Consider the following 60,948-nt stretch of genomic DNA (forward strand, 5'->3'; position numbering starts at 1 on the left):
CAGGGGAAAAGCATACTTCCCCCCAGGGAGGAAAGACAACAAATGACCCATATAGATCTGCGTATCCTCCAGTCCTACTGCCAGCCTGCCTTAACACACCCTCTGCACTGCTTTCTGTTCTATACATGTCTTTATACTGCTCTCATTGCCTTAGAACCTGAGCATCTTCCAGTAGCGCATTAAGTGATATGACTAATATCTATCGTGTGGTTTGTTGTTTCTCTTATCACTTCCTCAGGGAAAAGGTTCTCTACCATGGATACTCCTGTGTGCCCTTTCTTCCAAAACCCTGCCCTATGCTGCACTGCGGCCATACTATTTTCATTGTCATGGGGCTCTCCACACTTGCTGAGGTTAGAGCAAGATTTGCTGCTGTATTCAGGTTCATTTTCAACCTGTGGTCTCAAAAAAACCTTATATTTGGTGGTTTCTTTGTAGGGAGCAAGGAAGGAATTCACCGCTGCACTGTGACCATGCTATGCCATATATTCCAGAAAGTCGCCATAAGGCCCTCCCAGAGAATACCCTTTCAGTGCAGAGGGCATGCTAGATACATTCGGCAACAAGAGCCAGGGAGGTGGGAGGAGAGGAGTGATGGCTGCAGCATTCCTACACCCCAGCTATTCTTTGCCTGCTGCCTGCCAGGTGCTGAAAGGCTATTCCCCTTGTATGTCCAGGCTCAAGCCACTGCTCCTCCATTCCTGCAGCATACTCAGCACTAGCATAGGGATGAATACAGCATATAGTTTCAAACCTTTTGGTCTTGTTTGGTGGCTTTTGTCAAATCTAAGAACTGTCACCAGCACTTGCAGTGATTATGTAGGCTGGGGTTAATTCTTGATGCCCTTTTTCCATCAAGCAGTTTTAGGATCCAGTAGATATTGAACTGGAGGACAGCAGACTAAGCTATTACTGACTAAGGTTATGGCTACACTACTATCATCTCTGTATGCATATGGTGCAAATAACCAGCCATTTCAGGGAGCATCTCCATTTTTTTGGCAGTTTAAAATCTCCAGCAAAATTTAAGCCTTCGCTAATAGAATGAGGAGCAAGCAGCCAGCTGTTACACCTGAAGTGTCAATGCTCCAGGGTGGGGATTGGGTCACTAGGCAGACACATTCAAGGCCTTATAGTCCACCGCTCCAAAATGACAAAATACAAGCAGTTCTGCATGAGCTAAATCTGAAGCATGAGCCTCCATTTTCCCTTACTTCTTTCCCTCGAGTTTATTTCTGGGCAGCCAGGAGACCCTCTCCATGTTGCTAGATACTAATGAATGTACTGCTTTTCAAAATGTGATGAGTATAGTTTTTAGGATTTCCTAATCTGTTAATTCAAGTCTGTGGCCCAGAAGCAGAAGTGAGAGAGGCATACATACATTTTATTTGTATCTGAGATATTTATAGAATTCTGATTTCTAATTCTGTTTCTTAATTCTGCTGAATCAGACCTTGAGTATAAGTTATGGGATTTTTGCAGCCCAATAGCTCCTCTGGTGCCACGTAACTAGGGAGGCTCCTCTTGGGCTATGCAGCTGAAGTTGCTCTGTATTACACTCCTACATGGAGACATCTACGTTAAGATAATTTTGGCCAGGTATAGTGATGAGACTCTCAAGAATTATGTTGGTACATCCCCATATGATCTAATGTAATAGGCGTGTTCTCCCCTGGTGGATTATTTGAACTAGGGAACTCAGCCAGGGTTTATTGAACTGAACATTTCCTCCTCCCTCCCCCCGCACCCAAAAAAACTCACAATCACAGTGGGAAGAGGAGAAGGGAGCCCCACTTTTGGTTGAGGGAGGCCACCAACTATATAATTAGGAGAGAGGGGGCTGGAAGGCAACACTACCAAAGAGAATAGTGGTGACCCTTATCCTTTTTTGGAAGGTCCTTCAGTTAATTCTCAGTCCGTGTAACAGTACTCAGACCGAAAACAATATGAATTTATTCATGAGTGAGATTTCATGAAACACTGCATCAAAAGCTTTACTAAAATCAATGTACTCTATTTCCTGCATTCTCTTCATTTACTTGTCATTTATTTACTGCAGTCACTTCATTTGTTGGACTCAAGGGTCTTCACATTAAGGATTACTCACATGAGTAAAGCTTGCTGGATTGGACTCCAAATTTGTAATTATAACAAAAGAAACTATCCAGCTTGTCTGTCATGCTTTGTTCTGGTCTTCTAATTCTACAAGGGTGGGAATTCAAAAGGTCTTAGGCATGACCTAACTCTGCTCCCATCAAGGTTGATGTTATTCACTGGCAGCAGACTAGACCTAGGTGTTCACTGACTTTTCCCTTACTATTTGATTCATTATTTTGAGGAAGAGCGGGCCTGAAGTTAGACTTACCAGATTAATCCTGGCTATGGCAATCTTCTTCTCTTTGTTGTACTTTAGTGCCACATTTGCTTTTCTCCGATTATTTGATGTCTCCCCAGTTCTCCATGGCTTTTAAAAAAATAATTATCAGTGATTTAGTAAATGTATTAGCCCATTTCCTCAATACCTTAGGTTGCATGTCATCGATACCCACTAATTTGTAAATGTTCACATTTCCCAAGTGTTCCATTGACTGTTCTTTATTGATAGCTATTCCTACAAGGTGTTCATAACTTTCTAATTCACCAAATCTCCTATCTTTATTTTTTATGTTAAAGACAGATTTTAACAGCAACTCTTTGACATTTCAGTCATCATTGATTTAATCAATCATAAATGAACATCAAGTATCAGAGAGGTAGCCATGTTAGTCTGTATCCACAAAAACAATGAGGAGTCCGGTGGCACCTTAAAGACTAACAGATTTATTCGAGCATATGCATCTGAAGAAGTGGGTTTTTTTAACCATGAATACTTATGCCCGAATAAATCTGTTGTTATAAATGAACATACTTCTTGTCTAGAATTTTTCTCAAAATATTTATAAAATCCCTTTTATAGACCTCTTCACTCCTTTGGCTGGCATTCATTTTGGCTTTCTGCTGCCCTCAGTCTGGATCCACTTACACAAGCAGAAAGGATTCTACATGGGCAGAACTTCCTTGATGGTATAGAAGTGGGGATTGGCTTCCGACAGCAACATCTTGTCTTCATTAGGACCTTATGAAATTTCTCTGTGGTTTCTTCACAAGGTCTTCCCTCTGCAAAGTTTTAGGGCTGGGAGGGACCTATGGTCAGGGATTGAGACAGAGGATGAGACACAATATCGTTTCCTGATCAGTCCCAGGATTTCAACGGGGAAATCTATTAGGAAATCAATGGTGCTCAAAGCATTATATCCTGTGGGACTAACAGGAAGGCTGAGCTAATGGCAGCATGATTCCTGCTAGAGCCATTCTCTCAGATGAGAAGGTGGCCAGCAGAGCAGAATGGAGGGCCATCCATCTAAGCAGTGTTGTAGCCCCCATGGAGTCACACAACTGAGAGGTCTTGACCCCTGCTCATTCTCCAGTCCCACAAGCCCTTCTCACGAGAAGTGATTCTGTTCTGAGACTGCTGTGATGCCTCATACTCTCTGGTCCTTTCCTGCAAACTCTCACATGGAAGGAGCTAACCTGACGCTGTGGCTTTCCTCCTCAAACATTAACTAAGTCTATATATTTTTGTTGCCTTCCTTTTATATTTTCAGTACAGTTTGTTCAATAATCCTGCAACACCATACACCTGTAGAAACCTTACATACATACATATCTTGTATTTGATAATGGACATCTGAACTTTGTTTACCCCCATGGAAAAGGCCAAGGGGCTCACTCTTAAAACCTGGCAAATCCACAGAGATATGCAGGAAGCCAGAACCAACCACTCAAAGGCCCTACACCTCTTCACAGGCTCTGGCAGCCCCATCTCTGAGTCCCCAACAGTAAAGCTTTCTAGGAGTCATGCTACCAGAGACTCATTTCTCACAGCTGTCCCCAGGACTCCTGGGAGAAAACTCCAAGGCAGGAGTAGTCAATAGGCAGACTGTGAGCCAAATCAAGACCACCAAATTCTTTTGAATGGACTGCAAAATCTGTTTTTTTATTATCATCATCATCATCGTTGTTATTTTTGTCTTGTTTTCTCTGGAGTCTGGATCTTGATTATACCTTGACCAAAAAATTTGGACCTTGACAAAAAATAATTGATTACCTCTGCTCCAAGGAAAAGACAATGCAGCCTAGGGCTATAAATTTTACCTGGAAACTCTCCAGTTGGCAAGGTACATCATCCCCTGTCCTCAGTTTGCCTTTTTCTTCTACCTTCTTAGTGCACCCCAACTTGTAGAGAATCTCATATGGGGCCCAGATGAGCGAAGAGGGGAATGATTTAGTGAACACAGCTGTGTCTACCCTTCTGTGCAGAAGGGTAGAGAATTATATGCAGACAGTCCCCTCCATGCGCTGATCGGGGGGATGATCTAATCTGAGCCGTGCTATTTGCCTATGGAGTCCTAAATATAAAAGTAAATCCCAAACAGATGCAGTGCTGATGGCACCACAGTAGCACCAAGATTACAAGACAACCATGTTTAGAAAAAAGATTCACAATGAATAACTCAATCTATCTGTAACACCACACACATGTATAAACCGTACATACATACATATCTTGTATTTGACAGTGGACTTTTTTTAGGCACATCTGAACTTTGTTAGTACCCCCTAAACAGCTGATTTATGGAAGAGGAAGAATAAAGAAAGCAATTTCTCACAATCTTTTGATGAAAGCTACTTTTAACATGCATTGTGGGAATACCAGCAATTAAAGATGGAAACATTAATCATCAGTGATTCAAGTGAGTGGCCTGCTCTCAGGCATCCCTGTAAGAAGCTCTTCACCTCAATTTCCCCCTATGAAGGGGCTTCTTAAATAAACTCCCCACAAGCTGTCATAGAATCATAGAGTATTAGGGTTGGAAGGGACCTCAGGAGGTCATCTAGTCCAACCCCCTGCTCAAAACAGGACAAATCCCCAGACAGATTTTTGCCCCAAATAGCCCCTTCAAGGACTAAACTCACTACCCTAGGTTTAGCAGGCCAATGCTCAAACCACTGAGCTATCCGTCCCCCTAATGACAACAGCCTTCCTCCTCCTGGTCTGATTTTATTGATATTTTCACAAATCAACACAAAAGTCCTTCACCCCAGTCTTAAACAGGTAGCAACCCCTCCTCCCCAACAGCTAGCTAGCTTGCTCTCTGCCTATCCCCCAGCAGCTTTCTGTTGCCTTTTTTTTTTTTTTTTAATAGTCATCCCTGCTCAGGTGTACCTCCTGAGTAACAGGGGTAGGCTTGCCTCAGACTTCTAACCCTTAAGGGACAAACCACCCTGTTAAAGTGACCAACTGCAGTTTTCCAGATCACAAATTCTGAGAATGAAACATTTGTTAGGCCTTTGTGTAGTATTTTAGTAGTGGTATGATCTGTAGTTTTACATACTGTTGCCCCTTGGCCCAAGCAGTTAACCCAGTATTTGGGACCTTGACAGGTTGTTTCTATTAGAAGCAGAAACCGATCATATGATTTATGATCATATATATTTCTTTATATATAAACAGGATTGCACCAAAGAGCATACACCAAGGCCTATGTCCCTGAACACAGTATGAACAGACAACAGCAGACACTTTTCTTGTTCAGAAATCCAAGTCTGCCTTTCTAGCAAGTACTGTTTGCAAAAGAAGCTCTGTCACTTAGGGCTTGTCTACACTGGCAATTTACAGCACTGCAACACGCCCTTGAGTGCAGCAAGTTTCAGTGCTGTAAAGCGCCAGTGTAGACAGTGCACCAGCACTGGGAGCTGTGCCCCTCGTGGAGGTGGGTTTTTTAGAGTGCTGGGAGAGCTCTCTCCCTGCGCTGTGCCACAACCACACAAAGCACGTTAAATCGCTGTCACGACAGTGCTTTAGCATTGCTAGTGTAGACTAGCCCTTAGCTTCTTCCCAGGCCATCCCCAGTCCTGCTTCCCCTGCTGCTGTCTGCTATGGCTTTCTGGTTCTTTTCTGTTTCTGACACCCCCACACACATAGCTACAACCAATCAATGTCCTAGCCCCTGCCTTTGCAATCAGTTCCCAGAGAAGGCACTTCTCCCTAAGGCCTTGGCTACACTGGTGTTTTACAGTGCTGCAACTTTCTCGCTCAGGGATGTGAAAAAACACACCCCTGAGCGCAGCAAGTTACAGCGCTGTAAAGTGCCAATGTAAACAGTGCCCCAGCGCTGAGAGCTAAGATAATCTCCACGGGGAGAGCTCTCTCCCAGCGCTGGCGCCATGACCACACTCGCACTTCAAAGCACTGCCATGGGAGCGCTCCCGCGGCAGCACTTTGAAATTTCAAGTGTAGCCATACCCTGAGTTAGTTCTTGCGCAGACCTTCCCATGTGGTCCCGTGCCTTACGCAGTGACTTCTATTGCTTCAGCTACCTTACTCTATAAAAGAATTTGATTGCTTCTTCTATTTAACCTGAAGAAAAGGTGATTGGGATGCCCATCAGCTTTAATGAGGTCTGTGATTGCCTAGCAATCAAATGCAAGCTTGTGGACAGACATTAACACTTTTCAGCATAACAGTATCTATAGGTCTGATTGTACTCCCATTGTACTCCCAAAATCCTGGGGCAGGATTGGACCCACTCAATAGATAGAGGAGCTCAATTGCTGCTGCCAGACATTTTATAACAGCTATGGGCCTGTCACTTGTAGGCAAAAGTTGGGCCCAAATTGGTTTTTCCTACATCAAGCCAGCCAGAAGTGACTTCTACACTAAACACCACAACCAAGAACAAAATTAATTTTCATATACAATTGCACAAATGTCAAATTATCAATATAAAATACAAGACAGGTTATAGAAAGCTAATCCTCACAAGGGCACAGTAAGATTCAGATTCCTAAAATAACTCCACCTCACCTTTCATCAGAGACCCTGCCTATACATTCATGATGCAACCTGGTTTTCATCAGGGACACTGCCTATGCAACCTGCAGAACCATGGGCCTAATCCAACACCCATTGAAGTCAGTGGAAGGACTTTCATTTCAGCACACATACCCTGATTTTTTCCACTGTCTTGTACCTTGTGTAGTCATTTACACCTGTGCAAAGTGGTTGTAAAATGTTACTAAATTAAATTAACAGCACTTTATAGCCACCTTTCACTGACTATGCACAGCTGTAAATGCTGGCACAAGGCTCAAGGCAGGGGTAAATTGGGCACACATACAGTTGTTGCTAGCAGGGTTCTAGCACAATCTACAAGAGCAGTGTAAGCAGGAATTATTTTTCCTTATAACTGAATTATTAGTCATGCTATGTGACAGACTCTCTCCCCACCAGGTGATATATGGTTCCATCTATACTATGAATTCAGCAATATCAGGAGACCTCATTAAACACATCAGTCCCCTCCAAGGTTCCATTATGCAATGATGATGAGACCCAGCTGTGCTTTAAGAATTATGCTCTTTCCTACAGAATGGAACAAGTCAGTGGACAACTATCTTTTAAGTGGGACCCCCCCAACACTGCTATATTTGTAGCACTATTTTATCCTATTAATTCCAACATGGTTCTCAGACAAAACATCCCTCTTGACATTACTCAGGAAAATAATTTTAAAACTCTGTTAGCAAAAAACATGTTTATAAACATGAGCATAGTTCTGCTTTCAGTGCAGGCACAGCCTAAATACTTGGCCTCCCCCACTGAAGAGAAATGCACACTCCTGACCTACACCAGGAAAAACAGCTGAATTAACCCTCTCATTGTCAAACACCTACAATTAAACCAGTACATTTAGGGCCGCAGAAGTTTATATTCTGAGTATGGTTTGTGACCTTGTGCAACCTCAGTGCCTGAATGTCAACTGTATACAAACTAAATATATAGTGATATTGGCAATTACATTTACGAATATGTTACTCAGTCATTGGGATTTCTTCCCTTGCCCTTCAAGAGAGGCACATAAATAAGCTGTTTTTTCCTTAACGGCTTCTGCTTCCACTTGACCAGCATTTTATTTTGTTATTTCTCAGATACTGGAGTCTGAAGGACTTAGACACATGGTTGCATATTTACCTGAGCATTTCCATTGTGACATCAAGATTTTGGCAGGATGTCACTATGCTCATAGGTCAACACTGCTGTTTCCCCAATGGGATCTGTGATGCCTTAATTTGCAAGACACAATGTGTTGGTGAGAGAGACACAGGGAGAGGTGTGCACACAGGTTTTGCACTGGTCTAGCTCCAGGGGCATTCTGTCTGGGGACATAGACACTGAAATGAGTGTGCTGGAAAGCATTGCTGGCCATTTTTTTCAAGCTGAAGCATGTGCTTCACTGCACAGCTGCTATAGTTGGGGGAGGGATAGCTGAGTGGTTTGAGCGTTAGCCTCCTAAAGCCAGGGTTGTGATGTCCTTGAGGGGGCCATCTGGGGCAAAAATCTGTCCAGGGGTTGGACTAGATAACCTCCTGAGATCCTCTCTAACCCTGATATTCTATGGTTTAGCCTGTGCAGAAGAGGAGTAAGGCCAGGGCACTCAAACTAACAGCCCTGTAGCTTAAACAGCAGTACACTGGCCACAAGGCATTCTCAGTAAGTGGTCCATGAATTAGAACTTGTTTCCTTCTTTAGTCCACCAGAGTCCAGATTTGGTGGCCCTCTTGGTATGCAGCAAGATTCAACTATTTCCCCCCCAAAAAATGTTGGAGATGGAAAGGTGGTTTGGGGAATAGAGAGATGTTCAGGCCTGGATTAGCCAATCTGCACTCAGTTTACTTGCACTGGACCACTGATCGCAAGGAGGCCCTGACCAGCTTTGGGCCTAGGGTTGCCACCTGGTCTGTTTTTAAAGGGACTGGACAGTTTTTCTCCTTCATTGGTGGTTGCAATGTTTCTTTTTTCCCTACTTGTAATTTACAAGTTATTTGTAAGTTATAAATCAGTAACTTCTCCCTCCCCATTGCAACCAGCAACAGCTGCTGTGCACACCAGGGACACCAGCAGCTGCTTTCACTATGGCATGCAGGTCACATGACCACTGGGAGCCCCCTGTAATAGCATGCTAAATTGTATTATACTTTTCAGCCATGTGTAATACACCTTAACAAGCTCACAACATTGGCAGTACATTAAAGGATCTTATTGTGAACAGAACTGAGAGGGAAGCTCTGTGACCACTCTATATCTGGCACAGAAACCTGATCTGTTAGTAGTAGCCCTGCAATCTACTGTTTATAAGGTGTACATGACATGGAGTCAGAAGCAAACTAGTGCTAGAGAGAACAGAAACAGAAGGAACAAAGCAACAAAGGTTGCAGACAGAAGGAGGGGGGAGAAAAGCAACAGATTTTGCAAGATTTCATCAATATCCTACCATTCAATGCCCCAGAGAACTTCAGCTGTGATAAACCTTTCAAGTGGTGAGACTGCAAACAGTATTTTGCAAGATTTCACATTACAACCAAACTCCAAAAGGAAACTAGAGATAGTCAGGTATGCTCTTTAATTTATACTATGTGGAAGCAAGCAGAGCATATCTTTAAATCTTTTACCTTTACTGAAGATAGTCACAAAGATGACTATGAAAGGATTATAGCTGTGTTTGATGCATGCTTTTCATAAGCCACATTTATCTGAGATATAAAAGCATGTTTTACACCAGAGAATTCAAGAATCAGGAGAAAATGTTGAATCTTTCATAAGCACTCCTGATTTATTGGTTGGTAATTTGTGATTTCTGGACAGCAAAATATGAAAATATCAGTGAGAGGCTGTTTATTGGGTTAACAGATACAAATCTTTCACCGCAGCTACAACTGAAGAGAGACTTTACCCTATATACATAGATATTCAAATAGCAAGGCAGTCTGAGCTAGGCAAACAGCAAAATCTAGAGCAATTTGCCCAACCTGGAAAAGCTGAAACTAGCTTAGAAGTTGTATTCTCCAAGCTGACTGCATCAAGCAGATTCTGGGCAATTCTCTTAGCCAAAGAGACTTCAAAACTGATTACATTTATCACTCTTTGGAGATTTTGCTTTCAAAAACTACTTTTTGGGATTACTGGTGCACCTGAAATTTACAAAGAGAGATGGCAGAACTGTTAGTGAAAAATGGAGTTATAGTTTTCATGGACAATATTTTGATATATAGGTCTTTAATGGAAGAACACAACAAACCCCTCCATGAAGTTCTAAGTCTCTAATATGTCTGTTCAGACTGAAGCTAAACAAATAAAAGTGCCTTTTTCACTTCCCCAAATGAGTTTTTGGGACAGACAATAAACAAAGATGAAATAAGTCCTAGGCCTGAGAAAGTAAAAGCAATTTGAAACTTGAGTGCACCAATGAATGTGCCAGAACGGAGATACATCCTGGGAATGGTAAATTACCATGGCTGATACCTTGAAAACTTTCCTTCAGTGATTTTATCACTGAATGAACTATTAAAGTCCAACATATTGTGGTTATAGGGCCAAATGAAGAAAATGCCTTAAAAAAGATGAAAAAAAAAATCTCAACAGCTCCAATTCTCAAGTACTATGATGTGAACAGCCCACAATAGCCAGCAAGGATGCAAGCAGCTACGGCCTAGGTGGTGTATTTTGTTCCCTCTGCACAAGAGGCCATCAAAGGCCATGCACCAACTGAGCAGACGCGCACACAGGTGTGTGTGGAGGATGTGTAGGGTGGGTGGGGGTAGTGGGAGGTGGTGATGGGGGTTTGGGGAGCTTGGGGCATGCAGGGCTTTTGGGGAGGGGAGAGAAGCCTTGCCCCAGGGCTATTGCGGGGAGACGGTTCCCTCAGCAGCACTGTACACAATTTATTAAACATTGCAATTTATATTGAAATCTGATCTTGGAACTTACATCATTTATCAGCTTTGAAAACTGCTACTGCTCCCACAACCAGACAATAAAAATGACACATTATTTTTCTTACTCCAGTATAATTGAGTTGAAATGTAAAATAGCTTTTAAAAATAGCTAACACATTTAAAGAAATTGAGAAAAATTACCTGACCTCTATGCTCTTACACTGTGCACTTGGGGACCAGACTACTTTGTCATAAAGCTACTATTAGAGAAATAATAATAATAATAGTACAATTTGTCCATTTGTAGAAAGGAGATGAAATATTTACCAGCTTCAAAATAGTTATTGTGTGGCTAAATCAAATGTATAAACTTATCTGATGGCCTCAGAAGGAACAAGTGCAAACTATTAGTAGTTTTTTTTTCCCCCTGTCAGTTGACTGTATATTTTGGTGTATCTTATCCTCCCTCTTTTTCTTGTTTTCCCACTCACTTCTCCCTCAAACCTGCACAACTGCTCGCACTCACTTCCCCACACACCTGTTCACGCACACTGTCCCTCAGGCCTATAAAAGGTACCTACTCACACTTTCAGGGATGTCTTTCCAAACCTAGGGGGAAGAGAATGTCTTGTCTCTATGAGAGAAAGGGCTGTGGTAGAAAGGTCCTTTTCTTTTCTCCTTGAGGAGAAAGGCATTGAGCTAGATCTTTAGGCTTAGGGCACTGGTCTGCACTCGGTTTACTGTGCTTAGTTTAGTCTTAGACCAGGCAGTGAGCTGAGTTGCAATCAGCCACTCATCATGGGTTCTGCTGGAGATGGGGACAAAAGGGAGGAAGCTGCAGTTGGAAACAGGGAAAAGGGAGGAGCAGGATTGGTCAGTAGTTCCTCTGAGGACAGGAACAGGGAGGAGAGGGCACTAGAACCCTTGGAAGGACAGAGGGAGGGAGCATTAGAAAGGAAAGCAATTGTCTGTATTTGTCTTCCACCTGCCATAGGTAGCAGCAGGGTCTCTCCATAGAACATTGCTTGCTTAGGTGACAGGGGGTATTTTTTATTCATATAAACAAATAATCTTTTTTATGAATGCTTATAAACTCTTGTGTACAGTTCTCTTAGCAGTGAGTTCCACAAGTCAGTTATTCATGATAATATTTTTTCCTTTTATCAATTTTAGATGTGTTTCTCTTCATTTTGATTGAAATGCCACCTTCTTGTATTAAGAGAGGGTAAATAGGAGCTCCCAATTAACCCATTCATTATTTTATGCAACTCTATTATATCCTTTCTCACCTATGCACTCTTTAATCTAAATAGTACTAATCTTTCCTCATTTGGAAGTTTTCCCATGACTTTCTCACATAAGCCAATGAAGTCAAATGGCTCTCCTAGATCTCTGCATTATCTCGATATTGATGCTGCACATAACAAACTTAATTCTGCACATAGATGGGAAAAAATTAGAGGGAACATCGGTGGTGTATTGTTGCAACAACATTAATTTGAATTAGAGCCAAAAGTACTGATTTTTGCCACAGATCTCTAAGTGGCCCCCTCAAGGATTGAGCTCACAACCCTGGGTTTAGCAGGTCAATGCTCAAATCACTGAGCTATTCCCCCTCATAGCATAGTGGACACCTGAGAACTTTTTTTACATGTATCAACATGGATTAGACTCTTATACATTGATAACAGACTGTCATAAACAGATAGCTAAGGGTTAATGTCTCTTTCACCTAAAGCACCTGACCAGAGGACCAATCAGGAAACCGGATTTTTTCAACTTTGGGTGGAGGGAATTGTGTGTCTGGAGTCTTTGTTTTCTGGCTGCCTGCTTTCTCTGAGCTTTGGAGAAGTAGTTCTGTTTTCTAATCTTCTGTTTCTAAATGTAAGGACAAAGAGATCAGATAGTAAGTTATATGGTTTCTTTTCTTTGGTATTTGCATGAATATAAGTGCTGGAGTGCTTTGATTTGTATTCTTTTTGAATAAGGCTGTTTATTCAATATTCTCTTAAGAAATTGCCCTGTATTGTGTCATCTTAATACAGAGAGACTATTTGTATTTTTTCTTTCTTTTTTATATAAAGCTTTCTTTTAAGACCTGTTGGAGTTTTTCTTTACTTCAGGGAAATTGAGTCTGTACTCACCAGGGAATTGGTGGGAGGAAGAAATCAGGGGAGATCGGTGTGTGTTGAATTGGCTAGCCTGATTTTGCATTCCCTCTGGGGGAATAGGAAAGTCCTTTTTGTTCCAGGACCGGGAACGGAGAGGGGGAGTCACTCTGTTTGGATTCACAGAGCTTGTGTCTGTGTATCTCTCCAGGAGCACCTGGAGGGAGGGGAGGGAAAAAGGATTATTTCCCTTTGTTGTGAGACTCAAGGGATTTGGGTCTTGGGGTCCCCAGGGAAGGTTTTTCAGTGGGACCAGAGTGCCCCAAAACACTCTAATTTTTTGGGTGGTGGCAGCAGGTACCAGGTCCAAGCTGGTGACTAAGCTTGGAGGTTTTCATGCTAACCCCCATATTTTGGACGCTAAGGTCCAGATCTGGGACTAAGGTTATAACAGACCATCTACTGCTTAAACCCTCATCAATGGAAAAGTCCTGAATCAAACACCACTGAGACACCAATGTCTTTTGATAAGGTTAATGTGATTTAACCCATTTGCTAAATATGTTGCTGGAAAAAACCTGGTCGTAGCAGACACTGTTATGGAGCCCAGAATCTCATTCAACTACCTGTGAACTAGAAGATGAAGTAAAGCATACACGGATGCTGTGGACACATACTAGACCCTGGTCAGAAAAGAGACCGTACCAGCTACAACAAGCAACCTTGACACACACACAACTTTTAAGAAGTTCTAAGTTACATTAGGCTGACCCAAGTATCTAAAGGACACTAAGGAAACAACAGGAGACCACTTTGTGGTATGTGAACAATTAAGCTGTTCAAATGGACTCCTAATTAAAAGTGACTGCATCATAATTCCAAATGAAATGAGAGGAGAAATCCTAAATCTTTATATCCTTCATGGATCGAGGCTAACTAGATGTCATGAATGGGCTAACCAGTCAGTGTGGAGGCTGGGCATCAACAAAGACATAAAGTATCTGCATGTGAACATTGCAGAACTAACAGACAACACAATGCAAACAATCTTTGATAACAGCACCAGACTGACCATGGAAGAGATTAGCTGCAGAGTTACACAAATTCAGAGGATATCATTACTTGGTAATAGTGAACTGTTTTTTTTCAGGCATAGATAGAAATAACATACTTGAAAGACATAACCTGTTGCTGTGTTATTGAGAAACTGAAGTGCACTTTTGCTCATTTCAGTATTCCAGAACTAGTAACAAACAATGGACCACAATTCACTGCAGCAGGATTTGTCATTCCGAACAAAATATGATTTTGATCATATTACTAGCAGCCCACATTACCCACAAGAAAATGGAGAAACTGAGAGAGTTGTACAGCCAGCCAAGAAACTTCTACAGCAGGAAGATCCATTTCTTGCTCTTCTGAGCTATAGATCAATGCCAATAATAGTTACTGGATACAGTCCAGCACAATTCTTGGTGGGAGGACAACTCAGGTTCTTTTCCAAAGTTGGAACAGTACTTCTATCTCCAAAGTAGCAAGACATGAAGAGAGCTGCCAAATTAGATTAAAAGGTAAAAAGAGCTTACAAATGCTTTGGCATTAGATGTCACTCAGAGAAATGCCAAGTCTAGAACCTGGTGACAATGTTTGTGTTAAACTAGATGGAGAAAAAGGATGGAGAACTTCAGCTATTGGGGAGAAGGGGAGGGAAGAACTGACTGCCCAGGTCACTGGTCATCTTGATCACCAGTGAAGAATTCAACAGAAATCTTTGACATCTACAGTTTGTTCCTTAGTAAGAACAATCAACAGAGAAAACTCTACAGATGCTGGATGCAGAACAAGAAGACTCAAAGATTCCAAACCAACCAGAGACAGTCTTTGCAACTAATAGACAGCCAGATGACCAAGCTGTTACACATTTGGGTCATCTCATTAGAAAACCAGCATTATTCAGAGACACTTAACAGACCTGATCTGTTCTGAACTTTAAAATAGTATGATATTGTAAATGGTAGAAATGTCATACAGTAGAACCTCAGAGTTACAAACACCTCAGGAATGGAGGTTGTTGGTAAATCTGAAATGTGAACATTGACTTAACACAGCTTTGAAACTTTACTATGCAAAAGAAAAATGCTGCTTTTAACTTTCTTAATTTAAACGAAATAAGCACAGAAACAGTTTCCTTACCTTGTCAATTTTTTAAACTTTTTTAAAAATAATTTACATTTAACATGGTACAGTATTTGCTATTGTTTTGTCTCTGCTGCCTGATTGCGTGCTTCCAGTTCCAAATGAGGTGTGTGTGACTGACCAGTCAGTTCATAACTCAAAGGCTCATAACTTTCTACAGTACTTAAAGGGGAAGATGTAATGGAATGCTAACTTGTATTATGCTGCTCAGCCACTAGGTGGTACCATGTTTAACAGACCTTACCATAAGCCAGGAGGTGGCAACCTTTCAGAAATGGTGTGCCGAGTCTTCGTTTATTGACTGTAATTTAAAGTTTTGCATGCCAGTACAGGTCTGTCGCATCTTACGCTGGGGTTACGTTCCACAGTCAGCGTGTAAAGCGAAAATCGCGTCTAGTCAAAATTACATTGAGTGTAATGGCAGGCAAATCGCCCGCACTACAGGTACAGTATTAAAATTATTTTTCTTGGTTTTTGCCAACCACGTAAAGCTGAAATTGAGCATGTTAAATGTGTGTAAGATGCGACAGATCTGTTGTACATTTTAAATTTTTTAGAAGGGCTCTTTCTATGTCTGTAATATTTAACTAAACCATTGTTGCATGTAATTTTAAGAAGCTTCATATTAAATTAAAATGCAGATCCCCCCCCCCCGGGCCGGTGGCCAGGACCTGGGCAGTGTGAGTGCCACTGACAATCAGCTTGTGTGCTGCCTTCGGCACACATGCCATAGGTTGCCTACCCCTGCCATAAGCTCACAACAGCCATTCCTGGCTGTGTATTAAAGGATCTTATAGTGAACACAGCTGGTGTGTCTCACTGAAAAGGAAGCTCTGTGGCCAGGCCATATCTGGTACAGAAGCCTGACCCAGTAGTAGCGGCCCTGCAACCTACTGTATACAAGGTGTAAATGACAGATCCAAGGCTTGCCAGCAGGGTGGAGTAAAGAGTGGGCGTCAGGGTCAGGGAGGCAGGGGCTTCTAGGAGAAGATGGGAGGGGGAGCTCCCTGGATTGAGGCTCCTGGGAGGGGGCAGGTGTAAAGACTAATGGCCTGGGGGTGTCAGGCTTGTGGCGGCACCTGAGAGGGAAAGAGGAGGGTCAGGCTGTTGCAGGGGGCAATGGATGGTTTTTTTTCTGCATCCCAGAGGTGGGAGCCCTATTTTAGTCTTGGCCAGGTTTGGCCCAGCTGCCACCTATCATGACATATGACTGGTTGGGCAGGCCAAACTTCAGTGAGTAGCATTGCGACCTGGTGCATGGGTCTGCAGTACACTGAGGTTTGGTGCCCTAAGCAGAAGCACAGGTAGGTTTGGCACCCTAGGCAATTGAGGCTCTTCTCAGCACTCTTCCAGATGTTCATGGTGAACAGAGTCATGTAAAAGTAGGGGGGCTTCCGGGAGCGGTCCAGTTTCTCAGGTCTCTTTTCGGGGTTTCGCTCATCTTTGATTCGTTCTGTCTCCTTGTTGGCATTGGTGTCACAAGCCACTAGAGTCACGGTGTCCTTTTCAGGATCGTGGTAGATGGCCATCCTAGTACCCAAGTTCACCCTTCTTCCCAGGCAGAAAAGAACCAGCTTTCCTGCTTACTCAGCTGCTGAGGTCCAATCCCACAATCAGCTTTTCAGAGCCAGTCACTTATTTGTATTCAATCAGCTCACACTTGTGTCCAGAGCCAGCTGAGAATCAGTGCCTCTTTCCCTGAGGAGCTGGCAAAGTTTCTCTGAGCCTTGCCTGCTTTTCAAAAGCCGGCAAAGTGTCTCTGGCTCTGGAGGCTCAGATATCCAATGCACTAACTTACTTGCTCTTTTGAGCCAGTTCTTCTTTGAACAGGAATGCTTTCCCCTATCGCTGTGGAGCCAACTGGGCACCATCAAGTTCATTTCTAAGTCACATTTCATAAATACAAGAGATTAGCCTACTTAGCAAATGTTCCCAGAGCAAAAGAAGGGGTTAGATTTAGATTTGGATATTTTGGGAAAGATCTGGTGGACAGATCTGATCTCTCAGTGAAAGGTGGATGAGTTATTCCTGATATCCAGTTAAATGGATAAAAACAAATCTAAATCCTGTGGTGACCTGAGGTTCTGAAGGCTACCTGATTTGTCAACAGTAAAAGGAAGCAACTAAATCTCATTGCAAACCTACCATGTTTTTTGGATGTGGCTGGCACTCATTCAGGTACAGGCATTCATTTTAAAACTGAACTCAACCCTGTGTGTGCGTGTTCAGTGAGCTGCAGACATCCACTTCCAATGGAACCAAAACCCTGGTCCTACACTGAAATGAACAGATAAAAGAGGGAAAGGATTGTGATACAGGATGCTCTCTCCCCAATTCTCAGATCTGTCTGTATCTCTCTGTATATACACATTTGCATTTATAATTGCGAGAGTCTTGGCAAGCTAACTGGTTACATATTATGCAGTTACACACAATAAATGGAGATATCATATTTACAGACTGTATATCACATGCTCTGTTTAGTTTAAGGAAGGTGGGGAGGACCCCAATTTCCATAGCTTGAGGGAGCACAAAATTCTTTAATCTAGCCCTAGGGATGTTCCCCTTCTCGACTTAAGTGGATAGTCAGCATTTGAGGTTCTGTGGGTGATCCAGTTAGGAGCAGAAACTAGTGATAGTCAAGTCTTTCTTTGAAGCACAATTGTTTATTTACAAAGAATGCACAAAGTCCTGTTTCTCTGAATGGAGAAGGAATCAAATAGCAGGAAACAGATTCTTTTGCTCACAGCAGCAAGAGCACTCTTTTCAGCCTACACTCTGACCCAAAACAACTCTCCCCAGTTTTCTTCCAGAGTCTGCCACTACACTGGACTTTCTGGTGCTCAGACGGTCTCTCTCACTCAGGCCTGGTCTACACTAGGAAATTAGGACAATATAACTACGTTGCTCAGGGGTGTGAAAAATCCACAGCCCTGAGTGACGCAGTTAAACCGACCTAGCCCCCAGTATAGACAGCACTAAGTCAAAGGGAGAATTCTCCCCTCGACCTAGCTACCACCTCCTGAGGAGGTGGATTACCTATGTTGATAGGGGAGAACTCCTCCCATCAGCATAGATAGCATCTTCCCTGAAGGGCTACAGCAGCACATCTGCAGCATTTTAAGTGTAAACAAGTCCTCAGTCTGTTCTTATCTAACCTCAGGGCTTGTCTACACTTAAAACGCTGCAGTGGCATAGCTGCACTGCTGCAGCTCCACCACTGTAGCGCTTCAGTGAAGACACTACCTATGCTGATGAGAAGGGGTTCTGTGATTGGCGTAGGTAATCCATCTTCCTGAGGGGGTAGCTAGGCTGACAGGAGAATTCTGCCATTGGCCTAGCGCTGTCTACGGGGGGGTTAGGTTGGTTTAACTGCATCGCTCAGGGGAGTGGATTTTTCAAATCCACAAATAAATGCTGAACATATCAGCATAATCTGTAAGAGTTTAGGATCAGGGGACTCACTGCCTTAAAATAACTATTTTGAGATATATTAAAGTTACTCTTAAACTCCAGTTGTTTTAGGCATACTTTTGAGCAAGATGACATTTCACTTCGTATTTTAACTGAGGAGCTGGATGTGGCTGGCATATCTGGTCAGGACTCATCAGCTAATTTGTGCAATGTGTATTTTCTTTATCAACATTGTTTTATTACTCACTTCAAAAAAAGTTGATATGTAACATTGTGTCAAGTATCAGAGGGTAGCCGTGTTACTCTGGATCTGTAAAAGCAGCAAAGAATCCTGTGGCACCTTATAGACTAACAGACGTTTGGAGCATGAGCTTTCGTGGGTGAATACCCACTTCCTCAGATGCATGTAATGGAAATATCCAGGGGCAGGTATATATATGTGTGCTAGCAAGCAAGCTAGAGATAACGAGGTCAGTTCAATCAGGGAGGATGAGGCCCTGTTCTAGCAGTTGAGGTGTGAAAACCAAGAGAGGAGAAACTGGTTCTGTAATTGGCAAGCCATTCACAGTCTTTGTTCAATCCTGAGCTGATGGTGTCAAATTTGCAGATGAACTGAAGCTCAGCAGTTTCTCTTTGAAGTCTGGTCCTGAAGTTTTTTTGCTGCAGGATGGCCACCTTAAGGTCTGCTATAGTGTGGCCAGGGAGGTTGAAGTGCTCTCCTACAGGTTTTTGTATATTGCCATTCCTAATGTCTGATTTGTGTCCATTTATCCTTTTCCGTAGAGACTGTCCAGTTTGGCCGATGTACATAGCAGAGGGGCATTGCTGGCATATGATGGCGTATATTATTTCACCTGCACATCCACCAATGTAATATAACTGGACAGTCTCTACGGAAAAGGATAAATGGACACAAATCAGACATTAGGAATGGCAATATACAAAAACCTGTAGGAGAGCACTTCAACCTCCCTGGCCACACTATAGCAGACCTTAAGGTGGCCATCCTGCAGCAAAAAAACTTCAGGACCAGACTTCAAAGAGAAACTGCTGAGCTTCAGTTCATCTGCAAATTTGACACCATCAGCTCAGGATTGAACAAAGACTGTGAATGGCTTGCCAATTACAGAACCAGATTCTCCTCTCTTGGTTTTCACACCTCAACTGCTAGAACAGGGCCTCATCCTCCCTGATTGAACTGACCTCGTTATCTCTAGCTTGCTTGCTAGCACACATATATATACCTGCCCCTGGATATTTCCATTACATGCATCTGAGGAAGTGAGTATTCACCCACGAAAGCTCATGCTCCAAAACGTCTGTTAGTCTATAAGGTGCCACAGGATTCTTTGCTGCATGTAACATTGTGATGCACTGCATGAATTACATAAGTTGCATCACATGATGCGGTGCAATAAAATGTCAAAGACGCTTTCAAGGTGAAAAGCCACGAGATGACTCATCAACTGAAAATCATGAAAAGCCACAATTTCCCCCAAATTGTGGTTTAGAGCTAAATATAGCATTTAAAGAAAAAAAATTTTAAATAACCAGCTGTCTGCACAACACTGTAGATCAGTTGTTCACTACAAAAACCTTTTATTGTTATTGGAGATAATGCCGTGGATGTTAAAAATATCGTCACTATCTGCAGATCATTGGTATAACCATATTGTTGTTTTTTATTTATTTATTGCTTTTTTGTATTGTGATCATACTAGGAACCCTGGTTAGGGACCAAAATCCCACGGTGCTAGGAGCTGCCTGTTCTAAAGCTCTAGATGTTTTGCTACACGACTTAAGTATGGGCCTGATCCAAAGCCCATTGAAGTCAACTGTCTTCTTTCCATTGACTTCAGTGGGCTTCAGTCAGGTCCTCTGTCTCTTGAAATATTTCCAAAAAAGCCTAAGATAGAACCAGATGTAAGTTTAGAATGTCTACTGTAGTTTAGATTACACTAAAGATGCATCCTCCGCACCCAGTCATTCCAGCTACAATGGACCTAATCCAGCTACCACAGATTAATGGGAGTTTTACAGCTTCCTTAAATGCAACTGGCCCCAAAATGTGGTAATCTATTTCTGAATAAAGTAACAGGTATAATAGCTGCATGTAGCTTGTGAAAAGGAATTGTCTATCTATACTGTCTATTAATTTGAGCGATCCTGATTCTCTATTAATTTGAGCGAACCTGATTCTCTTTTCAGTTAGACTTGTGTAAATCAAAAGAAACCCCACTGAAGTCAATAGAGTTAGGCAGTGAAAAAATGATGCAAGAAGAGACTGAAGCCCAAAGTTCATAGAACTAAAATTGACTGTGGAAGACAAGCTCTGGGGGATGCATTCACAAAAACTGGAATAAATTACTAAATCCAATGAATCAGGCACCCATTGTTTGGTTTAAGAAACAGTTAAACTTTTTATTTTAAGGAACCATTCTTGCCTATATAAAATAATGTGGCGTAGGTGCTGTACTCTGCTAAGATCCTTTTATGTGCCCTCACGGAGTGGAATAGCAAATATCCCAGAGCAGTTGTGGCATGGGATGCTCTAAACTGCTTTCTTGCATGCACAGAGACAAGGGAGGTGAGATAATATCTTTTGTTGGACAAACTTCTGTTGCTAAGAGGGACAAGCTTCTTCATGCATGCAGTTGGGAGTGGCTGGAACACACCAGTTATTCTGAGCTATCGAAGAGCTACCCTAACTTACATCAGGAGGCCAAATTGGCCCCTATAGCAGCTCAAAATATTGCAAGTGCAAAAGTACAGCATAGAATCTGATCCTATGTCTTCTAAAATAGCAGATGACTATAACATTAAGACTGAGTGCCCTGCATTATATTGTTTCCACTGTAGTGAAATATGTACAGCTGAGAGGTTCGATCTACTTATGACCATCATGAAGCTGGATCTGCTGTGACATTCCCTTCCCCCTAGTAGAATGGTTTTCTGACACTAGAGCCCACACCTAGGGCCCAACTAAATCAAGCCCTCAGTATTCATATGCTAGGATACACAGAGGACAGAACACTCTACTCTGAAAATGCTGGTCTAGTGACCACCTTCGGCCAGATTGAGGACATTGACTAAAACATGGTTCGATCCTGTTCAATCTACAGTATGAGATTGATCCATTTTTTTAACAATGTTTTGTGCTACTGTTTTGTAATTCTCTTCCCCAGAAACTCTCTGTAGTGTAGATGGGCCTAAACTGCTAATGTGAGGAAAGAGAGAAACCAGTAGAAAAAAGCAAACTCACAGAGAACACAGAAACAGATGTAAGGCCCCAGCAGATTGAAAGCATGCCCATTGCCTGACTAGATCCTAGAACACTTTCTGTTTGGAGGAGTCTTTTTTAACTTTTCTGATCAAAAAAGAGCAGTGAATAACTGACCAGTGAATTTCTAAGTAGGATTCCATTTTCACATCACCCAATACAATGTTGTGAAAAGTTAATTGACATGATGTCTACCATCTGCCAAAAATATATATAAAAAATAGTAGAGAGGATACTGAACATGATTTTAAAATGTGAAACACATGCTGTACATTGTTGTCCTATCAGCGATCAAGTTCCTGGCATGTATCATGAAGTTATTAGACTTGTGGGGGATTTTTTTAAGTAGTCATTCACTGTGATTATGTTTGACTTGAAGAGTGTAGTGTTACAACAAGTGAACAAGAAACGTAGACATTATTCTTCAATTATTAGGGAAAGGGGTACATTTGTAATAGATTATTCAGATGGTTTAAAATTTTTCCTTCCCCCAAAAAGAGAAATAATTTCTGAAAGGAATATTTCTTACACTGTCTTTAATTTCATGACAACCTAGCAACTTAGAAAGCAAAAAATATTTCTAGTGTCCAAGCATGTAGAATGCACATTGCAGGACAAAGAGAGAGACAATGGCTCAGTTTCAAAGAAATTACAATCTAATTTTAGATGTGGCATGATGGCAAAGAAAGTAACGAGAAGTAGGGAAAGAATTGGTGAGGTAGGACAAGGGTTATGCTAATAAGATTATGTGGTTATGTATATTTGTAGAGGATTCAATTCAAAGTTTTTATTTTTGTTTAAGTAATGATGATTCTTGAGTCACTTCTTGTGGGCATCGCAGAAGTGAGTCATAAGGAGAGATATGAATAAGCACATAGTGACTTGGAATACCAGAAGTGGGAGATCAGTTCATATGAAAGAGTCACAGTGGAGAAAGACAAGGAGAAGGTTGAGCGAGAAGCAAACAGATGAGGCATTGTTGGCAACTTTAGATTTCTGGAGTTTTTAACTACCGCTGGTGTTCCTGGTCAGCAAAAGTACATAGGATATTACCTAGATATTGCCATACTAGATCAGACCTTTCTGCAGCAGAGGCCAATTCCTTTGAAGGGTGAAAAATATCTCATTGGCCAATGGTGCAATTCTATACCTTTGCAGAGACGTTAATTCCTTCTTGACCTCTGCTGCTCTGAAGCATGAGATTTTATTAGCCCATTTTAATATGTATCATAGGATTGGCTGCAAGACCTGGCCTCCACCACAGGGCCCTCGCTATGGGGACTGACCCCCACCCCCACCCCAAATGGGCAGGCTTTGCGTCAGCTCCTCCCAGCGTGGCTCTGCAGGCAGCAGGTGAGTCCCTGGAGAGGGGGGAATTAGCAAGGGGGAGAGCAAGCAAGGGGGGGAGAGGAGTAAGCAGAGGGTGGGGCCTTGGGGAAAGAGACAGGACAGGGGCGGGGCAAGGATGTTCAGTTTTCAGCAATTAGAAAGGTGCAACCCTAACGTACCACTATAGTTCTTATTATTAGTCATAAAATTACCCATCCCTTGCAGAAATCCTGAGGTGCAAGTGACCTGTTTGGCAGAACACAGGCCAGGCCCTCAGTACCAGCTACGTAGTAGGATGAACATTACCCTACAACTCTGTGGTGTCACTGGGAAGATCCTGCAACGAGTCCTGTGCCAAGGGCGCCCGAAGTGGTCAGAGTACTCAGCACAGTACTTCACACAGGAGTGAAATCAGGAAGGCCAAATCACACTTGGAGTTGCAGCCAGCAAGAGATGTTAAGAGTAACAAGAAGGGTTTCTTCAGGTATGTTAGCAACAAGAAGAAATTCAAGGAAAGTCTGGGCCCCTTACTGAATGAGGGAGGCAACCTAGTGACAGAGGATGTGGAAAAAGCTAAGGTACTCAATGATTTTTTTGCTTCTGTCTTCACAAACAAGGTCAGCTCTCAGACTGCTGCACTGGGCAGCACAGTATGGGGAGAAGGTGACCAGCCCTCTGTGGAGAAAGAAGTGGTTCGGGACTATTTAGAAAAACTGGATGAGCACAAGTCCATGGGACCAGATGTGCTGCATCTGAGGGTGCTAAAGGAGTTGGCGGATGTGATAGCAGAGCTATTGGCCATTATCTTTGAAAACTCGTGGCGAACGAGGGAGGTCCCGGATGACTGGAAAAAGTCTACTGTAGTGCCCATCTTTAAAAAAGGGAAGGAGGAGGATCCAGGGAACTACAGGCCAGTCAGCATCACCTCAGTCCCTGGAAAAATCATGGAGCAGGTCCTCAAGGAATCAATTCTGAAGCACTTCAAGGAGAGGAAAGTGATCAGAAACAGTCCGTATGGATTCACTAAGGGCAAGTCATGCCTGACTAACCTAATTGCCTTCTATGAGGAGATAACTGGGTCTGTGGATGATGGGAAAGCAGTGGATGTGTTATTCCTTGACTTTAGCAAAGCTTTTGATACGGTTTCCCACAGTATTCTTGCCAGCAAGTTAAAGAAGTATGGGCTGGATTAATGGACAATAAGGTGGATAGAAAGCTGGCTAGATCGTCAGGCTCAACAGGTAGTGATCAACAGCTCCATGTCTAGTTGGCAGCTGGTTTCAAGTGGAGCACCCCAAGGGTTGGTCCTGGGGCCGGTTTTGTACAATATCTTCATTAATGATCTGGAGGATGGCGTGGACTGTACTCTCAGCAAGTTTGCAGACAACACTAAACTGGGAGGAGTGGTAGATACGCCAGAGGGTAGGGATAGGATACAGAAGGACCTAGACAAATTAGAAGACTGGGCCAAAAGAAACCTGATGAGGTTCAACAAGGACAAGTGCAGAGTCTTGCACTTAGGACAGAAGAATCCCATTCACTGTTACAGACTAGGGACCAAATGGCTAGGAAGCAGTTCTGCAGAAAAGGACCTAGGGGTTCCAGTGGACGAGAAGCTGGATATGAGTCAACAGTGTGTCCTTGTTGCCAAGAAGGCTAATGGCATTTTGGGCTGTATAAGTAGGAGCATTGCCCGCAGATCAAGGGACATGATCATTCCCCTCTATTCGACATTGGTGAGGCCTCATCTGGAGTACTGTGTCCAGTTTTGGGCCCCACACTAAAAGAAGAATGTGGAAAAATTGGAAAGAGTCCAGTGGAGGGCAACAAAAATGATTAGGGGGCTGGAGCACATGACTTATAAGGAGAGGCTGAGGGAACTGGGATTGTTTAGTCTGCAGAAGAGAAGAATGAGGGGGGATTTGATAGCTGATTTCAACTACCTGAAAGGGGGTTCCAGAGGATGGATATATATTGTTCTCAGTGGTACCAGATGACAGAACAAGGACTAATGGTCTCAAGTTGCAGTGGGGAAGGTTTAGGTTGGATATTTTTTTCACTGAGAGCGGTGAAGCACTGGAATGGGTTACCTAGGGAGGTGGTGGAATCTCCTTCCTTAGAGGTTTTTAAGGTCAGGCTTGACAAAGCCCTGGCTGGGATGATTTAGTTGGGAATTGGTCCTGGTTTGAGCAGGGGGTTGGACTAGATGACCTCCTGAGGTCCCTTCCAACCCTGATATTCTATGATTCACCCTACATCACTGGGTCAAATGCTTGTTACTGTGAAGAACTGAGCTGGCTTGCGACTGAGTGTGTAGAAAACACCAGCCAGGCCCACGCAGGGCCGGCTTTAGGAAGTGCGAGGCCCAATTCGAACATTTTCGGCGGGGCCCTGGCAGGGATGACTTAAAAAAAAAAAAAGTGGAAAAAAAAGCCTTTCATTTCTTTCATGTATTATTTACTTTCCATAACTAAATTTATAATTTTATTATTTATAATGTACATTGCATCATATATGCTGTTGATTGGTTATTAATGACTGCTGTTTCACATGTGTGGGTCCCAGCTGCTCCCTGCCCACCTCATTGAAGCAGGTGTGCAGGGTTACTGTCCTGGAACTGCAGGGCAGCAGTGGACATGGGGCTGGCTGGAGGCAGGGCAAGGGGTGCGAGGTTGGTTGGAGACAGGGGGTGTGTGGGGCGGGCTGGCTTCAGGCAGGGCTGCGGGGGGATGCAGCAGGGGTTGGAAGGGCTGGAGACAGAGGCAGAGACTGGCTGGCTTCAGGCGGGGGATGCAGCAGGGGTTGGCTGGAGATAGGGCTGGTGCGGGCAGCAGTGTGTGTGGGGCTGGCTGGCTGGCTTTGGGCAGGGCCACGGGTGTGGGGCAGGGGTTGACTGGAGACATGGCAGGGGGTTTGACAGGGCTGTGGGCACGGGGTGTAGAGCTGGCTGCAGGCAGTGGGAGCGGGGCTGGTGTGGGCAAGGCAGAGGGTGCAGCAGAGGCAGCTGGAGCCCCAGCCCTTTAAATAGTCCCCAAGCTCCCTGCTGTCCCAGGGCTTTGGGGGCTATTTAAAGGGCCTGGGGCTCCCCAGCTTCTACCCTTCCCTGGACCTTTTAAATAGCTGTGGGAGCCCTGGGGAATGCATGGGGGTAGCAGGGCTCTGATGGTTATTTAAAGAACCAGAGTGGCAGAGGCAGGCAGCTGGAGCCCTGACCCTTTAAATAGCCCCCCGAGCGCCTCACTACCCCAGGGCTCTGGAGGCTATTTAAAGGCCCGGAGCTCCAGCCGGGAGACCAGGGCCTCGGGGCTTGCCGCGCTCCGGCCAGGGTTCCAGCGGGGAAAGCGGGGCTTGCCGTGCTCCTGCCTGCACTTAGCTCAAGGGAGTGGGACCATGGAAGACCCCTGAGCAGATTGCAGCCAGGGACCCAGGGTAAGTTTAAAAAAAAAAAATGTCTAAGGCGCGAGGCCCGATTCCTGGGAATCGGGCGAATCGGCCTAAAGCTGGGCCTGGGCCCATGGGCAGGGAATTGTATAGGTTCATGGTGATCATGCTCCAGGAATATTCAGGGCCTGGGGGCCCCAGCTCCACCAACGTTCGGGGCGTGGGTCTCTTCCCCCGCCCTACCTGTTGCCCTTGCGCCCCTCCTCCAGAGCATCTCCCAGGCACCGGCACCGGGGCTAAGGTGGCTTCCTGCCTGCCTTTGCTCTGTGCCACTGCCGGAAGTGGCTGGTGTGTCCTTCCAGCCCCGGGGGGGAGAGGGGAAGTGGTTGTCTCCGTGCACTGCCCCCACCCCAAGCGCCGACTCCGCAGCTCCCATTGGCTGGGAACGGAAGCTGGGGGGGGACTGCCTGCAGGCAGTGGTGCCAGAGACCCCCCCCCTCGCCTAGGAACCACTGCCAGAGTGATGTGTTGCTCACTTTTGCGAGCCGCCTGAGGTAAGCGCCTCACTTTCTCCCCTACCCCAGAGCCTGTACCCCTCCCCCCCACCCCCTCCCAGAGCCTGCACCCCAACCCCCTGCCCCAGAGCCTGACCCCTCCCCCACTCCCTCCCAGAGCCTGCACCCCAACCCCCTGCCCCAGAGCCTGACCCCTCCCCCCACTCCCTCCCAGAGCCTGCACCCCAACTCCCCTCCAGTCCCACAGGCCAACTCCCTCCCAGAGCCTTAGGCAGGTGGGGCAGCGGGTAGGACTTGGACCTGTTCTGGGTTCCACCTGCAGCCCCTTCAGCACACCCTCACGTCAGGCTCCCTCCCTGCTCCTAGGGTGAGGTGGCCTCAGCCCCGCAGCTGGGAGCCAGGGGCCAAACTCTCCGGGGGCAGGTGGGAGCCTTTCCAGTCCTGCACTGAGCATGCGCCCAGCTGGGCCGTGGCGCTGGGTCTGAGCTCCCGGGGGCTAGCTCCGCTCAGGATGGGTCCCTGGGGGGATGCGCCCCCCCCCCCGCCCCGGGGCCTCCCCTCCCTCCGTGCGTGTGGCCGGGCTGCAGGCTGACAGGGCCCCGAAGCTCCCTTCGCCGCCGGCCGAGCCTCGCGTGCGCCGAGTCCTCCCAGCCTGCAGGGGGCGCGGCGTCGCCCTCCCTGCGCCCGGTGCGCTCCGCTCTCCGGCCGCCTCCTCGCTGCGCGCGAGCCGCCCGGCCCAGCCCAGCCCGCGGCTCGGCCCTAGGGAGCGATGGCGGCCTCGGTGTTCTGCTGCCTGCGCTGGTGCGGGGACGGCGGCGCCGGGCACATCCCGCTGAAGGAGATGCCCGCGGTGCAGCTGGACACGCAGCACATGGGTAAGGGGGGCGCGCCGCGCCCCGCCCCGCCCCTGGCAGGGACCCCGCAGCACGGGCCGGGGGCGCTGGGTCCGCTCCCTCCAGAGCCGGGGGCGCTGGGTCCCGTCCCCGTGAGAGCCGGGCCGGTCCCCCCGCCCCGTGTTCGATCCTGCTCCAGCTGCCGGGCTGTTTCACAGAGCTCGGGCTTGGCCCGTCTCCCCAGCTCCGGGGCGGGGTTGTACTTAGCCCTCGCGCCATTATCGCCAGGCTGCCCTCGCCCCTCTGCCTCGCACCGCAGGGTCAGCGAGTAGCAAGTGTCACCGCCTGCTGCAGTTTGACACAACGGCACCTTTAGCCGGGGTTTCTTTGTGGTGTGAGATGGGGGTGAATGGTGAGTGTTTATGTAGCACTTTAGATCCACGATTATTATTATTATTAATTGTAGGGGTGTGGTGCTTTCCTGTCAAATAAAAGACAAGGTGCCCGTGCTTTGAATCTTACTATTTGTCTTGTTTATTTGTTCAGTTACTGTATTGCGCCTATCCGAGGTCTTTAGTTCCATGAACATGACAACATTTTAAAAACATATATGTCATGATGATTGTTAACAGGGCTAGACAATGATATTTAGAAGAATTCCCCCAAACTCTGAGGGCTATCCCCACTCAGATGACCCCATTAAAGAAGAAGCCTGACTGAATAGTTAGGTTTTACAGTATTCCACAAAGGTGAGCAAATCAGGGTCTGTCAGATCAACAAGATAGCAAATTCCAGTTGATTTGCTTTCACTGAGAATGCCCTGTCCCCAGATGTGCCCGATCTGGAGACATTCAGCTTGAGTATTTATTATTATTGTACATTTATATTGCAGTAGCACCTAAAGGTCACAGCCAGGTTGGGCCCAATTATGCTAGGCACTATACAACTATATGACAAATGACAGTCCCTCCCCAAAGAGCTTACTGTCCAAAGTGATCTTAGTTATATAATTGTGAGGTTATGGCACAAAAAGAAATTATCTCTAAGGCACACAGACTACAATAAAAGACTAAGTCAAAAACTACACCTTGTGTTTCATTTGATAGTCTCTGAAGTACTTGTGTAATATGATCCCAGCATGAAAATGTTGCTAAATAACTAGGCCAGCAGTATTCTGCTCTAGGTTTAGTTCTAAAGTTTGGACCATAAACTTCTGGTCTACTAGTATGATTATGTTGGTTGGGAAGTGGTGTGTGTATGTATGTATGTATTTATTTATTTACTGATATTGGTAATGGTACCTTAAATTACCCTTCCCATATGGAAATAAACAATACCAGTATAAGCCCTTTTTTACTTTTATAACTGTGTCCACGCAAGGGTGTGTTTGCTACGTTAACTATACTAGTATAGTTAAAGCAGTACAACTTTTGTGTGAAGACAAGGGTGGAGTGGTCTTCTGGTGTAGTCCTATGTAAAGGGCATTGCAACAAACCAATTTAGAAAGGCTTACTCCTTGCCAAACAAATATTTTAAAAAATCCTGTTGGCTACATAACGTCCAGGCATCCTCAGAAATTATTGGACTGGCTTTTGAGGACTCTGTCTTGTCTGTGCCTATGCTGACAAAAGCTTATTAGAGCTTTTTAAAATCTTCCACAGGAGAGTGTAGTATTTAGCAGTTCAATGTTATGTTGTGTGTGCTGGCAGGTACCTTTTTAAAGGAACCTCGCAATCAAACCTTTAAAAGGAATCTTACTATTGATTAATTCTTGGTGACTACAACTTATGGAAAGTATTCTGTGCCTATCCTTCAGTTCCAGACCAAGAAAAGGAGGTGGTTTAGAGAAAGGCCTGAGCCCTGCATCCCCTTTCTCATAGTGAGTGTCTTTCTAATTAAATGATTGTAAGCTATTGTGCTGGGATATTTGAGGAAATGTTGTACTCAACATGCTGCCTTAAAGCCTGAGAGGATAAATTTAAAGAATATAGATTTTAAATAGACGAACTTTAGCTGAAAGATGAACTAGCCTATAAACATATCCATTCTTTACTTGAAAGCACTGCACAATCTAATTCTGATAGACTAATGAAGCTCTTACTTGGTTGAAGGAGAAAATGTTGTTCTTGGGGTTTTAATGGATGTCTCCAAACTTACATTTTTTGAAGTTTGTGTATTTTATTTGCATATGCAGGAACAGATGTCGTCATTGTCAAAAATGGCAGAAGAATATGTGGCACGGGGGGTTGCCTAGCCAATGCACCTTTGCATCAGAACAAGAGCTATTTTGAGTTTAAAATCCAATCTACAGGTTAGTTAGCAAAAATATTTTCTACTTTAAATTGGTATTTGAGATTTGAGTAGAAGCATGCAAAGCATCTGCATCTTTGATAATTAACTGCACTGCATCTTTGGATACTACAATGAGAAATAACACACTTTACAAGTATCAAACTTTTGTAAGAAACTAAATTGGCATCTTGTAAGAAAGATTTGTCATTCTTCTATTTTACTGCTTTGATTTATTAAAAACAAAGGCAAGTGAAATTACTAGAGTTGCCAGTATTAAACACTACCATGTTTGAACACTCTTGTGTATATGTTTTTTAAATAAACATAATTTAGAGCTACTTTCTGCTAAATTCATATATATATCGTGTTATGAGCATGTAAAATAGTGTGTATATAGCTCTTGTACTTTTTCTCCAATAATATTTGCTGTCTACATTTATTTGCTATTTTAGCATGTATCCAGATTCTTCTCCTTTAGCTTCTTGTGGGCCATTGTGGAAATGATTCTGTGTTTATAAGTGCAGCAGAGAACTCGCAGCTTCGGGGTGAGGGGCTTAAAGTGGTTTTAAGCCACCTTTGTGTCCTCCCAGTTCTGGGCTGCTTCCAGGACTGAAGCACCCCCAGCATAATTTAGACAGCCCCAGGCTGCTGTATGAGCTGCTGTATTGTCTGAAATCACTGACATGTGTATTCTTTGGCCCTGCCCCCGGCATGGCCCCTATGCCAAGACTTGCAACTGAGTCCTCAGAGACATCGTTTTGGTTATCTTCTGCAGTTCCTTTGCCCCAGGAATCCTCCCCCGGTGAGAACTGCTGCTCTAGTCATTTTGGGTAATAACCTGGGTCAGAGTGAGAGCTAAGACTTTTACCCCTTAATTTTTATATTGATGGCTAATAAAATAAAAACACTAAGGTACAGCATGTTTTGAAAGGATATTTTAAAGTCTGTCTCAGCCTAGTGAATGTAATTGCTAATGCTTTTCAAATTAAAATTCACTTGTGATATTGCTGTCATTGGGGCACACACTTGGAATATATCCCCTACTCTCAGTCTGAGATTTCAAAAGAAACAAACAACAGTATTCACAAAATATCATCATCATATTTTCAGGGGTTTGGGGTATTGGAGTTGCAACCCAGAAAGCAAATTTGAATCAAATTCCACTTGGTCGAGATGTGCATAGTTTAGTGCTGAGAAATGATGGAGCTCTCTACCACAACAACGAGGAGAAGAACAGGCTGCCAGCAAACAGCCTTCCACAGGAGGGTGACATTGTGGTGAGTTTCCTTAGTTCTTGTTAATATAAATTTGTTGCTGTGTTGGAATAGTTCAGCACTAGATGTTTCCGGGATTTTCCAAGCACATTTTGCTGTCAGCACTGATGCAAGGCAAAAGGGAATACAGTGAACCCTTGTTAATATCTAGCTTTCCATGCAAACAAGCAAATTAAACACAGAATTTTATTGAAGCCCTGAAAAGTCAATATCTGATAAAAGGATTAAACCTATTAAATTAATATGCTTACAGTGCATCAGAAGGTAATATTCAGGAGATATTGACTTGTAAAAAATGTAGGCTTATTAAATGGGTATTTCTAGTATTTCATACTGAAAAACATTACAGAACAATGCAACCCTTCAGAATTGTAATCATTTTAGTAAAACACAGTTATGTATTTATCTTGATGTCTTGTGATAATAATGCACCCTAAGTTAGGCATGTTCCTTCCTCACTGTCTTTTCTAATCCACATCACTAGCAGGGGCATAGTTGGAACAAAATTTGTTTCCAGTACTTTTGGGGAGTAATGGGTAGAGGAATGGTCAAATATTCCTTACTTCTCTTCTCCCCAACTATCTCTCCCTTTCATATATTTTCCACCCCCACACACCTTTTCTGGAGAAGTGAGATAGACCTGAAGAGGCTCATACCCTCTTGCCTGCCCTCTTGTTCATCAGAAGTACACTGGCCCTTTAAATGTTTGCTCTCCTAGCCTTTCAGTTCAGCTCCCACTATCCTCAGATCCTTATGCTGTCTTCTTCCTGGCTGTGGCAGCAGGCCCTTAGAGAGTCTAGTCTTCCTTATGGTGTGCAGGAGGAAGGATACCTATTTAGGCTGTCAGGTTTTCCCCTGCAGTCTTATCTCAGTCCTAAACAGGGTTTCTAGTTCTTATCCTTCAGTGGCTTCCTGCCAGTTTGCTGCTGATGCAAGATAGTCCTGTGCCTGGATTGCTTATGTCAAGTGTTGCAGGTCAATTAGCCACACCTGGGGAAGTAGCTATTCTGTCCCTTTACCCCTCAGTGACTGTGACAGAATAGGTTTTATATACCCCATCACAGTAGTGCTTCATTGCTACCCACTGCTACTAGGTTTGATGAATTTGCTTATAAACCTGACGGGGCCATCATTGTAGAGATCCCAAGCTCTTTGTGGCTGGGCTTCCCTGTTCAAAGATGTCCCAGAATGCACTGGAGAGCGAGATGAGGTTGTACCCAGGGAGCATAAGAGCTCTTCGCTGGTGTGTGCTTGGTTAGCAGGCAGAGAGAGTGGCCCTAGCAACCTTGGAGGAAGACTTGTAGCAAAGGTATTGGGATAAAGGGGTTTTATTTTTAGCCAAGCTGGGATACAATTTAGAAAAGGGAGAGGAAATTAGACTGGGGATAGGGAGAGAAAAAATTGTTGGAAAGACAATTGAATGAGAGGAACTTGGGAATCTGTATGGATCATGCTCCCTCTCTCTCCTCAACACTCCTAAATATATTTAAAATTACCCTGTATATTTAAAGTGGTCTACTGTATGACTAGTTTTTTAACATTATTAGAATTTTTTTAAAATACACAGAAGTGATCAGATTAACACTGTTTCTAATGCCAACTTTTTCAATATCTTATTTTGATTGCCGGTGTTTGCGAGTTTATTGCCAGGTGTCTGAAGTTTAAAAAAAAAAATAAAAATCCCCTGCTGAGATGGTTTGCTTGGAATAGAATCTTGCTGTGTTGCAGTCTCTTTAAAGGCTCACTCAGTCTATTTAGTCTGCAAAGCTGAAGTTAGAACACTTGAAGGATAATAAGTAACAAATGCATTACTTTGCTAACTGCCTGAGCGCTGTAAATTCACAATTTGAACTATGTTGGTTAGCTTCTGTTCGTCAAATAAGTCGATTGTTATTGCTGCCGTCCCGATTGGCTAAGCCTGCAAGCACTTTTGGTGCCTGCAAGTTCAAATATAATTAAATATTTTTAATTATTGACCTTTTAAGTGTCCGGAAAAATGGTCTAGTGCAGGGCAACCTCTGGCACGCGGCTCGTCAGGGTAAGCACCCTGGCGGGCCAGGCCAGTTTGTTTACCTGCCACGTTGGCAGGTTTTACCGACCGTGTCTCCCACTGGCCACGGTTTGCCATCCCAGGTCAGTGGGGGCTGCGGGAAGCTGCGTGAGCTGAGGGATGTGCTGGCTGTGGCTTCCTGCCACCCCCATTGGCCTGGGAGCTGCAAACCGTGGCCAGTGGGAGCCGCGATTGGCCGAACCTGCCAACGTGGCAGGTAAACAAATTGGCCCACCCAACAGGGTGCTTACCCTGGCAAGCTGCGTGCCAGAGGTTGCCAACCCCTGGCCTAGTGAGTTCTTTTAGGAGACTGTGTTTTATGCCATTTTATTAGAAACTGCCCATTGTGTTCAGCTAGACTAGCTGTAAAAAGAAATAGTAAACATTCTCACATGTATCAACTTGATGATCTTATGCTAACATTTCGTGCTTTGCCTTATAGGGTATTACATATGACCATGTAGAATTAAATGTATATTTAAATGGAAAGAATATGCATTGTCCAGCTTCAGGAATCAGAGGGACTGTCTATCCTGTAGTATATGGTAAGTTGGGTTCTCAAACTTATTCAGTGTGGTCAATCTTAATAGCAATATTCTCTCAAACCACCTATCCTACTCCTCATCATGTGGCCCACCTGTCCTCCTAGTCACAATCGAACAGTATCCTTTGGCAACTACAGCAACTGGTTATGGAAAAGTAATATTAGGAAAGCATCAGTGTATATTTTGCTTCTTTCAGTGCAGTTTAGTAGCTGGAAATGAGTACCACCACCTAGCAGTGAATCACTAGTAATGGCTCCACAGATGACAGCTAGGGAATTACTGCAGTTAAAACAAGTCATGTAAACATACTGTCAAATCATCAGGTATCGATAAAGCCGCACAAGGGTTTTGCTGACTCACCTGCAGATAAATGGGTTAATAAAATTTCTCTGTGAAGTTTGTATTTATGCCCCCTCTTGCTCATGCAATAATGTAGTGCATTTCAATTTTTAAGTCAGATTTGGATAGGATGTACATTTTTATTATTTTTCATTTTTTATAGAAATATAAACTTTAATGTGGTAGCATCTTCCATCTCAAAATACTTCACAACTGTAACAAATTGATACCAAATGTTATGTCGAAATTTTCACCTCTGAAAATGCAGCTGTCTCTACAGTGAATCATGGCAGCTACATTGACAGAATACATTAGCACAACAGTTTTAAACAGGAAACAAATATCATATCCAGTCTGCTTAGGCAGCTTAAGAGAGATTGTATTAACTTTGTGAGTTGGAATTTGGCCACAACGTGAATTAACCCTACCTTACCAAAATTCCAAGGTACTCTTTGCAAATCCTACATACATAGGAATTCTGATTGTCTCATCTGAAATGCTGCACCTGCGCTTGCACAGTGCCTCATCCCACCCTGCTGAGGGATTGGTTCAGTACTAGGAGGGAAGACTACCACTCATTGAATCCCCAATATTACTATTTGTTACCTTTTTGTAAATCTCTCATCCAAGTACTGACCTATCCCAAACTTGCGTAGCTTGTGAGATGTGACAGGACCATAGTACCAAGTGGTATGTCTGCTTATTATTTCATTTCATATTTCATAATGAACTGTTGGCACATTTCTGTATCTGTCTAGACACTTTCTTAATGCTACACTTTCTGAACGAAAAAATCTAAATTTGCTTTGGAAGCTCTGAATGTTACAAATTCAAGTGCCAATTCATCCCCTTTAAAACTGTTACAGTGAAGATTATTTCATATTGTCATTTTGTGTTTTATTTACCACATGGTGGCATTATTACAAATAGTTGCACAAACAGGAATAAAATACTTGCCACAGTTTTATTCCTGTGAACATTATATTATTGGGATTCTGGCTGCCAGACACCACGTTGGTGAGAATGGGAGAACAGGCTTTTGTTAGGTAGCTAACACGTCATCTTCACTTTGCTTTGGAAATGGAGTTACAGTGGAGAGAATTTAGACCTCGGGAGTAGGTAGCTTTCATAAACAGTCTACTTGCTGCAGCAGGAACTTGGGCTCCCTGGTCTTCTGTACCTTTTTTTTTTTTTTTTTTTTTTTTTTAAACTTCCTCCTCCTTTCTCCATGCCTAATGCCACACCACTGAAGTTTTAGGCTTGGTTGTAAGGTGACTTTTTTTATTGCCAGACTCCCTCTCCTGTCATCATCCTTCAAGAGCTGGCATAAATTCCCAAGAATTTCCATGTTTCGCAATGGATTAGTTTATTGCTATAACACCCGATGATTTTCAAATTACATTCAGGTGACACCTCCATGTTATAAGTTACAAGTAATAAAATCTTTAATTTAATGATATGTATTCATAGGCATATGAAAGGAGAAATTACTCTCAACTATTTAATTTATCGATGTTTCAGACCAGAATCTTAGAGATTTTTAAAATAACTCAGTACAGAAGGTAAATGATGTCATGTTTGGGAACTTAAAACACAAGTCAAATTCAAAGTTGCTTCCTTCAGCAGCTGTACCCCAGGCACATCTGCACAAATATTAAAGTGTAAAGTCAACACCACATATAACAATACAAGATAGTACTTGTGAGCTCAGTTAAGGCTGTTGTGGGAGAAAACGAATGTCTTGACTTCAGGATATCTAAATTATCGACCAAAATATTGTATTTGGGTTTTGGGGGGGGGTTGTTTTTATTTGGGGGGGGATTGGCATTGATATACTGCTCTCACATGAGCTGTGGCTTAGAGGAATGTTTCTTTTTAAAGACTCATTAACTAAATGGATCTGATTTTTCTGAAGAGCAGTGCTACGCTATGTATTATACTTCAGTAAAGCTGCACGTGAAGTATTGCAGCAGTTAATGATCTGTCAGAATTTCCATTTTAATCTTCCACCTAGAATTAGGCAGAAAGTCTCATGGCAGTATTATTGTTTCAAAAAATACTGATTTATTTTTAAAATTCAGGTGTCTAAAAATAAGTCAAGCAGGGTTCCAATGTGATAACCTAAGCAGATGGCTTGACACCAAGCAGGGGAATGGGAAGCATGCCATAGAGATACATCCTCTTTCATGTCTCCTCATAACCACGCTTGGCCTGTGGGCTTTCAAAGTAGTGGAGGGGAAAATGAGGGCCCTAGAAGTTGAGGAGAGTTGCTTTAAGGCTTATTAGCACGCTCAGTAAAATAAATAGCAATATTTTCACTGATTTCAGCAGAGTCCTTTGCAAATTGAAGTATTCTATAGGAAATAAACATGTTTTGGCCTGCTTGATTGTATTCTAGGATCTTTTCTACAGATTAACCAAGAAGATCTTATTTATCTCTACTGCATGGATGTTACTGATATTTTGGAGAATATCCTTTGTGTTTCAGTCATTGTGGACACACAATGTATTGATGTATAATCTAATTTGGTGTAATGTATAGTCAAAATAAATGCTGTTCTCCTCTAATTATTTTTCTCTTTGCTTCTGTCCTGCAGTTGATGACAGTGCCATCTTGGATTGTCAGTTCAGCGAATTTTATCACACTCCTCCAACAGGGTTTGAAAAAATACTCTTTGAACAGCAAATCTTCTGAACGTCTTCATACTGAAAACTTGCACCCCTACGCTGTTACAAAGCCTTTGCCATCTTAAATAAAGCTTCACATTTACCTGTAGGAAACACGTGTATTTTTTAGTAAAGTACTTGTGACTGTTGTCTGAAGAACCAAAATGTTAACTGCAACACCAGAAAATTGTGTTACAAATGGTAGATTTTGACAACTGTTTTGTGATGTGAAAATCAGTGTTTTGGGGCAGTTTTTTCTGATTTGTATTTGATGTAAATGGAAACTAAAGGGTATAATTGCCACAGTATTAAATGAACTTTTGTTTTCAATTTGAGCTTTATAAAGGAAATAGTTCATATACGTGATAGTATGTTTCCGTAAAGTTACAGGGGTAGATAGTTCTCATTGTGATTTTTCCTATTCCTTCCCACTCAGAAGTTATGTACCTTATAAAAAGAGAGCACTGTGCTAATAGTCTGTTTGGATTGCAGTGTTGTTGTTCTGCACAATGACTAATGATACGATTGGCAGCTAGATTTTGTTTTTTCTTTTGAAACATGTACCCTACCAATTTCTAGTTGTTAAACAGCTAATATTCCTATTGAGTTTATATAAATCTCATAGCTTTTCATTTGCTTTAAGTGTGACAGAATACTTGTTAGTAACAGTCAAAGTATTATTTTGTTGTATGTAAAAAAAGCAAACCCAAACACCAGATGTATTTATAAAGCTCATTAAGCAGTGTTACTCTGGTGGCAGAATCGGTACAGATTGTTTAACTGTGATATTAATGGCAGGGAAGGTATGTTGGATATTACGATGAATCTTTATGTCTAAACTGTAAATCAGATTATTCTTTATGGAAGATTTTATTTAAATTTTTTTTCTGGATCCAGTAATAAAATGAATAATGATTAACATGCTATTCTGAAACGTGATTCCGATAACTATAAAAGATCAGGTGATTCTTTTCTTGTCATGTATGCAGTCTGCTTTCTAGTCATATTTTTTTGCAAAGAAAACCTTTTTGTATAACCTGATGTGTTTTTAAGAACTTCTAGTACGATTTTTTTTGGCTGTCCATGGACTAACGCATTTATATGATGAGTGACTGCTGTGATGCCTTTAAATTTTTGAGGTTCTTTTATTCTGAACTTTTCAAATACAGTTGATTTTCTCTGAGCCTTTCACTTCCTAATTTTCTGTATTTGTTTAAAGACGTCTTCTTGGCCTCATAGGCCTAGCTTTTTCTTTACCATGCTGCAGTCTCCCAATGCTGAAATTGACACAGCAGCAGATGATGCCATAATGCAGAGCTCCTATCTTTAGCATGATGCTTCTTCTATAGTATAGTATAAGATTAGGAATATTTGGGAAGTGGGATGAGAATGGAGAGGGTTAATTCTCCTCCCCGAAGCTTGCAATATTAGCCACTGTTGGAGGCAAGTTCCAGGCTATGTGGAACGTTCTTTTGGGGCATGACTATGTCCTTGTGCCATATATGAGCTGAGACAAATCATGATGATTTTGTAATCAAATTTGTGAACTCTTGAAATTAGAAATAAATCTGGGGAGGGGAGTGTGTCCAATTTCCCCTCTTGTTGCTTCTTGAGTAATGTCTCCGTGGTCCTTTGTGCCATGTGAAAGAATAGGAAGATGAAATAAAAGCATTTTATATGGAATTAAACTTGCTGGTATTCTCGGAGGAAGGGAGAAGTATTTAAAGAAATTATAACCACTGTATCTAACTTCAAAGAACAAACAACAAAAAATTTGTTTTTAATTTATTAAAGAATACTTAACATACAGGAAGTTGCCATTCTGAGTCTGATGTAGAGTAAGACGGAGAATCCAGGTCCTGTTTGAAAGCACAGAGAAGGCGGTGGTCTTCAAAATTGTGACTTCTACTTTTAAAATGTTTTGATAAATGTGTTTAAATCAGCTGTTAATTTTTTTGGACAATTTAAGAGTTTACTCTTACATCTTAGAAAGTTGCTGATTTCTCATTATTTTAAATGGGATGCAAATTTTCTGTCCTGTTGTACAATATGTCTTTCCTCCTCTTATAAAATAACAGCTCATATCATTGTAGACAGACATATTGAATCTCACGCGAATACCATATGAAGTAATGGAGAACATTGCACTTACTGTTTATGCACTTTTTACTTGCTAACAATAATCTTAAAGTACTTTGAACAAGTGGATGATACTGTTAACCCATTTTACAGGTAAGGAAAGAGGTACAGAGATTAAATGATTTGGCCAACATCTCATAGCAAGTCAGTTGAAGACCTAGAAATAGAAGTATCAGAGGGGTAGCCGTGTTTGCTGCTTTTACAGATCCAGACTAAGAATCCTGTGGCACCTTATAGACTAACAGACGTTTTGGAGCATGAGCTTTCGTGGGTGAATACCCACTTCCTCAGGTGCATGTAGTGGAAATTTCATGGGGGCAGGTATATATATGCAAGCAAGCTAGAGATAACGAGTTCAGTTCAATCAGGGAGGATGAGGCCCCGTTCTAGCAGTTGAGGTGTGAAAACCAAGAGAGGAGAAACTGGTTCTGTAGTTGGAAAGCCATTCACAGTCTTTGTTCAATCCTGAGCTGATGGTGTCAAATTTGCAGATGAACTGAAGCTCAGCAGTTTCTCTTTGAAGTCTGGTCCTGAAGTTTTTTTGCTGCAGGATGGCCACCTTAAGGTCTGCTATAGTGTGGCCAGGGAGGTTGAAGTGTTCTCCTACAGGTTTTTGTATATTGCCATTCCTAATGTCTGATTTGTGTCCATTTATCCTTTTCCGTAGAGACTGTCCAGTTTGGCCGATGTACATAGCAGAGGGGCATTGCTGGCATATGATGGCGTATATTACATTGGTGGATGTGCAGGTGAATGAACCGGTGATGGTGTGGCTGATCTGGTTAGGTCCTGTGATGGTGTCGCTGGTGTAAATATGTGGGCAGAGTTGGCATCGAGGTTTGTTGCATGGATTGGTTCCTGAGCTAGAGTTATGGTGCAGTGTGCAGTTACTGGTGAGAATGTTTCAGGTTGGCAGGTTGTCTGTGGGCAAGGACTGGCCTGCCACCCAAGGCCTGTGAAAGTGTGGGATCGTTGTCCAGGATGGGTTGTAGATCCTTGATGATGCGTTGGAGGGGTTTTAGCTGGGGGCTGTATGTGATGGCCAGTGGAGTCCTGTTGGTTTCTTTCTTGGGTTTGTCTTGCAGTAGGAGGCTTCTGGGTACACGTCTGGCCCTGTTGATCTGTTTCCTTATTTCCTCATGCGGGTATTGTAGTTTTGAGAACGCTTGGTGGAGATTTTGTAGGTGTTGGTCTCTGTCTGAGGGGTTAGAGCAGATGCGGTTGTACCTCAGTGCTTGGCTGTAGACAATGGATCGTGTGATGTGTCCGGGATGGAAGCTGGAGGCTTGCCAACTACAGAACTAGTTTCTCCTCTCTCTTGGTTTTCACACCTCAACTGCTAGAACAGGGCCTCATCCTCCCTGATTGAACTGAACTCGTTATCTCTAGCTTGCTTGCTAGCATATATATACCTGCCCCTGGAAATTTCCACTACATGCATCTGAGGAAGTGGGTATTCACCCACGAAAGCTCATGCTCCAAAACGTCTGTTAGTCTATAAGGTGCCACAGGATTCCTTGCTGCTTTTATAGAAATAGAAGGATGCTTCCAGTCCTATGCCTTGTCCAGTGGAATGGGCTATAATGGAAGCCTCTAAAAATTGCTCTGGTAATCAATTTTTAATAATAGAGTTAGCTAAATATTTACCAAGTAGTAAAGGTGTTAACCAGAAAGAATCAGTCATTTTTAATTGAAAGTGTTAAGGCTTTTCCATTAACTTGTTTGCCCCCATGTTTGTTTAACCTTTGAATATTCTGACATAGGCAACCTGCTGTAGCAATGTGTAACACTTTATGCTATACATTTTCTGGTCCTTGGCAGCAAAATTTGCAGTCAATAGGTCTGGGCATCAGCTACTAAATAGGCTTGGCAGAGCATGTAATCCAGTTTACATGTTTATCAGCAGCATTCTTATTTATACAGTACAATGGATGTGCATGGTATTTTGCAGATAAATGAAATAAGGCTCCTGTTTCAAGGATCTTAAAATCCAAATTAGACCGCATAAAGCTAGGAAGGATGAATGAGGAGAGTGTTGGGAGGACAAAGATTGTAACAATGAATATCAGGAGATCACTGTTGATGATCTAGATCTGATACAGTTGTTTGCAGTGAATAATTCAATTGAACCCCTGTTTGTGTTAGTAAATTATCCATGATTTGATTTTCACAAGTTTACTCATTATTCAGTTAAAAGTTTATGCGAACGTACTTCAGCCTCTATGGATCGTGAAAGAAGAATTTGTTGTTCACGCTGTTCAATGGGTCTTTCGAGTCCCATGAGTGCTTCTACTCCCAGATCCATACAGAGCCTTCAAAGATGGCTTTGCAAACCCTCTGGTGACAATGCTTATGTGAATACACCTCTACCTCGATATAACAGTGTCCTTGGGAGCCAAAAAATCTTACCACGTTATAGATGAAACCGCATTATATTGAACTTGCTTTGATCCGTCGGAGTGTGCAGCTCTGCCCCACTGGAGCGCTGCTTTACCACATTATATCAGAATTTCTGTTATATCGGGTGGCGTTATATTGGGGTAGAGGTATATATACCTGCATAAGAGTATACACAATATTTTCCCTTATGCAAACTTCGCAAAAAAAAAAACAAGGAAAAGAGATCTGAATATGATTGATGTGAATTCTTGAATTTTATTTAAATTAATGCTTACATTTTTTTCAGTGTTCTCAGCTCTCCTATCCATCCACACTGTGTTTGATTCCTCTTCTCAGGCCATGTCTACATCTAAAATTTTGCAGCACTGGTTGTTACAGCTGTATTAGTACAGCTGTATAGGGCCAGCGCTGCAGAGTGGCCACACTTACAGCAACCAGCGCTGCAAGTGGTGTTAGATGTGGCCACACTGCAGCGCTGTTGGGCGGCTTCAAGGGGGGTTCCGGGAACGCGAGAGCAAACCGGGAAAGGAGACCAGCTTCGCCGCGGTTTGCTCTCGCGTTCCCGGAGCCACCCAGCAAACCGCAGGGAAGGAGACCTGCTTGCTCGGGTTCCGGGAACGCGAGAGCAAACCGGGAAAGGAGACCAGCTTCGCCGCGGTTTGCTCTCGCGTTCCCCGAACCACCCTGCAAACCGCAGGGAAGGAGACCTGCTTGCTCGGGGTTCCGGGAACGAGAGAGCAAACCGGGAAAGGAGACCAGCTTGATTACCAGAGGCTTCCTCCTTCCACGGAGGTCAAGAAAAGCGCTGGTAAGTGTCTACATTGGATTACCAGCGCTGGATCACCAGCGCTGGATCCTCTACACCCGAGACAAAACGGGAGTACGGCCAGCGCTGCAAACAGGGAGTTGCAGCGCTGGTGATGCCCTGCAGATGTGTACACCTTCAAAGTTGCAGCGCTGTAACTCCCTCACCAGCGCTGCAACTTTCTGATGTAGACAAGCCCTCATATCTGCAATTGATTAAACTGGAGATTGAGATTACAGGAATTCACAAGAGAACACACTACTCCTCTGTACTTGTATTCCTCTGCATTTCTTTACATATCAGCTCACTGTAGACTGAGCAAAGTCAAAAATTATCCAGATCTATATGCATTTTTGATCTACCTACAACTGTTGTTGCCATTCCTTTTGGCTTTGTATTAACTAAATTTGAGTTTAAATTTACATTTTCTTTAGTTTGTTTAGGAAAATGTTGAATGATAGCTGCAGTTTTGAAGTGAGGATTCATTAGATAATATTTTGGCCAACTGAAGATTGTGGAATCCCATGTAGCTGGAGCTTTCATTTGGCATTTATTGATAAGATTTTATACCTTGACCACTTTATACGGAATGCACTGCTGACTTGCCTATGACAGGCAATTTTCACCAACTCAAAAGTTTATTTTGGCCCAGATGCCTGTGTATTTTTGGCATAAAATACTCCCCAACAAAACTAGTGAAACAGTTATCCAGTATAACATTTTTTCACTCATGAAAAGAACACAAGTGACCCAATTCCAAGTTCAGATGTTTTAAGGCTGAAGGGAATTTAGATTTCCCAACAACAGAGGTTTTAACATGTGCTGCTCGCCAATTGTACTGGAGCATCTAAGAAATATGACTCAATCTTTGTTTCTTGCAGCTAGGAGCTCTTTTCTGCTGAACTGCCAAGAGTTTTCCATGGAAGTGACTTGGCATCCACTCTTGCTTGTATTGTGAATATAATCTTGAGTTAGATTGTGTGTACAATTCAACCATATTACAAGTTTTCTTAATTTGTCCTGGAAGTAGAGAGTAGTGATGTTAGATTTATTTATACAGCCTCTCATAAGAACGGCCATACTGGGTCAGACCAAAGGTCCATCTAGCCCAGTATCCTGTCTTCTGACAGTGGCCAATACCAGGTACCCCAGAGGGAGTGAACAGAACAGGTAATCATCAAGTGATCCATTCCCTGTCACTTATTCCCAGCTTCTGGCAAACAGAGGCTAGGGACACCAACCCTGCCAATCCTGGCTAATAGCCATTGATGAACCTATCCTCCATGAATTTATCTAGTTCTTTTTTTGAACCCTGTTATAGTCTTCACAACATCCTCTGGCAAAGAGTTCCACAGGTTGACTGTGTGTTGTGTAGAGAAATATTTCCTGTTCGTTTGTTTTAAACCTGCTGCCTATTAATTTCATTTGGTGACCCCTAGTTCTTGTGTTATGAGAAGTAAATAACACTTCCTTATTTACTTCTCCACACCAGTCATGATTTTATAGACCTCTATCATATCTCCCCTTAGTTGTCTCTTCTCCTAGCTGAAAAGTCCCAGTCTTATTCATCTCTCCTCATACAGAAGCCGTTCCATACCCCTAATCACTTTTTTTGCCCTTTTCTGAACCTTTTCCAATTCCGATATATCTTTTTTGAGATGGGGCAACCACATCTGCAATTTTCAAGATGTGGGCATACCATGGATTTATTTAGAGGCAATATGATATTTTCTATCTTATCTATCCCTTTCTTAATGATTGCCAACATTCTGTTCACTTTAACTGCTGCTGCACATTGAGTGAATGTTTTCAGAGAACTATCCACAATTACTCCAAAATCTCTTCCTTGAGTGGTAACCACTAATTTAGATCCCATCATTTTATATGTATAGCTGGAATTATATTTTCCAATGTGTATTACTTTGCATTTATCAATATTGAATTTCATCTGCTATTTTGTTGCTCAGTCACCCAGTTTGAGATTCTTTTGTAATTCTTTGCAGTCTGTTGGGGACTTAACTACCTTGAGTAGTTTTGTATCATCTGCAGATTTTGCCACCTCACTGTTTACCCCTTTTCCCAGATCATCTATAAATATGTTGAATAGGACTGGTCCCAGTACAGACCGCTGGGGGACTCCACTATTTACCTCTCTCCATTCTTAAAATTGACCATTTATTCTTACCCTTTGTTTCCTATCATTTCACCAGTTACCAATCCATGAGCGGACCTTCCTTCTTATCCCATGACAGCTTACTTTGCTTTGGTGAGGGACCTTGTCAAAAGCTTTCTGAAAATCATCTGAAATGCATCTCATACTAAAATGCTGGAACTTCAGAAGATAATGGCTATTCATGAGAGATTTAAAGGGACTGTAATGTTCCTTGAATCTTCTTATACCGCAGCCCAACTCACTGATCACAGTGAAGGATATCAAATGTCTAACCAGCTCTTCTTCCTTGTGACTAAGTGTCAGACTTTAGGACCTTGTGGGGAGATGCAGATCTATTCTGAAGACTCAACTTGGCAACCAGATTAGATAGGTTTCTCGAGCTCCAACTCAGGGCTATAAAAGGCTCTGAGGGAGAGCTAGGAAGTCTGGATGGAGAGCAGGGAAAAAACAGCTGTGGTATGAGCCAGCTCAGGAAGAAATTAGGTGCTAAGATCTTAGGCTTTTACATATATATAAAGATTTGTAGCATGGCAGATTTTGTGGCTTCCCCAGGCCGATGCCTTTTGTAAAAGCTTAAGATAGCACCATTGCTTCATCTTTCTTGGTTAAATGAACGACCTCTAAAAACACAATTGAGCCTCATTAGTCTCAAGATCTCTTTTCAACACCTTTCATTTTGAAGCTTTTGTATAGGAAACTGTTTGATGTCAGTAATCTATTGTTTATTGCCTTTTAGTCCCAAACCTGTTCCCATTGTGAGGGAGGATGGGAAGGGAGCTAACCTGGGGCTTGGGAGACTCAGGTTCGATACTTTGCTGCACCACAGGCATCCTGTTTGTTCTTGGACAAGTCCATTTAGGCCTAGATTTTAAAGGTATTTACATATGGCTTTGCTCAGCATTGCAAAGCCTGAGTGACTTAAATGTCTCTGAATCCCATTTTCAAACACAGCTTAGTACCCTAATTGACTTTCAGTGAGAGACTTCTGAGGGATGTCTACACAGCAAAGAAGAACCCACGGCTGGCCCATGTCAGCCAACTGGGGCTCAGGCCGCAGGGCTGTTTTATTGCTGTGTAGATTTTGGGGCTCAGGCTGGAGCCTGGGTTCTAGGGTTTGGGATGGGGTTCCAGATCTTGGGCTCCAACCCAAGCCCAAAAGTCTACAGAGCAGTGAAACAGCCCCACAGCCTGGGTTTTTCTTTACTGTTTAGACATACCCTAAGCCATTTTTTAAAACGGCACTTTTAGTCCTGTATCTCAGCTTCCCATTTTACCGATGGGGATAATAGCACTTCCCTGCCTCACAGAGGTGTTGAGGATAAATGTACTGAAGATTGTGAGGTGCTCAGATACTACAGTGACAGGGGGCCATGTAAGTACCATAGTCTATTTTGTCACTGACTTCTTTGGGACAAGGATCGGGCCGCTGTTAAGCTGTTTCCCTATTTCAGATCTAGTTTAACTTAGACATATTTTTCCAGCTACTTGTAAATTTATACTTCACCATCATGTATTAAAGCAAGGAATGTGTCTGTAAGTATGGATTGTTCGCTCCAAATTTACTGGCTCATTTAGTAATTGGCAGTGGTGGTGTTGCCATTGGTTCTGGGATATGAAAGACACAAGATAGTGAGGTAATATTTTTTTTATTAGAGCAACTTCTGTTGATGAGAAGACAAGCTTTTGAACTCCACAGAGCTCTTCTTCAAGTCTGGGAAAAGTAATCAGTGTCACAGCTAAATCCAGGGTGGAACAGATTGCTAAGCATAAGGAGTTAACAGGTTGCAAGAAACCCTTCAAAATCTCTTGCGTGCCCATATGGTATCTGCAGAGCTACATTCCATAGATCCAGTTGTAAGTCTGTTAGCTATTAGAAGGCTTCCTCCGTGATATTGTGGATATCCTCCAATTCGCTTTTGAATCCATATTTTGGGCACTGCATTATGATGTGTTTGATGGTTTGGATGTTCTCACCAGTCGCATGAAGGAGAGTTTTTTGATTTTCCACTAGGACATCAAGTACTTGCATCTTCCATGGCTTGTTCTGATGTGGTTCAATGTGGTCCGAAGTCTGCATGAAAGGTGGAAACCAGGAGGGCATCTTGTTGAGTTAGTAATAACGTGCTTGTTTGAAATGGTAGACAAGATCCAGACACTTTGCCATTCCCTGGCCAGATCCACAGACATGAGGTGGTCACATGGTCCATAGTGATTTTTGCAATTTCAGGCATTGTTGGGGTATATTATTCATAACCTGCTGGATGGGAAGTTCTGGCTAGTCGTCGGACTTCTCACTGTCAGTTTGTAGCTTAAGGAGTAACTTGACTGCCATTCATGATGTGCTGGTGAGAGCCATCAGCATATTCCTCAGCAGTTCAGGATCCATTCCCACCGACTGAAAGGGAAGACAGCGTGTGCAGTACAAAAAACAGTGAAAGATGGCACCAAATGTGGATGGAATCATAGGGTTTGCTGGGGTGTGGAGTGATGCATCAAGGGGCGTTGGGACAAACAGGACCCAGAATGCCCACACCCCTCTCCCTTCTTCCCACAAGCCACAGCACCAGAATGGGAAGCTGCCCATAATGCACCACTCCCATTGTCGGTGCAAGTGCCGCAAATGTGGCTACGCCAGTGCACTTGCAGCTGACAGTGTGAACATACTGCAGCGCTTTCCCTACTGCGCTTTCTGAGGGTTGGTTTAACTCGCAGCGCTCTACAGCTGCAAGTGTAGCCATGCCCTTAGCACATTAAAGGCAGCAGCCCAGAGCATCAAAGAGGACTTAGGAACCTAAATATATTGAAATCAACAGAAGTTTGGGGCCTTAACACCTTTGAGGAACTGGCAAGGCTGGCTCCAGGGTTTTTGCCGCCCCAAGTGGCGGGGGGAGGGGGGGGAGCTGCAATCGGCTGCAGCTCCACCACTCCGCTTTCTTCTTTGGCAGCAATTGGGCAGCAGGTCCTTCCCTCTGAGATGGACCGAGGGACCTGCCATCGAATTGCTGCTGAAGATCCCGACATGCCGCCCCTTCCCCTTGGCCGCCCCAAGCACCTGCTTGCTGAGCTGGTGCCTGGAGCCACCCCTGGGAACTGGGCCTGTATGTCTTGTCTACACTAGACTTTTCAACATGTTTTAATGCCTTATGGCTTGTCTGTGCTAGAAAGAGTAAAACTATACCTGCCACTCCTAGTGTGGACAGAGCTTATACTGGCAAGAGCTCTTTTGCTGGTATAGTTTATACCAGTTCCCCAAACAAAAACTAGAGAGGCAAAAAGACTTTTTGCCAGTATAACTGTCTCTACACTAGGGCTTTTGCCAGCATGATTGTCAGTTAGGCGTGTGATTTTTCCTCACACTCCTAACCAACACAGCTATGGCTGAAGAACTTTTAAGTTTAGACAAGGCCTCAGTCTAGATAAAGCCATCTGGTCTACTCTTAGGCCTGGTCTACACTGGGGAGGGGGAGATTGACCAAAGATACGCAACTTCAGATACGAGAATAGCGTAGCTGAAGTTGATATATCTTAGGTTGACTTACCTCACGTCCTCACGGTGCGGGGTTGACTGCCGCCGCTCCCCCGTCGACTCTGCTTCCGCCTCTCACTGCGGTGGGGTACAGGAGTCAAAGGCAGAGTGATCAGGGATCGATTTATTCCGTCTCCACTAGATGCAATAAATCAATCCCCAATAGATCGATCATTACCTGCTGATCTAGTGGGTAGTGTAGACATACCCTCAGTGTTTGTGCTGGTTTAACTATTGAGGTATTGGGTGCAATTTTTTACCCAAATAGGACTATACCAAGTATATAAAGCCTAAGATGTCTTGAATTGGTATAGCCTTTTCCCCTTTCTTTATGGAAATAAGCTATAGTGGTAAAAGTACTGTTGTACTAGTATACCTGTCCACTTGAGGGGTTTGTACCACTAACTATTGGTATAGTTAAAGTGGTACAACCTGTGTGTAGACAAGACCTAAGAGTGTTTATCAACAGGAACAATACAATACACGGAGGCATGGTTTACACTTAAAACTTAGGTCAACATAGCTACAGTGCTCAGGGGTGTGAAAAATCCACATCCCTAAGGCCTGGTCTACACTATGTGTCTATACCGAATTTAGCAGAGTTAAACCGATTTAACCCTGCACCCATCCACACAACAAAGCCCTTTATATCGATATAAAGGGCTCTTAAAACCAATTTCTGTACTCCTCCCTGACGAGGGGAGTAGCGCTGAAATCGGTATTGCCATGTCAGATTAGGGTTAGTGTGGCCGTAATTCGACAGTATTGGCCTCCGGGTGGTATCCCACAGTGCACCATTGTGTCTGCTCTGGAAAGCCATCTGAACTCAGATGCACTGGCCAGGTAGACAGGAAAAGCCCCACGAACTTTTGAATTTCATTTCCTGTTTGGCCAGCGTGGAGAGCTCATCAGCACAAGTGACCACGCAGAGCTCATCAGCACAGGTAACACACAGTCTCCTGAGAATCGAAAAAGAGCTCCAGCATGGACCGCACAGGAGGTACTGGATCTGATCACTGTATGGGAGAGAATTCTGTGCTAACAGAACTCCGTTCCAAAACACGAAATGAAAAAACATTTGAAAAAATTTCCAAGGCCATGATGCAGAGAGGCCACACCAGGGACTCAGTACAGTGCAGTGTGAAAGCTAAGGAGCTCAGACAAGCCTACCAGAAAACCAAAGAAGCAAACGGAAGGTCCGGGGCAGGGCTGAAAACATGCCACTTCTACGCTGAGCTGCATGCAATTCTTGGGGGGTCCGCCACCACTACCCCACCCCTGTCCGTGGATTCCGAGGTGGGCGTGATAATCTCAGCCATGGCTGAGGATTCTGCAGACGGGGAAGATGAGGAGGACGAGCTTGCAGAGAGCGCACAGCACTCCGTTCTCCCCAACAGCTAGGAGCTTTTTCTCACCCTGATGGAATTAGCCTCCCAGCCCTCCCAAGCCACTATCCCACACAATGAAGCCATGGAAGGGACCTCTAGTGAGTGTACCTTTGTAAATATAAAACATGGTTTAAAAGCAAGCTTTTTTTAATGATTAATTTGCCCTGAGGACTTGGGATGCATTCGCGGCTAGTACAGTTACTGGAAAAGTCTGTTAACATGTCTGGGGATGGAGCGGAAATCCTCCAGGGACATCTCCATGAAGCTCTCCTAGTGGTACTCCAAAAGCCTTTGCAGAAGGTTTCTGGGCAGGGCAGCCTTATTCCATCCTCCATGGTAGGACACTTGACCACGCCATGCATGTAGCAAGTAATCTGGTATCATTGCATGACAAAGCCTAGCTGCGTATGGTCCCGGTGTTTGCTGGCATTCAAACAACATCCGTTCTTTATCTCACTGTATTATCCTCAGGAGAGTGATATCGTTCATGGTAACCTGGTTGAAATTCTGGAATTTAATGAAGGGGACAGAGATGGCCATTCCTACTGGGTTGTTTGCCTGTTGCTTAAAAAAAATCCTTCTTTGTAGGTATCCAAGCAGGGGGAAGGGGGACCGGTGATTGGCGCTGAGCTTTTTCGCATTTGGCTAGCAGGAATCTTCCTTGCTACCGGCCACGCGGTGGGGGGGAGGGAGGGGAGTGTTTAGCAGTGATCTTCCATGATACCAGCCACGCGGTGGGAGGAGGGGTGAAGCGATCATCCCAAAGAATTGGATGGGGGGGGGGTTTTCTGCTGCTGCATGTTAACAGGAAAGAAGCAGCACTGAACGGGCTTTGCTTGCTATTTGGTAAAAGAGGGCACTGGATATATGAAGGCTGCAGAAGACAATGGCTTACCATGGCCGCATGCAAGTCGAATTCTGCTGCCCGGACCTGCGTCTGTGAGATCTCTAACACCAGAGCCACAGGCACTCAATATTAAGATGCAAAATGCGACCTTGTTGTCAAATCACATGTGCTAGGTAAGGTAAATAGTGTTGTTCACCGTGAAAGAGTATAAGCATTGTTCTGTAAAATGTATCTTTTTAAATACTTCTCTCCCTTTTTTCCCTCCCTCATGCAGCTGCAAATTTTTCAAGTCTCCGTCCTCCATCCCGAAGGCTATCTCAGATAAGGCGGCGGAATAAAAGACGTGAAATGAAATGTTCTCGGAAATCATGGAAGTAACCCACAGTGAAAGAGTTCATCTGAATGAGTGGAAGGACGTGGTATCAAATTACAGGAAAGATGCCACTGAACGTGAGGACAGGAGGGATGCTCGAGATGAGAAGTGGCAGCAGGAAGATCAGAGGTGTAGGCAGGAAGATCAGCGGTGGCGGGATGCAACTCTGGGGCTGCTGCGTGATCAAACGGACATGCTCCGGCGTCTGGTGGAGCTTCAGGAACAGCAGCAGGATCACAGAGTGAGACTGCAGCCACTGTATAACCATCTTCACCCCTCACCATGTTCCACATCCTCCTCACCCAGCCATGTAAGAACATGTGGGGGAAGGCTCCATGCACCCGCCCACTCCACCCCCGTGGACAGCCCAACCAAAAGGCTGTCATTACTTTGAAATTTTTTTAGTGGCCTTTTCCTTCCCTCCTATCCTCCTCCCAAACCACACCCGGGCTACCTTGTCAGTTCTCGCCCTCTTTTTATAATTAATTAATAAAGAATACATGATTTTTAAATGATAGTGACTTTAATTCCTTAAGCAAGCTGTAATCGAAGGGGGAGGGTGGGTTGTTTACAGGGAATGAGTCAATCAAAGGGCGGGGGTCCATCAAGGGGAAACAAACACAGCAGTCACACCGTACCCTGGCCCGTGATGAAACTTGTTTTCAAAACTTCTCTGATGCACATCGCTTCCTGGTGTGCTCTTCTAATCGCCCTGGTGTCTGGCTGCGTGTAATCAGCAACCAGGTGATTTGCCTCAGCCTTCCACCCCACCATAAAGGTCTCCCCCTTACTCTCACAGAGATTGTGGAGGACACAGCAAGCAACAATAACGAAAGGGACATTGGTTTGGCTGAGGTCTGAGCGAGTCAGTAATGTGTGCCAGTGCGCCTTTAAATGGCCAAATGTACATTCTACCACCATTCTGCACTTGCTGAGCCTGTAGTTGAACAACTCCTGACTACTGTCCAGGCTGCCGGTGTATGGCTTCATGAGTCATGGCATGAAGGGGTAGGCTGGGTCCCCCAGGTTAACTATAGGCATTTCAACATCCCCAACTGTTATTTTCTGGTCTGGGAAGTAATTCTCTTGCTGCAGCCGTTTAAACAGAGTAGTGTTCCTGAAGACGCGAGCGTCATGAACCCTTCCTGACCATCCCACGTGGATGTTGGTGAAACGTCCCTTGTGATCCACCAGTGCATGCAGTACCATTGAAAAGTACCCCTTGCAGTTTACGTACTGGGTGCCCTGGTGCTCCAGTGCCAAGATAGGGATATGGGTTCCATCTATCTCCCCACCACAGTTAGGGAATCCCATTGCAGAAAAGCCATTCACTATGACCTGCACATTTCCCAGAGTCACAACCTTTCATAGCAGCAGCTTAATGATTGCTTTGGCTACTTGCATCACAGCAGCCCCCACAGTAGATTTGCCCACTCCAAATTGATTCCCGACTGACCGGTAGCTGTTTGGCGTTGCAAGCTTCCAGAGGGCTATTGCCACTAGCTTCTCAACTGTGAGGGCTGCTCTCATCTTGGTATTCTGGTGTTTCAGGGCAGGGGAAAGCAAGTCACAAAGTTCCATGAAAGTGCCCTTATGCATGCGAAAGTTTCTCAGACACTGGGAATCGTCCCAAACCTGCAAAACTATGCGGTCCCACCAGTTTGTGCTTGTTTCCCGGGCCCCAAATCGGCATTCAATGGCTAGAACCTGCCCCATTACCAGCAGGATCTCCAAAGCACAGGGGCCCATGGTTTGAGAGAATTCTGCATCCATGTCCTCATCCCTCTCGTCGCCGCGCTGCCGTAGCTGCCTCCTCCTTGCCTGGATTTGCAGGTCCTGGTTCGGCATAGACTGCACGATAATGCGTGAGGTTTTTACAATGTCCATGATTGCTGTCTTGAGCTCAGCAGGGTCCATGCTTGCTGTACTATGGCGTTTGCACAGTTCACCCAGGAAAAAAGGAGCGAAACGGTTGTCTGCTGCTTTCATGGAGGGAGGGGTGAGGCTGTACCCAGAACCACCTGCGACAATGTTTTTTGCCCCATCAGGCACTGGGATCTCAACCCAGAATTCCAAGGGTGGGGGAGACTGCAGGAATTATGGGATAGCTATGGGATAACTACCCGCAGTGCAATGCTCCGGAAATTGACACCAGCCTCGGTACATGGACGCACATCGCCGAATTAATGTGCTTAGTGTGGCCGTGTGCACTGGACTTTATACAATCTGTTTTAAAAAAAAGGTTTCTGTAAAATCGGTATAATCCTGTAGTGTAGACATATCTTAAGTGCCAGCGCTACACTGACCTAATCCCCAGTGTAGATACAGCTAGGTTGATGGAAGGCTGCATCTCTTAAACTCTTAAACTCAGGGTTTGAGAGATACATATTGCTTAGCACAGGCCCTCTGTACAAATGTGAATTTCACCCTGAAATGGCTCTAGTAATATCAGTGATAATGCATACAGATCCAGGATTCTATGTGAGTATTTTTTATTTAAATATAGGAATGATTTTCATACAGTGGGCTACATGCAAAGAGGAAGCTACGTCTTTCCCTTCATAACTGCAGCAAGTAAACAGCAGTCCTGTTAGCTTTCTGTGCTATACTGTTTGCACCTGCAATTGCAAACATGGTGGTTTTCAGCTACATTTTAACAAATATTTCTAATCACAATGACCAAACTGGTATAGTTATAGAAAAATATCCCTTCATAAACATTACATAATGCTAGAGGAGAATCTTCTTAATCTTTCTGATGGAAAGTGAAATATCCAAATTAAGACATGAGCCTGATAATCAGGGGTTTGTAGGAATACATTGTCTTGGGAGCGATCGCTTTTTTATTTCTTGAGTCACTTTTTAAAAACAGCTTTGTAGAAAACATTTAAGAACTATATTAAGGTACAATCAACTCATTTAGTAGTCCATAATAGAGCACTGACACAGCCTGAAGTGAACAAAGGGCCCCACTGTAGGAAATGAATCCCAGCAGATGCAAATTCACACCTGTAAAGTGCAGTGAATAGAGTAGTGATTGTAGAATTCTCCCTTCCTTCTTCTTCTGATTGACCATTAAGGGGTTGAACAAATTTGTAGTGATAGCAGCTTAATGACCCATTGAGGAAAGCTTTAAATGGGAATTGATGCAGGAATGGAGAATGAAGAAGGGAAATATGATGATTCAGTTCCTGAAGCAGCATCAAGAAGCAGTGTGGCTGCAGGGGCCAGGGAAAGTGCTAGTGGCTTTGATTTTTGGCCCCAGCTACCCTATTAATACATCTGTGTTATACAGCGCCGTTCTGTTTCTACAGTGTAATAGATGTCTAGGAATCTCACTAAGGCTTTGACATAGCAACTGTGTTTGGTCCAATTGTACTAACTCTCTCCTAGCTGTGTGGCCAGCCAATACGTGCACACTGGGGGTGTGTAAAGGCCCTTAACTGGGCCTCAGTCCTCAGAAAGCCCCAGGTGTGCTTACATCAAAGAGAGGCTCAAGGCAACCTTTTGATCTGAATATGGAATCTCCCAAAGCTCCGGGACTCCAGATGCAGAGGCAGAGTTGGGCAAACATTTTCAGACAAAACATCTTTTTGCTGAAAAATGCAGATTTGAGTTGACAACCACGTTTCGTGAATTTGTGTTCAATTTGCAAAATTGTTTCTGTCAAAAACACCCCTAAAATGTCAAAAAAGAATGAAAATGTTTTGTTTCAACATTTTCAAACACAAAATATTTTGATGATTTGATTCAAAATGACTGTTTCAAATTTTACTTCAATTTTATTTTAAACACTTAAAAAATATCAAAACCAAAATATCTTATTTGATCCTGAATGAAATTTGAGACTTTTCAGTTTGCTGAAAAAATTTAAACATTTTCATTTTGAGTTGACCCAAAACAAATCCCCCTACTCGTCCAGTTCAGCCAGCAACCCAAAAAATCAGTTATTCTCTCAGCTCTATTACAGGGGTTCTTAAATCCAGTTTTTAGATTGACTAATGAACACTCATTCTGTCAGGTGTTACAGTTTATGCTTATACATCAAACTAGACAATTCCAGTATTTAATTTAAAAAAATCCCAAGTAACTAGCTAGCAATTTTCATATAACACATGTTCCAATTAGCAACCCATCTCTTTGATCTGCGGGTGGGTGTACAATTTGTTGAAAAACCATACTCAGAGTAGTTATCAATGGGTCACTGTCAGATTATGGGGCTGTATCTAGTGGGGTCCCACAAGGGTCTGTCCTGGGTCCAGTACTATTCAATATTTTCATTAATGATTTGGATAACAGAGTGGGGAGAGTGCTTATAAAACATACAGATGACACCAAGCTGGGAGGGGTTGCAAGCACTTTTGAATTTTAATTCCATTTCCAAAGGATTGTGACAAATTGGAGAATTGGTCTGAAATCCACAAAATTAAATTAAAGAAAGACAAGTGCCAGGTACTGCATTTAGGAACAAAAAAAATCAAATACACAACTACCAAATGGGGAATAACTGGTGAGATGGTAATACTACAGAAAAGAATCTGGGCATTATGGTGGATCTGGGGGTTATAAATTGAATATGAGTCAACAATATGGTGCAGTTGCGAGAAAAAAAAAAAGGCCGATATTCTGGGGTATATTACCATGAGTGTCATATGTTAAGGGCTGTTATAAAGAAGACAGTGATCAATTGTTCTCCAAGTTCATTGAAGGGAGGAGAAGAAGTAATGGGTTTAATCTGCAGCAGGGGAGATTTAGGTTAGATATTAGGAAAAACTTTCTAATTATAAGGGTTTCTAAGCTTTGGAATAGGTTACAAAGGGAGGTTGTGGAATCCCCATCACTGGAGTTTTTAAGAACAGGTTAGACAAACACCTGTCAGGGATGGTCTAAGTATATAGCAGGGGTTGATAGTCTAAACATGATAAATCGACCGCCGAGCACTCTCTCGTCGACTCTGGTAGTCCACTGGAACAAGAGGAGCAGGCGGAGTCGACAAGGGAGTGTCAGCTGTCGACTTACCACAGTGAAGACACTGTGGCAAGCAGATCTAAGTACATCGACTTCAGCTACATCATTCACGTAGCTGAATTGGCATAACTTAAATCAATTCCCCACTCCACCCCTCTGCCGCCCCCAGTGTAGACCAGGCCTCAGTCCTGCCTTAGTGTGGGGAAGGAGGGCAGGGGCAGGATTAGATTACCTCTCAAGGTCCTCTCCAGCTCTACATTTCTATGATTCTACACTTTCAGGAACAAGGACAGAGTAAGTAAATGCAAAAATATTGCTAACAAATAGGAACTGTCTCTTTGCATTGTGGCAGTTAACAGGTATTGATTCATTCCTTTAGGCTTGTGGACAATATAAAGCTTGCTATTTATAAATGGACTGTGCCATGCAGCCACTGATTATCATTAGATTAATTGAAATAGGACTAAATAAAGCTCCTACTCTGTGTCTGCCTATGTCCTGTTTATCAATAAAGAACTAGTGTTCTGTAATTTCTTAGTACTATATGCTTCTTTATCACAAAGAAGTCTGCCTTATTTATTGGTCTCTGGTGACTAAACCAAACTGCATCAACAATGCATGTATTTATTTTCCTGTTTTTCTTAAATTTGTTAAAAAAGCAAACTCTTTTCCATTAATTGCAGCATATTCCTTCAGCTTTACAATTTCAAAATGGAAAGGTTGCTTAGGGGACAACATAGGGGATACGTATATATCTGAAAGTACATTGAACTCAGAGGGTGAAATAAATAAATGCGCTCTCTCCAAGACCTGTAAAGTCCTTCCAAGCAGTTAAGTTTCCAGTAGGACAACCTGAATCTCACACAAGCTGCATCAGTGCTCGCCCTCTACCATAGATTCTAATATATGTAAAGTAACAAAAACATAGCAGCAAACCGCAATGGCTCTATATTTCTAACTGCCGTCTTCTCCTGTTGCCCTCTCTAGTGTTCTCAAATATGTATAGCACCTACTTTGGCTCAGTAGCAGAGAAGGTCAAGAATTCTTTGATTAAACATTTTTCTGTCAGGAAATGCCAGTTTGTGACAATTGAAAGTTTTTGCATCAAAGGGTCTGTTTCAACGAAACTTTCATCCGGAAAAATTTCTCAGGTCCAGGATAGAAGTTCTACTCAAATCCAGAGTGAGCATGTGAGAGCACCCGCCAGCAGTTAAGGCGCACGCCTGGGATGTGGGAGACCCAGATTCAGGTCCCTGCTCCAAACCAGGTAGAGCAGAGACTTGGATCTCTGTCTCTCACATCCCAGGTGAGTGCCCTAACTCCTGGGCTATTTGCTCTTCTGCAGTATCTGTCTGTCTCTCACACACACACACTTTTCATTTTAAAAAATCTGTTTCATTCCAATGTGCAAAGGGAAAGAATTCAAAAATTTTCCAGGGCTTGGAAAACTGTTTTCCACCCAGCTCTACTCATTAGTTGGCATTAGGAATAATAGCAGCTGACCCACCTCCCTGGTACCATCAACTCCCCAACCCCCTGAACACATAGGCACAGCAGAGCCTCGTGTCTGAGTCCATACTAGAGGGAGCAGTGGGCAAGCCAAAGCCCTGTGGAATTTAGCTAGTTTTGTCAGCAGCTCCCCGAGAATCTCAGGGCTCCTACAGTCAGGTGGGAGTCCCTAGTAGTTCAGCTCCAAAGGAGCAGCACTGACAGGACCTGAGCCAGTGTGGGGTATAGGGCCTTTGTGCAGTTGGCCCTGGTCTCCCAGAGATCCTCCAGCATCTCCCAGTTTGGGAGCAGGCCATGGACTCCTTTCCACAGGAGAGACTTGGGCAGGACAACATGAGGGAAATATTGCTGAGGTTTCTTCCCCAAAAGCTCTGTCCTGTGTTTTTTTATACGGTAGGGAGAGATCTGGCTCCTTGTCTTATTAGAACAGCTGGTGCACCACCATGGCATTCTTTTGCCTCTCTTCTGTAAGTTATCATTACCACTGGAGCACCACCAGCATTCAAGGCATCCTCTCATCCAGGGGTTTTCAAACTTCATTGCACCGTGACTCCCTTCTGATAACAAAAATTACTACATGATTCCAGAAGGGGGGCTTTGGACCCAGGTGGGAGGCCTGTAACCTGAGCCCCACCACCCAGGGCTGAAGACCTCAGGCTTTGACTTCACTTCTGGGCAGTGGGGCACAGGCTTTGGCCCTGGGTGGTGCAGCTCAGGCTTCAGCTTCATCTCCAGTAAGTCTAATGCCAGCCCTGGTGATCCCAGTAAAACAGGGTCATGATCCACTTTGGGGTCCTGACCCACAGTTTGAGAACAGCTGAGCTAATCAGTGAGGTGTGGCAAATACAAAGCAGGTCCCTGCCCAAGGAGCTGACATGCTAAAGACTCCAATAATATCTCTCCCCCACTTTCATTTTTTAAATAAACTACTTTGTGCCTCAGAGTAAAAGAATGTACATTGCATGGAGCCATCCAGCCAGTCACGCGTATCCAAACCTGTCAAGTCTGAGGTTCCTTGTACTGTTAGAATATGTGGCAAAACCTTCTACTTCTCCTGCTGTGTTAGTCCCATTCTCACCCCTAAACTCCTCTGCAACTTTTGCTGCTGAAACCTCCACACAACATTTGCAAGAGGCATTGAAAGCTTCCTTCAAGGTGGATTAAAATGATGCATGTCATATCTTGCTTTCCCTTCCTCACACTGTGGATTCTTAAAACTGTCAAACCCTTTTCACCCCAAACAAAAGGTGTGTTGTAGTATTTTGAAATGTATTAATAATCTAGACCGATAATCTTTTTTTTTTAAATTAAAATATTTGAGTCACTCTTTTTAGCACAGATAAGATGGATTCCAGCCTGCCTCTTTGTGGCTTAAGTGATCTGGTCTAGAATGTTCCTTAGTGTTCTGTTTTCTTTTTTCTAAAATAAGTTCTTTGGACCAGATCCCCTCACCTAATGTAAACTGGTGTGGTGCCATTGACATCAATGTAACAACACCAGTTTACAGCCTCTTAGCATCTGGCCCTCCAATTTTATTTTGGTTTCAGGTAAAGTTATCCATCCCCATCCTTACCTTGGCATGAAAACAGTGACTGCACGATGTATTTTATCCCATATGTTAAAATAATTATTGTATTTATGTATAGGGCTATTGGCATGAATGCTGCATTTCAAAGAAGGTGGGAAGACAAATGACCACTTCCAGAACAGTGCTAAGCCTGTCTACACTGCCACTTTCAGCGCTAAAACTTTAGTTGTTCAGGGGCGTGAAAAAACACACCCCTGTGCGACAAAAGTTTTAGCTCTGAAAAGCGCCAGTATAGAGAGTGCTTTATCGCCAGGAGCTAAAGCTACCACTGCTCGTTTGGGGTGGGTTTATTTATTTATTTTAATAGCCGGGAGAGTTCTCCCCGGCAATAAAGCGTGTCTACACTGCCCACGTCACAGCGCCACCACGACCGCGCTGTAACGTAGGCCGTGTAGACATACCCTAGGATGGGGTAATTTAGATCTTCTTCTGACCTCTCAGCATCTAATTAACTCCTATTTATATTCCCTTAAGCTCACAGCCACTTACCGACATAGAATTTGTACCCCCTTTGCATCACTTCCAGACTTAGCCTATTGAATCTCAGGGCATTTAAGCTAGTGTAATTCACATGATGAGGGGCCAGAAGAAAGAGGTGAAGCTGAAAAGCAAACAACAGGACAGTAAAAAGGTACTTATTAAAGTAGGCACAAATTACTTTTACATACGTCTTCTTCTAGGTCCTTAGCGTGTCAAAATCAGAAAAACTAAGGCACAAGATGGGTTACACCAAGCAAAGGCACCAAGAAGAGGTTCTATAAATACATTAGGTGCAAGAGAAAGACAAAGGAAAAAATAAGTCCTCTACTTAGCGAGAAAGGAGAGCTAATAACAGATAACATCAGGAAAGCTGAGGTGTTCAATGCCTATTTTGCTTCAGTCTTCACTAAAAGAGTAAATTGTGATTAAACACTTACCACAATTAATATTAGGCGGGGGGGAGGGTGGAGGAGGAGGAGAGGAATTCAAGCCAACATAGGGGGAAAAACAGGTTAAAGAACATTTAGATAAGTTAGAGGTATTCAAGTCTGCAGGGCCTGATGAAATTCATCCTAGGGTACTTAAGGAACTAGCTGAAGCAATCTCATAATCGTTAGCAATTATCTTTGAGGACTCATGGAGGATGGGTAAGGCCCCAGAGGACTGGAGAAGTGAAAACATAGTACCTATCTTTAAAAAGAGGAACAAAGAGGACCTGGGGAATTATAGATTAATCAGCCTAACTTCAATACTGGGAAAGATACTGGAAGAAATTATTAAGAGATCAGTTTGTAAGCACCTAGAGGATAATAGGGTTATAAGGAATAGCTAGCATGTCTCAAGAACAAATCCATGCCAAACCAACCTAATTTCCTTCTTTGATAAGGTTATTGGCCTAGGGGATGGAGGAGGGAAACTGTACAAGTGAAATATCTTGATTTTAGGAAGGCTTTGGGGACAGAGCCAGATGACATTCTCATAAGCAAACTAGGAAAATGTGGCCTAGATGAAATTACTACACGATAGATGCAAGAGTGGTTGAAAGACTACTCAAAGAATAGTTATCAATGGTTTACTGTCAAACAGAGGATGTATCTAATGGGGTTGCACAGGGGGTCTGTCCTGGGTCCTGTACCATGCAATATTTTCATTTATGACTTGGATAAATGGAGTACTGTATCTACATAAAGCTGGGAGGGGTTGAGAGTACTTTGGGGGACAAGATTAGCATACAAAAGGACCTTTATAAATTGGAAGATTGGGCTGAATTCAACAAGATGAAATTCAGTAAAGACAAGTGCAAAGTACCATCCTTAGGAAAGAAAAAATTCATATACTTAAATACAAAATGGAGAACAACTTGCTAGGCAGTAATACTACTGAAAAGGAATGGGATTATAGTGGACCATAGACTGAATATAAATCAACAACGTGATGCAGTTGCAAAAAAGACTAATATCATTTGCGGGATATTAATAGTGACGTATGTATGACATGGCAGGTAATTGTAATAGAGGCCCAACTTCAATGTATACCCCAAATTAAGAAACACAGTAAAAGAACTAAAAAAGAGCCACCGTGGCTTAACAACCATGTAAAAGAAGCAGTGAGAGATAAAAAGACTTCCTTTAAAAAGTGGAAGTCAAATCCTAGTGAGGCAAATAGAAAGGAGCACAAACACTGCCAGCTTAAGTGCAAGAGTGTAATAAGAAAA

At 43.3% G+C, this 60,948-nt stretch overlaps 1 protein-coding gene across 2 annotated transcripts; it reads left to right on the forward strand.

The window, feature by feature from the left end:
• Nucleotides 1–27,767: 27,767 nt before the first annotated feature.
• Nucleotides 27,768–38,651, forward strand: SPRYD7 (SPRY domain containing 7). Of its 2 annotated transcripts, none has more exons than XM_030564631.1 (5): nt 27,768–27,913; nt 30,066–30,182; nt 31,274–31,440; nt 33,930–34,032; nt 36,969–38,651. In XM_030564631.1, the coding sequence occupies exons 1-5, from the start codon at nt 27,808–27,810 to the stop codon at nt 37,064–37,066; spliced, it is 591 nt and encodes a 196-aa protein (XP_030420491.1). In that variant the 5' UTR covers nt 27,768–27,807; the 3' UTR covers nt 37,067–38,651. The 2 variants fall into 2 exon arrangements, with proteins under 2 accessions (XP_030420491.1, XP_030420502.1); XM_030564642.1 differs by lacking the exon at nt 27,768–27,913 and adding an exon at nt 28,095–28,283.
• Nucleotides 38,652–60,948: the final 22,297 nt, after the last annotated feature.

The sequence above is a fragment of the Gopherus evgoodei genome, chromosome 1, assembly GCF_007399415.2.
Source record: "Gopherus evgoodei ecotype Sinaloan lineage chromosome 1, rGopEvg1_v1.p, whole genome shotgun sequence".
NCBI classification, from domain to species: Eukaryota; Metazoa; Chordata; order Testudines; family Testudinidae; genus Gopherus; species Gopherus evgoodei.

Excerpts from the sequence above, each read along its gene's own strand:
- SPRYD7 (XM_030564631.1), top strand. The coding sequence starts at position 27,808 with ATGGCGGCCTCGGTGTTCTGCTGCCTGCGCTGGTGCGGGGACGGCGGC. Across the intron at positions 30,183-31,273 it reads GTTTAAAATCCAATCTACAG|GGGTTTGGGGTATTGGAGTT; the intron begins GTTAGTTAGCAA and ends TCATATTTTCAG. Across the intron at positions 34,033-36,968 it reads TGTCTATCCTGTAGTATATG|TTGATGACAGTGCCATCTTG; the intron begins GTAAGTTGGGTT and ends TCTGTCCTGCAG.